Raw genomic sequence first — 65678 nt, 5'->3', positions numbered from 1 at the left:
ATCAGGTTTAAATAGAAGCACAAACGGCTCATCAAGAAGACTAAACACATTGTAGATAACTAGCCATAGGCCTACGTGTCTGAGCTGACTTCAGACAGAAGGCAACAGGGAAGCAGAGTCTCTTGGGCAGATCACCAACTCGTGGTGGACAGGCCCAACAGGTAGATGGACGAACAAGGAGCCCAAGCACTGCCCATGGAGCGAATGTTAGCAATCTGCAACTCAGTTAGGGTTTTCGCCGTCCTGAACGTGGCATCAGCCAGACTCAGATGAGGAATATAATGTGCACTAAAATGGTGGATCAGCAGATGAATCAGAATGCTAAGTGTAGTTAGCATCTTTTTATTATTTTCTGTTGTTTGTTAGCTTGTAACTGTCAGTGTCTGACATCTGGGATGACAGTGTGTTTTCTCTCTGTACTGACAGTCCGCTCTGAGCTGGAGGTTTCAGGTTTGTTTGCAGGTGTTGTGTCAAAGTTGTTCCTCTGTTGAATAGTGTTTCACATATTTGGTTGATGGATTAGTGACGTACCAACTAAAGCTACCTGGACTAATTTGAATCTCAGAGCTCAGAGAAATGCATGGATATTTCCTCCTTCAGGAGAGGAATGTGAAAACACCTCTCTATTGACAAACTCTGTTCAGATACAAGTCAATTAAGTCTATGTCACACATTTTAGAGGATAGATACAGAAAAAAAGCACCTTTTAGAGTAATCAATAGCTCACGACAGGCCGTGGTAAGTATGGTACGAAAAAAATACGAGATGAATTGAAATTGAATTGAAATTGATTTTCATCAATAAATAATAATGTTCAAAATAAAATTCACCAAAGTCACAAAATAACAAAAACTAACTTGAGGAGAGCATAGATAACAGCTTCAGTTCCCAGTGGGAAAGGCCTGTCTGACAGTAAGGTAACGTTTCAATACAACTGGGCAAAGAAATTCGACGTCATAGCCCCTGTACTGTATGTGCTTATTCCATCACAGCTGCAAAGCAGTCGGACTACTTAATTTAAGCTCCCCGTTTTATAAATGATCAATGTAAGTGGTGTCATTCCCCATACATGAGTACTTTTGATACTTTAAGTGCATATGTGACAACATTGACATACTTTTGTTTCAGTAACATTTTGAATGCAGATCTTTACTTTTAAAGGAGCTTTTTCTCATGGTGGTATTTGTATCTCAGTATAGGACCTGAGTACTCTCAGTGGAAAAGGAGGGCAGCCCTGTCTAATAGCAGTAATCTACAGTAAAACTGGAGGGATGCCTGGTCACTTGTGATAACTGATGTACTGGCCTCTGTATACAGTTATGATGCAACGAATGAGGACATAAGGAGCAAAACTGTGAATCCAGAATCTTGACCAGTCCTCTAGACTAAACATACATATACTTTAGTATCTGTTATTTATTTATAATGTAATATAGAGAACTGTGATGGGATGAGAGGCACTTGCTACAGCTGTTGCTCATTAGCACCACCACTTGTATGAGAGGATTAGACTTGGCTAAATGCCCAGGGCTATAGTTTAAAGCAGAGGAGAAAAGATCAAGGCTGCACAGTGGTTACGTAACACATACACCCGCCTATTGCTACAAGCACTAATTATGTCAAAAGCATTGCATTATCTGTCTTTTCAGTGCAAAAGAAAAAAAAATCCCACTACCCATGTAATGAATACAAACTAGCCAACGTGGTCAATATTGACATCTTACCACTGGACTGTTACTGCGGAGGGTTTTTCATCTTCTTAAGGAGCAGCTTTAAAAAATAAATCCAGCCCGGTGGTTGACCTCTCAGCAATTCAAGGATGCATAATGCAGGATCGATGTCCAATAACACCGCAACTGCACCAACCTGATGAGAGGTGAAGCAATGAGTGACCTTGGGGTTGTTGAAGTGATAAATCTCCCATCGGTGGGGATGTTAATTAACAATACAATACAAGGCCAACAAGCACACAAACACAGCTGTTTAAAATCTAAGTAATTCAGCTCTGTGATTCTACTAAATAAATAAAGTACACATTCACTTTGTGTACATGTTCCTGTCTTAGATGTGTCTTTTATTAAACAGGCAGACAGTACGATTGGTACGCTAAAGCAACGGTTTGACAGCCAGGTTTAGATCTCCTACAGCTTCCAGAGACCACCGGCTCATCACTATGCTCCTTTCAACCTCCTCGACTCATCTCAGCAGGCAGAGAAGACAGAAAAATAAAAGTTAAATTAGTAATGTGGCCCAGCCCTGGCACGGGGAGGGAAGGTTTTGTAATATTGATGAGCTGAGTGCAGCAGCAATGACTCATCTGGAGCTGGAGATGTATAAGAACATCCACAGTACAATCCAAAATCTTCAAATCATAGCACACACCTCACACACACACACACACACACACACACACACACACACACACACACACACACACACACACACACACACACACACACACACACACACACACACACACACACACACACACACACACACACACACCACACTTCTTCTAACTCCTTTATATGTTGCATACCTTTCCAATATAATGTTAGAGTTGAACTGAAATTTGAATTCTCCTCACTTTTTGTGTCAGAAAATATGAGCTATTATGATTACAGGGTATTTTTGCCCATTTTTCCAAACAGGAAAGATATGGTTTTGGACATGTCTGTGGAAAAAACGTCCGAACTTCAAACTTCACGTATTTCCCATAGCAGTGGTTGATTAACAGTTAAGAGCAAACATATCTAGTAAACATGATTTCTTCAGTTGAGCACTACTGACTGGAGAATGTCATATATCTGTCTGTATCTTATGAACCTTAATAAGACTTTTTTCCGTGAGGCTGTAAAGTCACAGTGAAGTAAGAGTCAAGTCTTTAGTTTTTGTAATGTGGATATTGGCCTATTACTGAGAGTAACATAAGTATTGGCACGGTTATTACAAGGACTTAAAGGTGCTGTGTGTAATGCTTTACAAGTTTTAATCCTTTTTTATTTCCAATGGGCGAAGAGGTTTTTTGCTCAACTTAAAAATTGAGACCTTCACCGCCTTTCTATAACAGCCTGTGGACTAACTTCAGGGTGGATTTTCCAGGAAACTCCAAAGGATGTGATGGTTTGTGCGCTTTAAGTCACTTGCATCTCTTCAGTTTGCCTACAGCCAACAGTAATGACTAAATGAGGTCTGTCAACAAATGAACCAGCACACACATGGTTGGACCTAAGGTTTGCGGCTGTCCTGTGTTATGGCAGCAAACGGGGAGGTGGGCGGTCCAAGATCAGTAGCAAAGGAGGTTGGAGCCGTGATATCAATGTCCCTCCAATACATCCCCCCAACTAATTGCTAGTCAATCACACCTGTCAATCATGACGTTTCACTTTTGTTTTATTGCATCAAATAATTCACTGACACTGAACTTGTGAGAAAGATGAACACTTGAACAAACATCAGCATGATCAGAACGAACTAAGACCACCAGTGTGTAAATAATCCCAGATGGGGCAAAGGCCAACGTCCATGAATTTGGATTTCAGCTCAGCTTTAAAAACAAACTGATGAAATCACAAAGAATGGATTGCGGCCGCTGATATCAACGTGAATTGCGCATCACTTGGAACTGCTATCTGCCTTGTGTCAAAAAACGATTCATAAAAGGTATTGTACTAATATTACAGCACAAATACGCCATTCACAATTTTGGAGCGTCTGATTGTTATGAAAGTACATACATGTTGCCTTTACACCAAGAAAAAAGGGAAAGAAACATTTCATTTTTAATTACAACCTACGGTTCCTGATTGACAAGGTTCAGAGGCATTCCTCAAAACTCCAGGAAAGGGATTTAAAGTGGAGGACACCCTATAAATCTGCTCCATTACCAACAATGCTAATAAATCTCATCTTTGTGAAATGGACTGTTTTCATGGTTCATTTGCATAGAAAAGGGCCTAATATGCCCCAAATGTATGCATATTACTTCATTTAAATACATGCAAATAGCACAGGAGCACCAAGATGCTATTTGCTTGACAGCACAGTAATGGGTGCATTTCACGCTTTGCAGGTGCTTTGAGAATTACAGTTTCTTTTTGTTTCATTTGTGCAGGTTTTAGTGGTCGCTAAATCAGCACAATCCTTTTGTGAATATGCTTCAAAGTGTATTGGTCAAACACTGCAGTGGGCTTTTTCTAGTGATCTAAGATAGCCATGATGCAAGCTCTATTTTGGGATCTGATTTTTCCAGTCTCAACCTTCGGATTACAGAAAAGCTGCCCACATGTGCAAAATGTGATGAAATGGAAATAGGTCGTTGATTCTTCATGATCCTCAAGAAGAAAACACACATTTACTGAAACCTTTTGGCAATAGCGCATCCTCTCCTGAGATTAGGAGACTTGGAAAAACTAGTAACTTTAAAATCCTTATATTGAAATTATTTGCAGCTACAGGCCCAGTTTAACAACCTTCAGAAAAATGATCAATATCTAAATCTCCATTGATGATTGCTAGGCATGTTTGGAGCACAGGAGTTTTGGACGTCAGAAATGAGCACTTAAAGCATTGCATGACTGAAATTGTAAATGCATCATACAGACTATCACTGAGCTAATGTGGCTGCTTGATTTTGAGAAGGGCCTTTCCTGTTTTTTTCCAAAGCATCTGAGGAATGCCAAAAGCAGGTAAACCTTTAATGTCACAATTGATCATTGCTTAATTATGACAAGTAGGGGCCGTTAAAGCTGAATCATGAAATTAGTGATGAACTGTAACAGTTTGAGTTTTTATTTTACCGTTCTGTTTCATTTTCTCTTCCAAATGAATTTGGCTAACCTGGGAGTTTGTTTGAAACCTTTTTTTAAGATTCATGTTTCTTGCCCGTTGGAACTATTTTTAACGGGCTAGACAGCGCTGATTACTTTGGTGAGTACAGTATTATCATACCTGATAGAATAGCCTTAGAACTACATAGAGATGCTCTTGCTTGAATAACAAATATAACGATCCAAGTGATCATTGGCTCAGTTTTCCCACCATTTCATCGTGAAAATACAGGAAAATCTCTTTGGACCTGTACTTCGTGTGTGCATCCTTGTGTGCTTACCTACTGTAGTCTTCATATTAAAACATTCCACACATATGTCTCCGGTTTGAAATTCACAATCAACATCAACAAGCTCCAACCCCTAGAGGTCTGCGTTATGGATCCTGAACTATTGGATTCTCACCTCATTTACTTGCTACAGCACAGCGGCCATTTTGTAACCCCCGGGAAATCAGTGCACCATGGAAACCAAGAGAAAGTCACAGAAGACAAATGGACGTTATAACAAATTTGATGTCTAGCAAAAATCATAACCAATAATTCTGATTTTATGGTTCAGGCTTTTCCTTCCTCAAGCTGTTTCATTATTTTGCAACATCATACACACGACACATGTACACTTGAAGGTTAAGTACTTTGAGCATCCTATCATCCTATTACATGAATACATATAGAAAACACCCCATGGGTTATTTTGTATATTTGATAGAAACCCCTTCACACAGAGAGGATAATGGCCAATCTATCCTCTACTGTGCACCACATGATTCAAACCTCAAAAATACGACCCATACGACCACATATAGGTGGAAGGAGACCAACACAGCCTTGTGCCTAGAACAGTCCCATCCAGAGCCTGGTTCTGCTCAAGGTTTCGACCCATTAAAGGGGATTTTTGTCTTGCCACTTTTGGGCCTCTGTAAATTAAAGATTATTCAATTCAATTCAATTCAATTCAATTCAATTCAATTCAATTCAATTTTATTTATAGCGCCAAATCATAACAAAAGTTATCTCAGGACACTTTACAGAGTAGGTATAGACCACACTCTTTGACTTATTTATGATAAACATAGACCCAACAATTCCCCCATAGAGTACGGTGGCAACGAAAACCTTCCCTATTTCAGGCAGGAACGTCAGACAGACCCAGCTCTGTGGAGGAGGGACATCTGTCTTGACCGGTTGGGTAGGAAGAAAAGCAGAGAGAAAGACAGAAAAGACAGACAGATGGACAGAGAGACAATATGACATTATGGTCTGTGTGATGAGATAACTTCTGGTAAGATTTGGTGCTAAATAAATAAAAATTGACTAAATGTAGTTAATATTGTGAAACAGTTGCATTTGAGTTAAGTTTATGAATAGATTTTTGTTTGGTACATTTGTTTGTCAAGTAAGTGACCTAAGTATGTGATGTAAGAAAATGGCGTATGTACAAGATGTGTACTTTTAACTTCCAGAGATGCAATTACAGAATACAAATACATTAAAAAGTTATTTTTTTGGAAAAAAGCAAAGTAAATATTATCCAAAAAGGGTTTTAAACAATGAAAATCTTAAGAAATATAATTTAAATGTGAAGATTAGGAATTTTGGATGACATGAATGTTGATGTTATGCTGTCAACAGATGTTTGAAGAAGTACAATGATCCTCCACAACAACAGCCTTCATCACCCGTCCTCCAGACACAACATGAAGAGAGTATTAACTATCTGCTCCTTGTACTTTACAAAGGATGGTTTATCTTTTCATGGTAGTGGCAGCAGAATACTTCAGCCAAAAGCCAATTTAGAGTTGAGGCTTCTACACACTGGGGAGGAGATGAATAAACGACATGAAATGCAAAATGCAGGGGCTTTTATTGTGAAAGGTAAAAACAGAAGCAATGGATCTGGTATGTGCTGCCTCTGGCCAGGTTGAAAGGAGAAAATTTGCCATCTTGAATTGGACTTCATCGCTTCCGAGTTGTTGTTTTCTAATCCTAATGTCTTATTCAGTGTATGAAAGCTCAGAAAAATAGATCTCTTTCTGAAAGAGATTTCAGATAATTATCACCATGTAATATTTGCGTTCTGTGTATAACTAATCCTGACAAGAACAAAATGTTGAAAAAATGTAATGACATGCAAATTAGTCGCACAAAATAAACATGTGTAAAGGTGTAAAGGGTGGGAAGAATTGCTCCAGGGCATCAGTGTGACTGAATAATTCCAGTTTCATGTACAATTAACATCGCTCTGTACTTATTAATCACGACAACATCTGAGTGACCCAGTCACTGGGAATGACTTCCATAGACTGTAAATAAAGGTAAAACCCATATAGATCTGGTGAGATAAAGGCTAAAAAAATTAAAGATGGATAGCTGTGCAGCTCCCCAAAAGTGAAGCCGAAACATCTTGATCTCCCCCTGCTGGCTGCCTGCAGTATTGTAACAAGTCCTCCTCCTTGTTAACATATGGGTCATGGGCCAAAACAAAAAAGGTTTCTGTTATTTGAGGTTGTTGTGATCACGCTGATGTTTGTTCAAGTGATACTTTTTTTGATAACTCTGGTTGTCATTAGTTAACTGATGCTATAAAAACAGCGTGAAACGTCATGATTGATAGCTGTGATCAATTTGGGATTGGTTTGGCGGGTGTATGGATGGGACTTTGATCAGACTACTACTCACAGACTTGCAAAATGACATAGTGGCTCCCCTACTATTGTACAGTGGGAGGAGGCGGAGATGCATCGTCCATCTTTACATACAGTCTATGGGTAATACAGACCGAGCAGACTGGTTCTCATCTTTCTGTCCTGCTTGCCTGAGGCGTTGGGATCTTGGGAGTGGATGAATTAATTCAAACATCCCCGCTATAGCCTGTACCTTAACTCTAAAATAATCCTGATAGTAATTCAAATTCTTACCTTAAACCCAAACCCATTTTCTCATCCTTCTACCCTTAAGATGACATCAGGACTTCAAACTACAAATGAACACACACACACACACACACGCACACACTTCTGCACAAATAGACTCTTAGATAAGTCTGTGTCACTCAGGACACAATATATCTCTCTATTACTGTTCATACTGCCTCTCTCTATCTTAATTTCATGCTTTTACTGACTCAATAAAACAATTGCCATATCAGCAGCAAACAGATCAAGCTATGTTGGCTCAGAGCGAGGAAGATAAAAAAAGACTAAGGCAATATATCAGCTAAAGAGCTAAAAAACGTTCTAGGTTTGATTAATGCTCCCTATTATGCATACTCAAATAATTCACCGTTGTTTTGCTTTTAGTACATGCATTAGCATAATCCGCATGTCGCTGTGACGCACAGAGTCAGGGACGGGTCGGCCAGCTGTTTCTTACAATAGCAACTCATTAGCGCCGTTGTGGACAGTTGGTCACACATCAGACTCCTAAGTGATGGCAGCATAGATGTGTGTGTGTTTATCAGTGTGTTAGGATGAAAGGATTACAAGCACACATCCCTTGATGAGTTATCCTCGTTTAGAAAGTGTGCATGTGTCGTTGGGTGGATGCTGTTGTCTGTTGCCTAGGCAACATTTGTACTCAACCATAAGCCTCTCGACAGCAAACAGCCCAGAGAGTATAATGACTTTACTTACATGTTCTGGGATTCTTCTGCATTAAATGTTCCAAGGTGAATGTGTGTGTGGTCATGATCTTTTGTTTCTCTGTTGCTCTTAAAAAGTTTTCAGTCCACGCGGCCTCAGCTCAAAAAATATCTGCGTCCACACGAAAACGGACTCAAAACGCTGTCGTACACATGCAAGGCCGATATGTGGCGACGTGGCGATTCTCTGTGACAACAGAGAAGAAGAGATGGAGGGTGACTTTATCACTGAATCTGGCGACTTTCCCAATCCTCTTAGCAACTTTTTTTGCCAAAAGTGACTAGATACACAACTTTTTCGTGTGTTTTTAGAGACCTTTATGGTGTTTGGAGACTCTGACATGAAAGCACATGTCACTCTGCAGTTACTGTCCTCAATGAGCAGCGTGCTGCCTTGAGCCCCTACCCTGACCACCTTAGCAACTAGCGACACATTTAGCCACTTATTCAGACCATCAGGGAAAAGGGAGAATTAAAGGAAGGCCTTATTGATTCCCATGCATGTCGCTCAGAGTAATCCAACTTTACGGGCGCTGAGTTCCATCTCTCCCCCTCACTACGCAGACACTAAGTAGGGGTGCCAGAAAATATGCGGCTTCACCGTCCAGACGACAACGTAGGGAGTCCATTTTCAGATTCATCCACTCTGGACCCAGTTTCAGAAGGTACCGTTTTCAGGCTCTGATATCACAAAACAACACTGAGGATGTCATCTTGGGCATTTTCTGACATTTTATAGACCAAACAACTAATGGATTAATCAATACATTTAAAGATTAATTGACTATGAAAATGATTGTTGGTTGCTGACCCATTTGTTAAATGTAGTATAATGAATTTTGCAAATTTTAGTCATGGAAAATACTTTGAATTCAACTGGAAAGAATCCACTGTATATTGGATATTGTTGGATCTAGCTTTAATTCATTTGGGTGAATTTCTCCTTCATTGACAGTGCATTTGAAAAGACTCAGGACTTTGTCTCAGACCCTTTCTGTCTTTGTTTTATGCAAAGTGATCTTCAAATTATGGAAATATGTGTAAGTGAAAGTATAAAATTCAAGACTACAACATTCACATTTTATTTGAATTTCATGAACTGCATACATGGAGGTGCCAAAAGTAATTGGATTTGCGTTTTAAGACGAACAGTAAAATCCAATTGCCTTTAACCTCTGCTTATATTCCTTTATTAATTAAATGAATCTGAAATATGAACTGAACATAAAACCATCAAAAGGAAAAACTTCTGTCACTGCAGAGTATTCTGCCCAAATAGAACATTTTATAATAAGAAAATTGGATCGGAAATGTCACGTACTGGCTCAGGGAAACACAATGACCAAACAGAATTTTTGAACTCAATATCTCCCGCTCTAATCCAGTCTGGCACCTTTCACATTTCATGCCTTCATCTCTTATCTCAGTCTTGTCTGAAATATCTCGCTGCTCACTCGAACAGACTGTGCTCCTGAAAGTGAGCAAGAATCAAGCAAAAGTAAAAGTTGAATCATTGGTGTGGCGGTTGTAAACTTCTTATGGCACATTTACACATTTGAGGTTGGTCATGGTTTATGATTAAGATTATACATTGAGAGTTAATGGTGGGTTTAGGAATTTTAGTAAATAGACAAATATGCAGTGGTAACAGAAACTTGTGCCTCTCTTTTGCATGTGTGTGTGTGTGTTTGTGTGCGCCTGTGTTAAGCATGTCTAAGATTCAATCTGGAGTGTGTGGAGTATCCTTTTACACAGTCCTCCCAGCCAAGGCTCTGTGTGGTGAACGTGACACATCAATTATAGATAGGCAGTAATGCACACTTTGCCTGAGTGAGTTCCCGAGTGGCACCATTAAAGAGGAAAATATTCCGGACTGCGCTCGCTGCAGCATCAATTAATTACTGTGGCTACCCTCTAAAATCTGGATACCTCTTTTCAAAGTTTCAGTGTCTTCCCAGTGACGTTTTCAGAAGAGTCTGAGGAGTGCTGTTAGCAATGTTGCCCAGAATATGCAGAATATGTTAGTGGGAGGGCGGCGAGTTATCCAATTATTGATTCTTTTGCCGACTTCACACTGAGTGAAGGAGAGATCTGAGGAAAGAGGGAACGCCTGCTTGATGTGCAGTCCTAGTTTCTTATATCTCTGTCTAATGTTAATCAAAATGTCTCTTTTTGTTCCCTCCACTTGCGTTGTGAACTTTATGTTTAAACCTCTGTTTGTCTTGTCAATTGATGCAAATGAATTTCAACGTGTTGCATGCAAATTCGTATGAAAAAACACACTGACGGATCGCAGGACCGTGCAAGTGCAAGTGCAACAACACACAAAAAACAATGTTACGTGACTGATTTTAGTCAACAAAAGGTGACGGTTAGGGTTAGTCAACCCTTGATTAGGATCACTTGCTTTCACTGTGGGGAACACACAATAAATACGTGGAATACACACAAATCACTTCACATTCGTTTTTGTTGTTATATGTACCAAAAACGCCTGTGAATTTACATAGAGGCTCATTGTGAAAAGGTACAGATTTTGATATAAGATGGTACACGTGCTTTCTTATATATTTGTACGAATTTGAACGTTTCTGTTTCAAGCCTACCTCCAGGCAGAAGGTTGATACAACTGAACGGCTTGTTCGAAGACCCACATGATGCATTGTCAAGAGCCTTTGAAAGCCTCTGCAACCAATGACACCACATCCCCTCGGCGACTGCATCCACAGAGACGTCAGTGCATATCTTTGAAAAACTACACTTCCAGCCATGCTCACTGATTTGCAAAAATGAGCTTGGTCTATCCTGTAGATAGAGATGCCCCAAAGATATGGCAGCTAGTCGGACAAAAATAGATGCTTCTCAGTCACTGACTGGGTCCATCCAAGGAGCACGTCCCATCCGATATTTTCATTTTCTCGAGTGAACTTGTTGGAATGATCTTACTGCTACAGTAGACATGGAGGAGGCAAGAGCTACTCATGTACCTCAGTTATTTTGACTTGTCAAAGTCTAAACTGCTGTGTGGTGTTTTTCCTCTGACAGGTAGCTCTGTGTTTCATCTCCTATCTCTGTAAAACAAAGGAGTTGATCAGTGTGATGCTCGCATGTGTGCACATAGCTTCTGTGGTCAGTGTAGCAGCTTAAATTGATAATAATGGACACTCTCTGCTGCAGGTATGCTGCAGCAGAGAGTGTCCATTCCCCCTTTTTTTCATCTGTAATTTCGGTTTTCGACTTACGATGTAGAGCAGTGCATGCACTGCCACTTTCCTAATATTTGTTTAATGCAATCCCAAATGATGTCCTGCATCCGTGCAGGAAATTAAGTGTTTAATACTCAAACATTTCTGGAGGAGGACCACCAGATGCCCTGTTTAATATGTCTCCTTAGAAATGTTGAAATGCAACCTACGTCCTTGGATTTGTCAATACAATCTCTGCAGTGCTAGTCAAGTTGGCATCACTGGTACTGCACTTTAAGTCATAATGACAGGATAAAAATCAGTCTTTGCTTCTTACATTCTCCTCTGTGGGGGACTCCAAGGCTATGTTTTGGGACCACTGCTTTTTTATTGTGCATTCTCCTACCTGGAATCATCGTCACAGAGCACTTTATGCCGATGACACCGAGATTTATATTCCCATGGTGTCTGGATATATTGGCTTGATTGTCTCAAACTTGATTAAGTTACAGTTAGATTATACTGGGCCATCCAGAGCAGTAAGGTCGAGCCTAAATAGTATAGATTTAGTCTGGTAGACACAGCTGAAACAGTGTTTTAAATGAGACTAAATGTGGTGTAGAGATAAGAAGTTGGTGATACCTTGTTTTCTAACCAAAAAAAGTGGTTAAACCACAACTCATTAATGTCAGTATACTGTATAATGTTCTTGCATCGTATGTGTAAAAGCCCTTTTTTCTCTGTTTATCTCCTCTCTGTTCCATCTTCACAGATACTGTAATGGTGGGGCGAGGCAGTGTTTTATTTAGCTCATCGGCTCTACTCCCTCTCCTGCCCCTGCTGAGGCACCCAGTGCTCCTATCTCTCCCTCCTCCTCCCTCTCTCCAACTTGTTTGTCTTTTCCCCTTTTCACCCCCCCCCCATTCTCCCTCCATCATAAGCTACTCTGTTAGACATTCCCCCCCCTTTCCTTTGTGACGACTCAGTCGTATGTCTTAACCTCACCCTTTCACTTCTGCCTTCTCCCTATCTATCCTCATTTCCTCCATCTTTAAACTCCTTTTCAAAAGCTCTATTAGGCCATTGATTAGTCATAATTAGATTTTTTTCCCACCCTCTCTTCCATTCTAGTAAATAGCCTTTTCGCCTACGGCTTCAATTATGTATTCTTTGAATGAATAACAAAGATTTTCATAAAGAAAAAATGGACATGACAAATTATGATTCTTTCCGGTGTGACAGTTGGGGTGGTCTATGGGTGATTTGCTGATGGAGCTCTGTATTCTCTATCTATCTCTTAGTGCATACGGATAATATGGCATCAGGTAGCCTGAACACACACACACCCCCCCCCCCCCCCCCCCACACACACACACACACACACACACACACACACACACTATGGCTTAAGGTCTCGGCCTGCCTCCATTGTATTCAGTGTTGCTGTGCAGAAGCTCATTTTGCCCTTTAGCTGATTGCTATCTGCTCATTTGGTTCATTTAACATGTAATAAAAGGCTTTCTCAGATGAACAGCTTAAAAATACTCTCTCTCTCTCTCACTCTCTCTCTCTCTCTCACACACACACACACACACACACACACACACACACACACACACACACACACACACACACACACACACACACACACACACACACACACACACACAGGATAGTGATCGGACAAAAACCAAAAGATCTCAGTATTTGCCAGAAGTCAATACTAAGCACTTTGCTATGGCAACCATTCTCAAACCATGCCCCGGCAACAGCCCCTGTGGGTCCTAGTGGCCTTTAGATGTGTTAGTCTTACACACATGTACACATCCACTGATCATGACGGAGCTTAATGACCTTTTATCATCTGGAAGTCAATTTTCAAAGATGTATAAATTAGGAGAATAAGAACGAGATGTTCCTCATGGAAATGGGACGCGCTCAAAGACATTCTTTATCAAAAGCACATGAAAAGAAAGAGGAAGTACAGTAGAAGGCAGCTTTGAATATCTATGCTCGGCTGTGACAGACATCTCCATATCTCTGGATATTACCTGAGAATAATTCTTTTGTATTTCTCTCAGGAACCTGCGAGGACACCTACCCTTCCAACAGATGAGGCCCAGATTTGAAGTGGATACCAGCAGGGAGACATTTTAATGAATTAATATGCATTGGCCCAATTAGCCTCTGCACTGCAGTAATTATCACATGCACACACATTTATGCGCTGGAAATCGGGACATCCCATTGCGCAGTTCTGACAAACCCAAAGGATTGCGGGACTTATTTTTAAGCTGTAGGAGGTCAAATGTTTCCGATTTGTTCTCACTGCACATTAATTAGCTGAAACTCGCCTGTGTGAAGAATGTGAAGTGACAGATGAGTGGTCTGATATCATACCTCCAGGGATGTGGGGGAGGGGACAGCACGTTGTTAGAAAGCTAAACACAGTTTGCTTGGAACATGTGATTATCATAATCAGCTTATGTTCACGCTCCAGGTGGCAATTATCTTTTTCTTTCTTTAAATTGAGTTTTGTATTATTTTCTTTAATCCGATTGGAGTGGAATAAAGTGAATGGAACAAAAGAAATGTAGGATGGTTCTATACATTAGCATATTTATTTACTAAGCTAGTGTTAAATCCGTTAAATGAACAATGGATTAGTTGAATTGACAGAAAAATAACCGCAACCTTTTCTGATAAGCTGCACAAATCAACATCTTATACATTAACAATAGGTCAAAGGACGACAGCATGTGTAGCGAGAATCCCACAGAGAAATATCACCTTTTTAGACGTCATCTTTTTCTTCAGCTTTTTAACTAATTTGGTTTGACTGCCTGTAGATGTATACAGTAGCCCCCCAGTCCCCCCCCCCCCCCCCCCTTTGTTGGAAAAGAAAATAGAGATGAAAGCATGCTAATAAACACTTTATAAGGTGATATGTTACATGTTGTTCATTAACTTGTCATTTAGCTAATTCTTCTGCTCCAAAGTTCATATAAATCATTAAACAACTTTAAATTAAAAAGAATGAAAATAAGGGGCAACCGGTGGCTGTGTGTTTAGAGCCGCCCCATGTAAAGAGGCTGATAGGCCTCAGGCACAGGCCGCAGGTTCGACTCTGACCTGTGATGTGAACACTGTATCGATAAATTACAGCACCCTCTCTCAGCTGTATCATAGCAGGGAAAACCCTGTCAGACGACTTCTTAAAAGTGCCTTGGTATCCTGCAGTGGTCTCTGTTTTGGGCATGTGGTGGGCTGTCCTATTAAAACAATCCAATTGGTTGGAGACAATTTTCTCCAGACAACAGCATCTTGATCAGGTGGAAGTCATATGACATTCAAAGAGATTCTGATTCTTATATCCACAGAGCCGGGGAGATGATTAAATAAAATACATTAAGCAGACCTACGCAAATTGTTTGAAATCCGGTAAAATTACGTCTCTGTTTTGCAGACTGAAATAATTCAGTATGATGCATTAGTACGAAAAGGTATAATGACTTTTACATCTTTTTCCAAAATGTAAAATGATGGGAATGATCTGTCTTTTTTATTGCTTTATCTATACCGGAGGAGCACATCATTCTACATCCACTTTGAGCATTGAACTAAAGTATGTAAAAGAGGGTAAGTTAGAGAAATGCAACTTTTGTTGTCCAACTCCATTTCCATCATTCAATGCAATGAAATCTTCAGACATTCACTTTTTACGATGAATGACTACAGCTTGTTATCTCCCTCACGGCACCAAAGTAAAGAAAGTTTTTTCTGTGTACAGTAACCTGTGAAAGAGGCGGGTGCTGTGGAACAATGAATGACTTAGAGAACAGAGAGAGTCAGGGAAAGTAAACAAATGGGGATGCTGCAAACATACGCACAGGAGGTGGGGATGGAGAGATGGAAGGGAACTGTCTTTGTGAGTCAAAGCAAACACGAGATGACAGAGTCAGGGAGGCAACAACTAGACTGGCTGACTGGCCTTTGGCATCTCACACACTTTAATTAAAATAGATTGGAGATGGAGAGAAAGAGGGGGAAAGAGGAGGGGATTGTTACCGTGGAAACCAAGTTTGGACAGATAGAGATCTTGAGTCATCTTAAAGGGGGACAGGGCTGTACAGTATTTTCTACATTTTGAGACACACTGAGATATCTGCTTTATGTTACCCTATTCATTCAAAGTTTCACATTATAACATCCATATCTCGGTGCTATTGTTTGTTTGTGTATGCTTCTGCTTGCAGCCACTGAACTGATGGTCCATCTTACTTTAACATTGCAGTTGATGCGGACCACAGAGCTGTTTGGCAGAGGCTCCTCAGCCCCCTGTTGAGCTTTGGAGGGAAGGCTGGAAGCATGTTCATCACTCACACAGGATGGGGGTGATTACTTGGCTACTGTATTCTGGGTCCTGGATCTAAATATAGAAGCGCTGTTGCTCCGGGGAAGGGCCGTGCTGCCGGGGAGGATGGTGATGAAGGCATGTGGTCATCATTGATTTATCAGTATGGGACATATAGCTTTTTTTTAAATGCCATGCAAATAACGCTGGGCTTATTTGTATTCACGCAGCGACATAATTTACTCAGTGTTTCTTAGTAAAAACACACTCTCCTGTCAGGCACTGAGATCTGCCAGGCAGGGCAAACACTGAGTTGAATTAGGATGGATGAGCATGTTTATCAAGAGGAACCTGCTTTAGATTAGCTTGTTTGTGGCTATTCACATTGTCTGTCCAAATCAGTATGCACCAGGCTGCAAATTAAAGCTTTCCTTTTGCCTTGTATTCCAGTCAAGTGTTGCACTTTGTCCACTCTACTGCACAGTGCACATAGAAGAATACAGTTAAACATCTCAGAAATCACTATCAGCTAGGTGTGGAACGGTTCACAAAATACACTGTTCGGTTCATATCACGGTTTTGGGGTCACGGTTTTTTGGTTCGGGTCGGTTGTTTTTTTCTATTTCTTTTAGATTCTAAAAATACCATGTATCAGATCTAAAGCCTAATAATTAAAAAAAAATTAATCAGATATTCTTAAGGACATATCAAGCAATCATGCAAAAACTGAAATAATGAGGCAGCTTGCTTAGGGATTACTGTAACAATCTTAAATGGAAGTGAAGTGAGATTTTGAAACAGTAGGAGAGATATTGCTGCATTTACGCGTTTATATATTTATTTGGCAAAAAAGTAAACACTTGTTTGCCTTCTAGGTAAGAATATAAACACTTTTACATTATCAAATCTTTGAAAAAATTAAGAAAATAGGTTTTCTTTCACTAAAATACGCACAAACAGCAATCACTGAACTGACTGAATATAGGGTTATTCAATTAATTCGGAATTGAGGCCGGTTGACGAAAATGATCCAAAATGAGGGTCTGTAAAAATCTGATCATCACATTAATGGATATTGTAAAACAATGCAGTGACATAGGAGTGCATACAGTATATTGTCTCTATTTTATCAAAGTAAATATTAGTCATAGGCCTCAAAGTGCAACAAGCTTGTCAAAAAACAATCCTTATTGAATGAACAAACCCTTTTAACCAGAGGTTTTCACTCAATTATTGGGCTAAAGTACAAGTTTGAGGTTCTTGTCCTTTACCTGAGTATTTTATTTACATGCTACTTTATTCTTCTGTTCCACTACAAATCAGTGGAAATATTCTACTTTTGACTCCACTACATTTATCTGATTACTTCAGTTACTAGTTACTTTACCAGGCTGACAAGCACATATGAAACATTAGTTTATTCATCAAAAACTGGAATGACACAAATGAATGGAGTAGCATGATTTTTTATCAACTTCTCCTCTTTACACACAGATATGGCTGCAGAGTAAGCTCAGGCTTCACAGAGACAGAAAAAAAAACTTTTCTGGTCAACTGACGGTTTTCAGTGTCAACTTTTCTTTTTTTCAGAGTAGAAAGAGACATTGATGTGGTGATTTAACCACAGATTTGATCAGACAGAAACGATTGAGAACAACAACAGAGCGGAGCCTAGCGAGCTGTTGCCAAGAGGATTCAGAAACCCACAAAGAAGTGCGTAGCAGGAGCGTGCGTAGCGGGAGCGTGCGTAGCGGGAGCGTGCGTAGCGTTGTGGCCGTGTGCCTACAGGGAGCGCGTGGAGCAATCTCCTAGCTCGCCGGGATTTGACGGGCTGAGACGTAGCGCTGGGACGGATACGAGAGAGGACAGTGGTCATGACAGCTTACCCTACGTTGCACCTCATAAACCGAACAGTACACACATGTACGGAACCGTGACATGTGTACCGGATTTTTCGGTAAACCGTTCCACCCCTACTATCAGCACATCATTTATTAAAGAGGCTATATTTTTTGTTTGATGAGGGTTTTATAGAAACTAATAATAACTATAAAACATTAGATATAAGTTGCACTGCTTAGGCAAGGCTTCATGAAGCTATATGAAGCCCACTAGATTGCACTCACTGTTCAGCAAAGGGATAAAAGAACACAGAATTTTCAATCCTTGAGCCTTTTGCCTTTCAGCCAAGAGCGCCATCTCAGGGGTTCATAAAAATAAAGAAAATTGCTTCATGAAGCGTTATTTCACTTGGAAAAAGTCAGTCAAACTACCGTAAATAACTGGCAGTGGACCTGCCAATGGCTGTGAAAGAGTCATTGGGCATGTGGATGAGAAAGCACTATAACATTCCCAAACATTTCCTCCCCATTTGTTGCTAATGTGCCATTGGTTAAACTGCAAGGTGCCAGTGGTGGCACCTGTGCCCAAGGTTGCTGACCCCTGCTATATATATTTTAGGCTACCTGGATCACAGTACTGGTGTGGTCACATGGTTATCATTGTGCTGTTGATTGGTTGCAGAATGGCAAAGAGGCGAGTCCTATCTAATAAGAGTCTGTGAGATGCAGAGAAAGAAGGAAAGGAAGGGAACACTGCCTAATATTACAGAATTGAGTGTACACATGGTCCACGGTGAAGAGTCTGGGGAATCTCAAAGGCTAGAATGTCCATAAAGTATAATCTACTGCCAACAAGACTGTGTAACAAACACAGTTTTGAAGCATTGATAAGTGAGTGACATCCTACTCATTGTGCACAGATGAATTAACAAAGATATTTCTTTTCAATACCTGACAGAACAGTTCCTTTAAATAAGCCATGATGACCACTAACTGCATAACAAAACAAGCTATGGCATGCAGTTGAGAGAGGCACTTCTCGGTTTGAAGGGCCATTGAGAGAATCGTTCCCACGGGCAGTGGGATGAGTGAGGCGTTCACCTGGGGTTGTGCAATCATTTGTTGGAAGAGCAAAGCAGAAGAGGCAGAATGAGACTGCTGTTGCTGGGTAGGTTTTGAGCAACATGTGTTATCCAGCATCTTTTGTAGAGGTGAGGCTTTGCGAACTAACTCTGCAACCCCTCTGTGCGAAGTGGGAATGCTGTCTTAGGTGCACATGTCTCCCAAACCTTATAATTAAACTGTGTTCAAGTGCTAAAGCCCACTCACACCTTTAGCAACTAACCCCTGTTTAACCTGCTGGAGACAATCATCATGGGCCAAAAAAGCTGTTATGTTCAGTGTAGCCTATAAATATTACACACTGTTAATGGAGCCATAATTCACTTAACACATATGAGTAGGTAGGTATCATTTATGAACAATTATGCCAGCAGTACTAAAGATTCAGAAAGTGCGTGAACCTTTTCACTCACCAAAATAAAAGCCTGCTTACATTGGGTACTTAAGGACATTAACACATCTACAAATCTACAAATGTTATTATAGAAATCTGTGACTGTGCTGTGTGGGCTGATTACCTCTCCGAAAGCAGCTGCCTAAGGCAGTCTGTCAAGATATTTATTTCTGCACATGCTGAAGGGGTGTGCATTGGGCTGGAGTAAGAGAGATATTCAGAATTTAAATGATTTGAAGGGTTACTGTGTCTTTTTTATTTAGTATTTCAAATCCAAAGCTAGCAATGTAATAATGTTTTAAACACAACATTTGAATCTAACGTTCAAAGAAATTTTGTATGAAGAATATTTTTTAATTTCAAATAATGTTCCTATAAGGTTGAACGCAATGGTAGAATGTTTCAGCTGAGACGTTATCTCACCTCTGAGAAGATTATTATGGGAACAAAAAACCCCAATGAAACCATTAATAGAACATTTCCTTTGACTCTTTCTTCTCTCATGTTAGCACAGCACAGATACCAAAGTATTGGCACCTTCAGTGTGAAGCAGTGCACTTTTTGGCAGATTTCAGCAGTGTAGTCTGATTAAAAGTGGAGGTGAGTTGGAGAATAGAACTTGCTTCACTTTTTCAGCTGAATCAGAGCTTGAAGGGCAACAAAATTAATCTTCTATTGGGAATAAAAGTTTATGTTTCAAAAATGTAATTCATTAATAACTGGTGCTTCGTCGACCCCATCCACTTTGTTCAAATGGAGCCTAAACACTTTACTAAATGATCCATTCCATTTCCATCCATCCATTTAAAATCTAGGGTAGGGTAGCATCGTTAAAGCTCTGCTGTGAGATTTTGTGTGCCAAGGTGTCATGTGTGACTATAAAGTAATCAATACAGCAGAAGAAATACTTGCAAATAAGAAATAACAATAAAATCAAAACAACAAGAAATTAAAACAACAAAAAATGAATTCTAAAATACTGGGTGAGTGTTAATTTATAGTTAAATAGTTTGGAAGTCAATCCTGGTCAAATTTCCATTTAATGCAAGTGTGAAGTAGAAACTTGTGTGAGTGTATACATTGAAAATGGACTTTAGAGTTAAGTAGGAGCCACCTTCCAAAAATTTGGAAACAACCAAAGTTTGCATATTTATAGATTCTGGAATTTTGAATGAGGAGTAGATGCCCTTTTAAAGGATTTTAATGTGGAAATGATACGTCTTTTTTTTGCGGGAAAAAAACATAAAAGGCATTGATTATCCATTATCCAAGCAGATGATTTATATATGACTTAATGCATGTCTGGAGGGGACCTTAAAAACAAGAAAACTCAAAATGGCAACATTTTCATTTGAAATTTGGAAATTGTTAAACCAAAGAAATATACCTGTATTCTGTTTATTGAATCCTCAAAGTGTAATTCCCATGAAAGCCTACTGTACATTTGGTAAGAAAATCAACACACTAGCTGCTCTTTACAGATATATTAAAAAATCTGAAATATACAGGTATATTTAGCATAGAATATTACAGTATCCATTTGAAACACCAGGGATATTTTGAAGTACATGTTAAACGTGACAGGTATATGTGATACATGATGTATGACAGTATGTAAAATACACATTCCATCTGCTTATTTTCAGTGCATTACACCAAAGCAAAACGAACACTTATCAGCAGAGGTGAAAATTAGAATTGTGCAACCTGCTCTTCCACTTTAGTTTTCTAACGTGAGTGAAGGTTCAGTTAACAATGGCCTCCTCACCTCCTCTCACTAATAGACTGCCACATCTAACCTGCCCTCCTCTTCTCTCCACCCCAGCCTCCACATAGAACTGATGAGCCTGTGTGTTGCACTTACCACATTATTGAGCACCCTGCTGATCGATGTGCACATGGGCCTTGAGTGCGGGCTAGTGATTATCAAGGTGTGCTTCTGTGTGTGTTCAGCCACTCAGGTAGAATGAGCAGCAGGGCTGGCTAGATTATGGATCCAGGCCAAACACAAACATACACTCATTCCTTTCCTATCACAGAAGTTGTTCAATACCAAAGGCTCATGCCACAAGAGGTGTGGGGGGTGCTTCAGTTCGTCACTGGTGCATGCAGTTTGACTTCACACAAGGCCGATGTGAGGTTAAAAAATCTACCTATCAACCTAATAACTGCCAAAAGTTTTTTTTTTCAAAGCAGGTAGTGTGTATTTTACCCAAAAATGTCAGAATTGGAAACTACTACCCCTGGAACAGGACTTTTGGGGGGGCAGGAACTGTGACTGTAGTTATGATGTAATGCTGCCAATATTCTCTCTCCCCAGAATTCTTGCACTTAGCATTAAAAAAAAAGATGGAAGATATACTTATTCTTGCAGTAAGCCAGTTCCCAGTTATTTCTTAGTTCATCCCTACCATTTTTGCTCATCCATTGCTACACTAACAAAAAAAAAATGCAGCTTGGCAGGTGGAGCTAGCAGCTATTACGGGATTAGCACGTAACATACATTTTTAAATGTACAATGGCTGGATATGGTACTGTGTTATTTAGCTAAGTCAGATGATACTATGCTAGCTTTCCGTATATTGTGTACTAAGGCCCAATCCCATTTCATCCCATTCACACCTTGGCCCTGCACCTCAGTTTTGCGCATTCATGTGTAGGGGTAGGGGTGTCTAAATTCCCTCTGTTACCGAGTGGTAGGGTCAAGGGTCAGACAAAGATTTTCCAGGCCCACACTTCAATTTACATAGAATTCAAAGAAACTAATGACACATATGCTTCAGTTCGCATGTTGTGTAGTTTGGCAAACTACAAAACTTTTTTTTAGTCTATTACTTAAAATTACAAATGAGACAGGGCCTTACTCTGTCAAGGAGCACTTGAGCAACACTTCTACTGCAAATTGATGACAAAGTAGCCAGCCACCCTGCACCGCTTTTGTAGCTTTATCGCTGGTGTAAGCACAGCATTGTTTACTAAGTGGAGATTAATGCCTTATAAAATGTAGTTACACCTAGTACTGTAACTAACTGAACCAACTGACAAAGCTATTGTTGGTGAATATATAAGTAAAATAGGTTCTATAAAGTCAATACATATGACTTGACACTTGATAAGATGCTGTTTAATAATGATGTTAACTGGACTTTGATTAAACATACTTGTATTGGATCAAAATCAAACTTAATCTGGGACAAAATGGCAGAGCTGTGTTGTATGGGAATGTAATTGCATTTTGTGATTGCAGTTACAGACCTGGTATAAAAATATAATAATGTAATGTAAGTCATATCTCTATTCATTATAAATAACCGTAACATAATGTAACCTAAAATGGGTCATATGCACTTGAGGAATTTCTGAAGTTAAGATCAAGATGACACAGTGATCAGAACAGCTCATATAAATCTTACCTCTACATCATGATACTAATTGGCAATTCATTACTGATACTTTTTTCTTTATGTGCTATGACCTTGATCGTTATACAGCCAGATAACAAGTAAAAAAAAAAAGAACCTAAAACAATGGAGTGTCTGTAGGAAGTTGCAGAATAAAACCACGTCGGCAACCTGCGCACCAGCCCACTCAGACAGACCATTTCCAGCTCGACAAATACATTCTGCTGCGACCCCGCCGACCTCAATAAGGCAAGTAGTGACTGTGTCTCCGCGTGTGTGCTTACAGCACATCCGTGTATCTGCTCGTTTGCTGTGTATGTTTTCGTGTATGACAGGCCATCAGTCATGATTGGATCTCTGCACCGCGGCGTGTGGGAGCAGTTGCTGCCAGGTGTCCCTCAGGGAGAGAAAGACGCGTTATGGCAGTGATGGAGTGAGGTGTACTCAGGGTTGCGTGTATGTAAATGAATAAATGTGCATAACTTGTGGGTTATACTGGTTGTTTTTGGAGTGACAGCTGGCTGATTCATCTGCTTGGTTGGGATAAAATGCTGCCTGCCCAGTTTTACAGACCAGAGCAAACATACCAGCATCCGAGCTTTAGTAATCACCCTCTCTGCTCTTTTTTTCTCTTTACTGTCTTTGATTCTATCTTGAAAGCTTTAAACCGCCTATCATTTTTGCAAAATCTCTGTGCCATTCTATTTCCCTCTTCTTATCTGTCGTGTGTAAGTTATCCAGCTGCTCTGTGACTCATACCTCTAACTGTGAGTAGGTGTGTGTGTTGTATTCTATATTTATCTTTGTGAGGAAAAAAGGCCTTTACAGGGGTGATACAATGCAGAAAACACTCTTAACAGTGAATATTTTTGTTGGAAAAGAGTTGGAAAGAGTCTGATGTTATTGCACTCAAGAAAAAATACTGTTACTTTAAATATGTATTAATCCAAAAAGTTGTGTTGAAATTGACTTAAATAAAAGTAAAATGTAGGTTGGTTAAATTGTAAATGTAAATGTGATTACATTACACATATGTTGTCAATCTACAGCATAAAACTTATCTGTACAATAATATGATCCCATTATATATCTATATACTCTATAGACAGCAGTTTGCAGCCTGTTCAAACAACTGATTATCCACTGCCCTCCTCAGTGCAGCCTCATTAGAATTAAACAAAAATGGCTGACAATAAATAAATAAATAGTCTAAGGACACCACAGCAGGTGTAAAAAGCATTTTGAACTACTTTCATACATTATCCTGATGCTTCTCATAGAATAAACAGCCCAATAAAACGTATGTATGGATCCTGTAAACTTCACAAACACACACATTAAAGCAAAGGGGAGACTACAGTTTTGACAACATGTGAGCAAAAACACAACACTATGTTGCCGGCCTCTCTGCCCCACTGTAACCAGTCCACCCAGCCTCTCTGCCCCACTGTAACCAGTCCACCCAGCCTCTCTGCCCCACTGTAACCAGTCCACCCAGCCTCTCGGTCCCACTGTAACCAGTCCACCCAGCCTCTCTGCCCCACTGTAACCAGTCCACCCAGCCTCTCTGCCCCACTGTAACCAGTCCACCCAGCCTCTCGGTCCCACTGTAACCAGTCCATCCAGCCTCTCTGTCCCACTATAACCAGTCCACCCAGCCTCTCTGTCCCACTATAACCAGTCCACCCAGCCTCTCTGCCCCACTGTAACCAGTCCACCCAGCCTCTCTGCCCCACTGTAACCAGTCCACCCAGCCTCTCTGTCCCACTATAACCAGTCCACCCAGCCTCTCTGTCCCACTATAACCAGTCCACCCAGCCTCTCTGTCCCACTATAACCAGTCCACCCAGCCTCTCTGTCCCACTATAACCAGTCCACCCAGCCTCTCTGTCCCACTGTAACCAGTCCACCCAGCCTCTCTGTCCCACTGTAACCAGTCCACCTTGCCTCTCTGTCCCACTGTAACCAGTCCACCCAGCCTCTCTGTCCCACTATAACCAGTCCACCCAGCCTCTCTGTCCCACTATAACCAGTCCACCCAGCCTCTCTGTCCCACTATAACCAGTCCACCCAGCCTCTCTGTCCCACTGTAACCAGTCCACCCAGCCTCTCTGTCCCACTATAACCAGTCCACCCAGCCTCTCTGTCCCACTGTAACCAGTCCGCCCAGCCTCTCTGTCCCACTGTAACCAGTCCACCCAGCCTCTCTGTCCCACTGTAACCAGTCCAGCCAGCCTCTCTGTCCCACTGTAACCAGTCCACCCAGCCTCTCCGTCCCACTATAACCAGTACACCCAGCCTCTCTGGCCCACTGTAACCAGTCCACTCAGCCTCTCTGTCCCACTATAATCAGTCCACCCAGCCTCTCCGCCCCACTATAACCACTCCACCCAGCCTCTCTGCCCCACTATAACCACTCCACCAAGCCTTACTGTCCCACTATAACCAGTCAGATAATAAACTCCCCAGCTGTCTTATTGACACATTCTATCTTGTGTAATTCACACCTAGAAATAGAAATATAAAAATGACACATTTTAATGCTATAGACATGGCACTGAATTTACCTGAAATTGTTGGTCCTCACAAGGTTAGGTGTGTGTGTGTGTGTGTGTGTGTGTGTGTGTGTGTGTGTGTGTGTGTGTGTGTGTGTGTGTGTGTGTGTGTGTGTGTGTGTGTGTGTGTGTGTGTGTGTGTGCACATGTCACACAGTGCTGAATGACTGTCTTCTTATTGCTCAAGCAGGAAGTCCATTCTGTCAGTCTCCTCCCTAATTGGCAGGCCACACATACACACACACACACACACAAAACCACACAAATGGCCATACAAGTCCCCACACACACTAAAAATCAGAGACACATACAATGCCATAATGTGTCCGCGTACACAAACATGCACGCTCATACAGTACACACATACAGATTACTGTGGCTAATCTGAGCACATTAAGGCCATTAGAGGAAACATTATCTGTTTGATCAGTGATTATTTCAGCCATATACCAGAGCAGCGATGATGCCTTTTGCAAATTCAGAGTGCTTTAGATCATCTGAGTGCAGCTGACCCTTTCCTGTACCATTACAGACTGAACTCTACATTTTATTGACAAGATACTGGACAAGCAGAGAAATTCACTGTGCTCCAAAACCCACAGCAGATAGTAAAAAGCACTTAAGCCAAATTAGCCTGAGTTATATCCTGATGTTTCAGCAGACAACACCATATTCTTTTTTTTTTTCAAACTGGCTCAGAGAATGTGATGAGGAGTCCATGCAAGGTTATCACTAAAAAAAAGTATTGTATGTATGTAACTTCCTCGGGTCCTCTCTCCTCCCTAGACCCGAAAAATATTACCCCTCTGCCATGGAGAATCTTCCAATCCTTTAAATGTATCTCAAGGAGGCTTCTGGAGGAGCTTAGAGTGAGGAAACACAGGTGTATCCTACACGGATGTCTTTTATCAGTGGGCATGATGCACAAATGTTGCACCTCCTCATGATAAATACAGCTGTGCGGCACATCATTAGTAACTGACGTTGTTTTACACTGGAGGATTTCCTACTGAAGGATTTCTCTTTTGGCATTTCGGCTCCTCCGTCCTCACGTCTCTTCCTTGCATCTCTCTCTCTCACATCCTTGCGTGGAGGAGCTCAAACGCGTTAGTTGATTGAGATGCACCCAAGGTGAGCCAAAATGACCCTTCAGTCAACTGCCTCCAAGACAGTAGGAGGGGCATCCCAGTAGCCTTGGACCGAGAGGAGGATGTGAAACTACTGGCAAAGAGAAAGAGAAGGGAAGCGGGGGGAATTGGGAAGGACATAGTCACATGAAAAAATCAATAGGACCTATTTGTCACAAACGGGCTCAGGAGGAGACAAGGAGGGAGTTCACATAAGAGGTATACAACATGGCGTGTACATGGCCTCCGAAACTCAATAGCTAAAGACATTGTTACTCTGGATGATGTTGTGTTGTCCTCCAGCACCACAGTAAGGAATCTGGGTGTTATTTTTGATCAGGATATGTCCTTCGATTCTCACATAAAACTAACAACAAGGACTACATATTTTCACCTGCGTAATATTGCGAAAACTAGGATTATTGTGTCTCAGAAAGATGCAGAAAAACTAGTCCATGCATTTGTTACTTCTAGGCTCGACTACTGCAACTCCTTATTATCAGGCTGCTCCAATAAGTCTGTTAAGAATCTACAGTTGGTCCAAAATGCTGCAGCTTGTGTACTAACTAAAACAAACTGAAGAGAACATATTTCTCCTGTATTAGCTTCTCTGCACTGGCTTCTCTGCACTGGCTACTACTACTAAAATCTAGAACAGAATTTAGAATCCTTCTCCTTACGTACAAAGCTCTTATTGGTCAGGCTCCGTCGTATCTTAAAGAGCTCATAGTACCATATTACCCGACTAGATCGCAGCGCTCTGAGAATGCAGGGCTACTTGTCGATCCTAGAGTCTCCAAAAGTAGAATGGGAGGCAGAGCCTTCAGCTACCAGGCTCCTGTCCTGTGGAACAAACTCCCAAGTTTTATTCGGGAGGCAGACACTGTCCCCATATTTAAGAGTAAACTTAAAACTGTCCTTTTTGATAAAGCTTACAGCTAGGACTTATGATAAGATTTTGTTCTGCTTAATGATGCTGCTATAGGCCTAGTCTGCCGGGGGATAATACTTTTCCAGATACTCTGAGCTTCTCTCCTCTCTGTCTGTATCATTCATGTCTCATCAATGCATGTTACTAATTCAGCTTCTTCCCCGGAGTTGTTTGTGCTTTGTCGTCTCGCAGGTCTCTGCTGATCGTGGTGGTGCCTGTTGCTGTGGTCCTACATGACGCTTCCTGCTGCTATTATCACTGTTTCTCATATATACTATCACTAGTCTTATAAACTATAAAATTTGTAGCCATAAAAACACCACCAGTGGTATGTCTCGCTGTATCGTAGCTGCTATTGCCACTACTCATCATTGATCATGTTTGTCACCATAATTATTATCATTGTCATATTCTGTCACCTTAGCTGTGCTTGTTTCTACTATTCTGTTGTATTAACGGCCTTAACATTTACGTCATATTCACATTACTATAGATATTATTATAGTTACTGTTACGCTTTGGTTGCTTGCATCTCTGGAAGTGTATCTGTCCGTCTCTCACTGTCCATCTGTCCGTCTTTTCTTTCTTTCTCTCTCCTTTTCTTCCTCCCCAACTGGTGACAGATGTCCCTCCTCCACAGAGCTGGGTCTGTCTGATGTTCCTGTCTGTTATAGGGAAGGTTTTCGTTGCCACCGTACTCTACACAGGAATTGTTGGGTCTATGTAAATCATAAATAAGTCATAGAGTGTGGTCTTTTTCTTTCTCTGTAAAGTGTCCTGAGATAACTTTTGTTATGATTTGACACTATAAATAAAATTGAATTGAATTACATTCGAAAGCAAAAGACAGTCTTGGGTCAGTTACATGCACATCAGTAACCTGAAAACGGCCATACCCCAGTTAAGGGAATAATCAGATTATTGAAGTTCCCCTCGCATACAAGAGAGGGGATTGAATGGGAAAATGACGGAGGATGCAGATGGCGCTCTGCCATCATACAGCTGGACAGGTGGCAACTTTAATTTCCATTGTCAAAATTACAAGCGGGAGGGAAAACGGCTGACTTTTCGACAAAATTACGACAGAAACGGGTCTTCTTGCTAGTGATGTTACTTAAAGGTAACGCTCTATTGTTGTTATTTTTCACGTTGTTTATTTTATTTCCGGATCAAAAGCCACCGCCGCGGAGTGGGGAGGGGGGAGTTCTAACCCCGGCACATGCGCAGATAATAATTTGGGTAAAGTGTTTACATGCAAGATTACCAAAGGAGTTCTCTAGGTCTGTTAACCTGGGTATGAGAACAGTACAGTACAGTGTTTACATGGTGTTTGAGAAACCGGAGCTTGCCCTTAACCTGAATATAACCGGGGTTTTAAACTGCATGTAAACGCACTGAATGATGCAGGATGGATGCCAACTGAACCCACAGGCCTGCTCTCATATCCTGAGGGTTGAGCCTAATCAAGCCAACAACCCTCCACTGTCAGCTGCTGAGGTTGACCAGAACAGCCTCCAAGACAGCAGGAAGGGCAACTGTACGGGCGTCATCAACAAGGGCAGCCAGCTCCCCTTACCTGAGGCAGTTAAGGTTCATTCTTTTTAGCCAGATTAATTTGTGGTGTTGCTATGGAAACTGGGAGGAGGTATAGGCTACTCTGGGTGCACAGAAAATAACGAGTCAAAATGTCAGAGTGCAATATAATCATCAGTGAATGGATACTTCCGCTTTCTGTGAACGTTTTTGCTCATCAACACCGTGACTGGTTTCTGTTCTGATCAGATGTTTGATATGTTCATGTGACTATCACAAAATACTTTAACACAATGCTCTGCGTTGAGAAGGAAGGAAACAGTCAACCTCGTATGACAGGGTGACATTTTAACTTCCAAAGTAGGTGTTGCTTAGGGTCAACAAAAGTTTAGAACTGTCCCTGCTGACAGTAGTGAACTGCTTTCTGCTGTCTTGTCTAATTACTGTAGCTGATAGGTGCAAAAAGCCTCCTATCTATAGCCTCGTGTCACATCCGAGGTTTTGTCACCTTGGCAAGAAATAAATGAATGGGGAACACTTGGAACTGAAATGTGGCACAAAGTATCCCAAAAATGTATTGGTCTATGGTCTTAAGAATCCTGAAAGATGCACATTTCTATATTATTACCTCTTAAAGTACAGCCAGGGCCACTTCTTCCTGAATCTTAAATAAATATCCTTCTTCTGCCACTGCTTTGTCTGCTCCTTTGGTGAACAGGCGTCCGAAGATAAACAGTCCCATTTTCGGTTTCTCTCTTCATCCTCGTCCCCCAGCCAGTCTTGGCTCAAATGAAAAAAAAAAGGCACAAAAAAGACTTTCACTGCATCTGTGGGCCAGTCCGGTCACATTATCCCCCCCTCTGCTTCCTCAGTGGTTCTGGACTACACCGTTCACCATGAAAACTTCACTGATCCATCTTCTTCGAGCTGCTCATATTTCCAATGAACGTACCAACAGGAAAACATGAGGCTAATGGAAGTTTATGGTTCTTTGGGGGAAAAAATGCACAGGTAATGCATCCCAGATAATGTTAAATGCGGAAGTCGGAAGTGTATGGTATATAATGAGGAACAACCGCCTCGTGCTTGTGCCTGACATCCCTCTTTATTATTTCTAATCCATTCTACCTGCTTCTAAACACATCAGTTGTTTGAATTGGGGTTATCAGTTCATCCCTACAATAGATATGACGTATAAGGCCCTGCTCGACCTCTTTGGAAACTGTTATCATCTCTTAGTAAGCTGGATCAGCCATCCATGTTAATGTTTGACATGGTTCCCATGGGCCCCTGAAATCAAGTTTTTGAAAATACACCTAGGTTATTAAATGTGCTTGTAATAATATATTTTGTTTGTAAATAGCAGTAGTTCTTCGATGTATCTCCTGCAGGTTTGTCATTGTTCAACAGCCTGCTAGTTGTCATTACAAAAGTTCTCAGCGTTGTGACAGTAATTAACCCTGCTCAACCCTTTCTCAAACTGTGTTGTCTGGTTCTTGAACTTGAGGAAAATGGGCGTGGAAAGTCCTTGAAAATTCTTTAAATTAGATGTTTAATTCTGTGTGGGAACCCTGATTAGACACTTCAAGCGCTGTAAGATGGCGTAATATGATGAGTGACAACAGAGTCTTATAAAGAGCCGTAAGGAGGTCTGTTGGGCTGTTGGGTGGGTCAAACAAACACAGGGCTGCAAACACACCACTTTCACTCTGGAGACTGGTGTTTGTGTCCCGTGTGAAACCACTGACTTTTTTTTACATTACGGCGTGGATTACATAAAAAGACTTTCTTACCAAAGGTTCTTAACTAACGCCACAAAACTATAATCCTAGTTTTCGCAGATGTAAGTTCTGTAACATGCAAAGTTATTTGATCCCGAACCACAATAGTTTGTTAAACCTAACCAAGTAGTTCTGTTTGAATTCACAACAGGACTCTCAGAGTGTAAAAAAAAAAGTGACGCCAAGTACTTTTAAACTTTCAGAAGTTTCCCAATACAGCAATGACTATTGAAGTCGTGCAATGTCTTAAACATAGTAATTAGGAGAGTAGCAGCTGACAGTATGCATATTTTGTTCATTTTCCAAAGACACTGGATTGTTTTGTCTTGTATACTTAGTATTCAAAATATAATTGAAGAAATTACAGTTTTGATGCTGTGCATGCGGCTCGCTGCTCCTTTCTTTGAATACATTCCTGCTGTTTGCAGCACCTCCGAGAGTCAGCTGTACTCAGGGTAAACACATTAATTAGAAGACAGATTCTCTTTCACTTCTGCCATGCAGAATTGATGCACAGTTGGAAGGTAAAGTAATGATCAAAAGACAAATACAAAGGATTCTATTTTCATTTACAGATAGGAACCTTTTTATTTGCTCCATCAGAGAGGAATGGTAAATAACATGACATCAATATGCCTGACAGGATTTGTTTTCATGACGCCTGCATTAATAATTACATATGTCCCTATGCAGTTAATACCATGATATCCTCATTGAAATGCAGCTCATTTGTAGTTTGAAGGAATAGTTTGACATTTTGGGGAAACGCACTAATTTGCTTTATTGTTGAGAGAATAACAACCTCTCTCATGTCTGTGTGTTACCTCAAAACTTCAGGAGAGGATTAGTTTAAATTAGCATACATGAATAACTGAGCCTAAATCAATTACTTTCCAAATGTTGAATAATTCCATTAATTATTTTCATTTTAAGTTTTCCTGTTTTCATTTAGTTTCATGCTATCTCTGTTAATAAAGTAGTGTTAAGTAGTAGTGATATGTTAAAGCTTGAATAGGAGAATGTATGTATGCATGTATATGTTTGAAGCAGGCTCGGCTAAATTGCGCTCATATGTTTCGCGAGGACAAATCAATCCATCTGAAAAAGCCCTGTGAAGCAACAAACATCGGTGCCAGTCGCCCCCTCCTTGCTATTTCCCCCTCCAATCGTCTTCTCTTCCTCCATCACTCCAAACCTATTTTCTTGCCCACACTTCCATCCTCTCTATCTCTGAAGATCTGTAAGTGCCTAGCAACATGCCTGACCACGCTTTCACTTAAGTGTTGGATCTGTGTGTGTGTGTGTGTGTGTGTGTGTGTGTGTGTGTGTGTGTGTGTGTGTGTGTGTGTGTGTGTGTGTGTGTGTGTGTGTGTGTGTGTGTGTGTGTGTGTGTGTGTGTGTGTGTGTGTGTGTGTGTGTGTGTGTGTGTGTGTGTGTGTGCATGCACAGGCACTTCAGGTGACACAGTTGTAAACCCTGTCTTGTTTAGATCGCCTCAGGTGTGTGCAGGCAGTTCTGCAAATGCATTACATGTGCATGAGCTGTATACATTTAATATGTCATTTTATGAAGCACAAATACTATATGTATTCTTAATTTGCAATTTTTTCTTTCTGTCTGCCTTCTTTTTTTAAATTTGTTTAGATAACTATTTCCTGGCTCTCACACTCTCTTATCCTCTTTATTTCTCTTTTCCCTCCATGTATACATTTTTCCATTCCTCTTTTTTTCTCTCTTTACATCTTTTAACATTATAGATAAGGTAGCCATGGAAACATAGTCGAATTTTGTTGGTGCCAAAATAGATTTTGTCAAGACCAATCCATGGATACTTACCTCCTTTACACACACGAACACACTAAAACTTTTGTGTTCCCATCTCTTATCTTTCCTTTTATCTCTCTCTAGGGATAGCCTCTGTTGCCATGGATACCAACATGTGGGGTGATTATAGGAGTGGGAGGGAAATAAAACTTTGAAACACTTAAAAGACATGAAAGTAAGAATGATTTAAGAGATTGTCCTGTGGTCAGCTTTCGTACCATTCACTGACAGCCCTCAGAGTCAGTTTATTTTTTTCCCATCAGGAGTGTGTATAGTAGAGTGTGTATAGTACAGTGTGTATAGTAGTGTATAGAAGCTTCTTATACCTGGGCTACTGCAAGTTCGTCCTTGGCCTAGTCCACATAACCTCAGCCTTTCGTCCATTCTCAAACTGCATTTTATGTCACTGAAAACACTGACCTTTTGGAAACTGCTGCCAGGGGAAAGGTTTTCAGAACCTTGGAAAATTTCAGTTGTGTTGTGTAGACAGGGACAACTGAGTGTTGGCTTGTAGCCTAGCGTCAGAGTGTTACATTATCTCCTTAGTGAGGCGTCACAAATGAGCCAACATTTCCTGCAATGGCAGACGTGACCATAATAGATATATTGAGAAATAGAGGCATCTGAATTCACTACGGAGTGACTGATGGTCATTGCAGCCAGGTAGGCTCTGTTGTTCAGGCTTCTGATTGGATAACATGGCTATAGTGTTAAGGTTATATCACTGCCTGTTAGTTTGGCACGGTCGTGACAGCAATTCAGTTTGTGTTTGTGCTCGTGTGGGCAAGATTGTTTTTTTTTTTAGAATGAAGGAGAACCTCGGTTTTCAACCTTGTGCATGTGGACTAGGCCTTTGTCAAACCAAAGACATACTGCTGCACTGACCAAAGTTATTTAAAATAACATGCTGTAGATTTTCCAAGGCTGATGTTAAAAGCCGAGGGCATGGCAGTGGTAATCATATCAAAAGCAGTTCTGGCCTGACTGCTGAATGTGAAAAGGTCAATACACATTTTCAGCCAGAGGTAACTGCCATGTAAGTATTTTATTAGGATATCGGTGTTGCTTGGTACCCAGTGGTTTACCATGATCTTTAAAAATGGGATAGAAAGTGCACAGAAAAGAGTGTTTATGGGAGGTTTAGTTTTTCGTATGGAAGTAGTTCCCAGTAGTACCAGTTGTCCCCTTACAATGAGGACTCAATTCAAATTCCTGAAATAAAACATGTAGCTATGGTAAAATGGTAACTTTCTTTTGATATTTTGAGAACAAATTATCCATCGGAGATCCATTTTGGGAATGGTGGAGCATTTTAATCAAATACTTACAAGTCGAATTATTGATTAAAGTACATTCTTGACCATTGATGAAAAGTCAGGGGCTCACCAAAATGATTATAGTTCCTCCTGAGGGGGATGTGAGTGTTTGTACCACATTTCATGGCAATGTTTATTTCAACCTCTAGGTGGCACTAGAGGAAATGTCAGGTCATCACCAAAGTCATTAGCATTCATACTCTGAACAACATTATTATCTGCACCAAATTTCATGGCATTCAAATGTTCAAAAGTGAAATTCCGATGTAAAATCCTCCCATGGTCCTTTCTGACACTTGCACTCATCAAGTAAATAATATAAATAATATATTAACGGAGAAATCCTGGAGAGTCGCTAACAGCCGGATGTGGCTAACACTGATTAGCTTGGGGCATTACGGTGAAGGCATTAATACGTCTTTTTTAACCACTAATACTGCTTTAAATAACACTAAACTTCTCTCAAACCAAAGAGTCCCTACACATAAAACGAAGCATCAATGATCTAATTTCTTTTGGACTGCATTTGGTAATCAACTTGAATGGACTTTACTATGAGAGGAGTTGGTACCGGGGCGAGTTTGTTAGCTCTTTAAATAAACTCCGGGTTCACTAACTACTGTATGTTGTTGGTGCTTCATTTTATGTGTAAGGACTCTTATCATGCTGCTGCAGAGATTTGGGGTTATTTTGAACAATATTAGTGGTTAAAAATGCTGTTTTAATGCTATCACCGTAATGCCCCGAGCTAATCAGCGTTAGCCAGGTCCAGCTGTTAGCGACTGTTCGCGTCTCTCCGGGATATCTTCATTAATAATTTATGCAACAAAAAAAACTGTCTCGATGACTTATTTGCAAGTGTCGAAAAAGACCATGGGATGATTTTACACCTGGATTTCACTTTAAGATATTTTAGTCTCGACCAAAGTCTTACATTGACAGGTCTCCCTGTATCCCTGGAGCCACGTTGCTAACCTGAAGCGCCACATGGTTTGTCATGAACATCTGAAAAGCAGACATTGTCAAGTGACTGGAAAACTTATTTTCCATCGAGAGAAGCCCTCAGTGCCGTTCTTTGCTTCCCTTTCAGTGAATAAATAATCTCTCTGGTAACTGATGCTGTTGTAGCATCTATGCTAACCTCTTTAGGAGCCGCCTCTCCGTGTTGTCACACACAATTGTTTTCATGTGATTGTTGTCAAATCATGTAAGGTAGCCACTTCACCAGAGTGTCAAAAGATATAGAAGAAAATGCTGGAAAACATATCACTATCTAGAGCTTTATCTTCATTTAGAGCATCTGTTATTTCTCGATATGACTTACAATATCAGCTGTTGTTCTCACTTGTGGCAGCAGCTGATATTCTGCTGCCAAGCTCCAACACAAAAGCTGAACACACAAACACACAAAGACAAATACAAACAATAGCTTGTGTGGTGAATTTATTTTTACACGCATTACATTCCTGCTACCAGCTGCTTCTCATCCATGCAATAGCCGAATAAATGAACATTCAATTACTGATGCTGGGGAGACACACTGAACACTCACACACACACACACACACACACACACACACACACACACACACACACACACACACACACACACACACACACACACGTTTTGAAGAAGCCGACTACTTTCACCAAAGATCTTACAAATTTGATCAAGAGCTAAAAATGAGCTTCAGATGCACAAGCCAAGTTATTAACTCTGCTGGCTTCCTTTTTCCTTTTTATAAAGTGACACTGCACAGAGAGAAGGTGTGTCAACTCAATGCCTGGTCAAAAACTAATTTTCAGAACTCAACAGTGCTTGAGTGCACAGCAGATAAAACATAATTTGGAACAGATTGAGAACATTTTGTGGACCGATCTCCTACTGCAGGGTCCCTTCAGCATCTCTGCCAAGACAGTGAGTCGTCCCCCTCCACCGGGGCCACTCTGCTTTGTAACCGAGCAAAAGAAAACAACGCTCTTCATATTTGTGTCTTTGGGGCATGTGCTGCTTTTCTCTCCATCTGTCTTTACATCTTTATCCTGATCTTTTTTCCTCCATTGTGCTGTTATCCTGCGCTGATAAAGGCAGACTGCAACCCCCGCCCCACCCCCGCTCAGCCTCCTCCTCTGTAGGTCACATCTGGCAGAAAAACAGCTTATACATGAGCTTATGGCCCGTTTCTCTAATGTCCCACATTCGGTCATCAATCGGTCGAAAGTGTCCCTGATCTATAAAATAACTCTCTCTTAACTCCGTTCCTTTTTCCTTGCACTTGCATGATTGTCCAATCTTATGCCTGGAAGAACACAAGGTATGACGCCTGAAACGAAAATATATCCCTTGATTCACAATTTCTTTTTATCTCTTCTTCAATTGAGCACATGGAGCAGTTATCTACTAACTGGGGTATGTGGATGGTGGGCTGTTATGGCCATTTCTCCCCAGGCACAGACTCAATTGGGCATAGTGAAGCACAGAGCCATTCTCTCTCACTGTTGTCCATTCACGCTGATGGTTATTTACTGTTAATAGATTCAGCTGTATCTATATCTCTCTACTGTATCAACCCATTGTGTTGGAGCTTTTAAAATCAACATGAATGTCAATCCATCAGCGTTTAGCAGCAGCGCCCGTCCCTGTCATGTTGTAAGCTGTATGGTTCCAGGTAGACCAGCACTGGATGTTGGGGCTTTCTGGCTTTTATTACCCAGACTCTGCTGGGAAGATCCAATTCTGGTGGGAATAATTGGGAATATTAACCCATTTATCATTGTGACTAGGCGAGGGAAAGTGTAGGTAGTAATATAATTTTTCTCATTGTGAAGGTTGAGAAATTAGAGTAAATTGGGGAAGAGATAAGGAAGGACGTGACAAAAGGAAGAACTAAAAAGCACTTATGAAGGCATGGAAGAAGAAAAAATGTGAAGATACAATTTAATCATTTAGGATGACTTGTGTGTGGAGTAAAATCAATATCAAGTGAGGATTCCCCAACATTTATCATCCTAAATGAAAACAACATGAAGTGAATGAAGTTCCTGCGGTAGGTCATTTATCATTCTAGTGCTGCCACTCCATGGTAGAGTGAGGTGAGTGCACATACGGCATGCCTTCATCTTGTTTTTATCATAGAAGCCATTCAGTATATGGTTATTGTCATTAATGATAAAGCAAGAACTATAATTGCATTTTTATTAGTGTCCATGCACATCTTCTTATTGCCATCTATTCTAAGTGTAAATAATGTTGTAAAAAACGTATTATTGAAACATTGCTTCCTCTGCATTAATCTATCCCTGAACGTCACTGTCCAAACTGTCCTGGCTAATTATGCGTCAGTCTTCTCCCTCACATCTGTTTAATTACTGTATGTATTTTGGCAGTGAAATTAAACTGGCGGATTGCTTGTCACTTTCCCAAGCATTAAGGTCCTCAGAAGGCCGATGAGGTGTAATGAAGCATTGCTAAATATACACTAGGTGGAAAATTTCCGAGGACTTGCCAGCAGTGATGGAGAGATGTGAAGTGGATTGACATTTTCAAAAGGCCACTGCAGCATGTTGCCAATGAAAGATAAATGCATGTTTATCAATCAAACAGAATTCATGCTGCAGCTGAAAAAGGATATCGATCAGCAGTTGGCTATCGATCTCCCAATGTAGTTAATTAGGTGAAACTTTGACTTTTTAGTCAATGCCACTGTAGCAGAGAATGGCCTTGTGTTAGCCTTCATGTACAGGAGAGGGCAGCAAAATCAAGATAGCTGCTTGTTGAACGCTTTATTGGTGATACTTGAGCTGCACAGAGGCTGTAATGCCCTCATATTACCTACCAGGATGACTTTTAAACAAGAATAGAAGATATAAGGCCTGTAAGGCTGTAATACTCACGCACTGGAAAGGACTTTGCTTTTATTACTCATATCTCCACTGGAGCAAAGATGAAGCCTAACATTTGGCCATGTTTTGTACTACACATTTAGCAGCCATGCAGACCTGAGGTCTCATTCATAAAACAGTGCAAAGGATCCATAATAAAAAGTCTACGTGCGCAAAAAAAAATGAAAATGGCGTTCAAAAAGAAAAATCAGATGCATAAAACCATGCATACACACACCTACAGACAATCTTCCTTTTATAAATCACAGTCCACGTACATCGGCTACATATTCCGCCCTCTACATTCAACCATTAATGATCAATGCAATGCACCACATGGATATTGATACTTAGAAATGATCCTGCTGATCAATGGTTCTTTACAGGAGAAAGACCAAGAAAAAGGAATGTATTTCTGACAAAAATGGATGTGCTTATGGGTGGGGTGGAGGTTGAAAGCACATATGGTTTAGTGGCTACTCATGTAAAGGTGTGTGTGTGTGTGTGGGCGGGGGGGGGGGGATCCCACCATCAGTGTGTCTGTTACTGGGCAGGGCACACCCAAAGGCCACACTGATAGAAAAGGTACCTTTCCTACGTGGAAAGTGTGAGTCTGTATGCGGAAGACGTCGGAGCACCTCACTGCTGTGAAATGCACAAAAATTCTAATACAACCTAGACCCCACTTGCTCATAAATATCACTTTGAGAAGATGTTATTAAAAAAATAATGACGCTCTGTCTCATTCTTTAAGGTTTGTTTTTATAAATCACAACGTTTGAGTGGGAAGTGGTGTACGCCTCATTTAGGCACCATTTTGCACATACGTAGTAATATAAATGAGACCCAGAACTGTCAGAATTCACTTTGTCTCCGATAGTCAGAGCTATCTCCACAGCACAGCACTTGGCTGCACCTATAATCATTATGCTATAGTGGGGAAAATGCTCTGGGTTGTTAGTATTTCTTTAAATTAATCAAAAACGTGGGTGGCACTAAGTCGTGATGGTGCCCTTACAAAACAGATGGACATACACAATGCCTTGTAAAAGACGGGGCCATTGGCGGGAAAATACCCACCCTGCATTGACGGTAAGTCAGACTAGAATTTACTCAACTTCAATTTATCTACCCAGTACTTAGTGGGGCTCAGGTTAACTTCGGCTCAGAACAAAAAGCTTTAAGACCATTACCTTAGCATGCTATTATAGTAAACATTTGCATACATGCTATTTTAGAGCTATAACTGATGGGAATTCAGTTTAGTTAGTTTAAAAAGTGTCATGAAGTAAAGTGTTGAAATTTCCTTCCATTTTGAACTGTTGCTGGCGCTACATAAAAGGATGCACTAATGTCCAAGTCTTCAAGATATTTCTCTGAATCAGAATGCACCACACTGTTAGCATGGCTAAAAGATTACTTCACCTCAACGTTATTAACGTTATTATTTCGTTTTTCTGTTTTGGACTAACAGAGAAACAATATAATATTTTGATATTCAGTAGTATGAAATCCACGCATCATGCTGAGAGGAAACCTTAGCATGCTAATGGTATGTAGGCTACAGCTGTGTGATGGACATTAATCATTAACGTGGCGTTGGAGGTGCTTCCTTGAACAGAAGTGTTGATTTGAAGTTTTGTACAATTCTGACCTGATCATGGTGCTACATGAAAAATCAAGGACAACTCATTACAAGTCGTTGCAATATTTCTCTCAGAACCAAGATCTCTCTGCTAGCGTGGTTATGGATAATGTAGCCTATTTATTGAAACAAAAGGCACCCACTGAAACGTAAGTCTGTCTATATTTCTTTTGGACAGAATAATAAAATAACACACTTTCTTCGATATTATGAAATACATTTAACTTACTAAGGAGAGCAACTTTAGCATGCTCACGGTACTGTGGCGATGGGGAATCTAGCTTTAGGTGTTCTGTCGGGAATGAAACTCTTGTATGATTGTGATCTGTGAAACAACATGAGAAGTCAGGGGATCACCGCCAAATTCATTAGGTTTCATTCTCTGGGGACCATAAATATCTGTACAACAGTTGACAGTTGAGTCGAGATATTTCACTTTGAACCAAAGTATTGAACTGACCACACTTCATTGAAACCAAGGCACCAACTGAAACGTACAGGTATGGCTTTCTATGTTGTTTTGGACTAACACAATAGTACATAATATTGCTATCTTCAGTAATATAACACATTTTGTATAGTTTCTACAAACAATTTGTACATTCGCGTTAAGTCAAGATCTGTAAAATTGACACTTGAACTTTATATTATGACTCTACAGTACATCCTTTTTAACCTTATAACATCTCTGCATTGTGCTCATGGCTCATTAATGGCCTACATACAGTGTAGTATCTTTAGTTATGCAAATATAAGGGAAGCCATTTACTCGGTGTCCTCCAGCAATTACTGAAGAGGCTTCTTCTTTATAAAAACAAGTAGTAGTGAGAGAAATAGAGGGTCACCATGACAATCAAGCACCTTCCAATATCCCATATAAAGCAAGATTTAGTGTGTAGTTACGGAGTATTTGCATTCTTTCTCGTCATGAATATACATCAAATAAGCCATTGAGACATTTTTTTTTTAATTTGTTATAACTGTACGCACTGGAGTTCAGTTCAATACTTTCCTCCTTGAACTGAACTCCAAGGCATTGGGTAATCGACTTAATGGACTGCCTCACCAACTACGTTGTTGTTTCTTCGTTTTATGTGTAGGGACTCTTCTCATGCTGCTGCAGAGGTTTGGTGCTATTTTGAGCAGTATTAGTGGTTAAAAAAGACGTTTTCGATGCGTTTGGTGCTCTACCCCGAGCTAATCAGTGTTAGCCATGTCTGGCTATTAGCGATTCTCCGGAATTTCTCTGTTAATAGGTGATCATGATGGCTTATCAGATGTATATTCATGCCGAAAAGACCATGGATTGCAAATACGCTGGAATTACATTTCAACAAACCACTTCAGTCTCGGGTAGATTGAGGCTCTGCAAAAAAAATGCAAAGCTGAGGGTTACTTGGCATCTCAGGTTCCAGCTTTCTACTTGACCTCTCACCAGACCTTAAACTACTCACTTCTTATATGACGATATTAAGCAGAGACAGTTTACAGTGTGATAAAACAAACTATAATACAATTGCTACATGTTCGAAATGATGCATGTCCACATACAATTCAGTACAAGTTCATTTAAGCTGTTTTTTTTTATCCTATCCTTCTCCTCTTGTTATGTTTCTGGCTTGACGACTGAAGTCCTGCCGTCTACTTCCCCACACTGGTGTTGTGTTTGCGGTTATGTTTCTGTGCAATGCCATAGGGCACATGGGCAGCAACGGTGCCCATCTCAGCCGCTCCCTCCACGTGAAACATCTGATCATCAAAGTAGATGTGAGGCCTGATCTTCTCCAGCATGGGGCCCTTTGGTGCCCCTGCAAGGAATAAGGCCTCGTCAATCTCCAAACCCCAGGCCCTGAGTGTCTTCAGCGCCCGGATCCCAGAGCTGGCTGCGCTACGAGCTGTGACCAAGTATGTTCGGATGGGACAGTCCAGGCGCTGGCCTTTGGCGTAAAACTTTTTCTGGAGTTTCCCCAGTGCTTCCAGGAAGCCCTTCAGGGGACCCTGTCATAGGGGCAAACAGAGATTATGTGTTTTCTCTTCAGAGTCTTTTTTTCTGTATTTTACGCCTTGAATCATCAGTTTAGCACCATATCCTTTTTAAGCCTGTACAGCTGAAAGCTAATTTGATTAATTGCTGGCTGTCTGAGAGAACGATGCACCAAATCTCAGCCTGAATCCTAATGCCCTTTAAAACCCTTTATCGTATCATTTTACATAATTTATTCATAGATTAATCAGTTAATTAAATGGATCTTGTATTGAGAACATCTGCATAATTATTTACAGGTGATTGGGTATGCATGGATATGGCAAGATGGCAGATTATAGTTAAAAGCTTTCTTTTTAATTACAAAAAACAACCATCCTGAGATAGAGTCAAATGCAAACCATGCTGATCCCCCATTTATTCATAATTCATATGTTTATGGTGTCAGACCATTATCTGCTATTCAAGACAACATTTCCAAACAGACCTCTAGTAAAAAAAACGACTTACATGATCCAATAGTGTGTCCTCATTGTCCCTCTCATGTTCGAAGAACTTGTCCAGCCCATGTGCCTTGAAGATGCGTTCAGATTCATCGGAGAAGAGGACGGCGTCACCATCGAATGCCACCCTCAGCTGGGACTCTGATACCTCTGTCAGCTTCTCTGACATAAACATTGTGGCTGCTGCGATGCCTGAACATAAACACAGACAGAGACACCAATAAGGTCCAACAATAGATTGGTTAAAAGTGGTGGTGTTTGTGAAGTATCCACTTTACTTTATTGCACTGTACTTTATTTTACTTTACATCACTACGCAACACTGCACTTCTTCACTTCACTGCACTTCTTTACTTCACTGCACTTCTTTACTTCTCTACACTTCTTCACTTAACTGCACTTCTTCACTTCACTGCACTTCTTTACTTCACTGCACTTCTTTACTTCACCGCACTTCTTTACTTCACCGCACTTCTTTATTTCACCGCACTTCTTTACTTCACCGCACTTCTTTACTTCACCGCACTTCTTTACTTCACCGCACTTCTTTACTTCTCGCACTTCTTTACTTCACCGCACTTCTTTACTTCACCGCACTTCTTTATTTCACCGCACTTCTTTACTTCACTGCACTTCTTTACTTCACCGCACTTCTTTATTTCACCGCACTTCTTTACTTCACCGCACTTCTTTACTTCACCGCACTTCTTTACTTCACCGCACTTCTTTACTTCACCGCACTTCTTTACTTAACTATACTTCTTTACTTCACTGCACTTCTTTACTTCACCGCACTTCTTTACTTCACCATACTTTTTTACTTCACTGCACTTCTTTACTTCACCGCACTTCTTTACTTCACCGCACTTCTTTACTTAACTATACTTCTTTACTTCACTGCACTTCTTTACTTCACCGCACTTCTTTACTTCACCGCACTTCTTTACTTCACCGCACTTCTTTACTTAACTATACTTCTTTACTTCACTGCACTTCTTTACTTCACCGCACTTCTTTACTTCACCGCACTTCTTTACTTCACCGCACTTCTTTACTTAACTATACTTCTTTACTTCACTGCACTTCTTTACTTCACCGCACTTCTTTACTTAACTATACTTCTTTACTTCACCGCACTTCTTTACTTCACCATACTTTTTTACTTCACCGCACTTCTTTACTTAACCGCACGTCTTTACTTCACCGCACTTCTTTACTTCACTGCACTCTTTACTTCACCGCACTTCAGTTCGTACTTCACTGCACCTCACTTCAGTTATTTACATTACTATACTGCATTTCATTAATTTACTTCACTGCACTTCACTTATTTACTTCACTATACTTCTTTACTTCACTGCACGTCATTACTTCACTGCACTTCCTTTCTTTATTTCACTGCACTTTAATTCACTATACTTCCCTGCATTTTAGTTGACTGCACTTATCTGTGCTTCACTTCTAGTTTTTTGGATCAGAACCAAGTAAAGAGTTTTACTTCGCCTAAAATTAACAAATAGATACATTGATACAATCATATGCTGGTCGGACACAAAACGACACTGCTAAAACTAGCATTCACTTCATTTCATGCTAGAAATAGAACAAATCAGGAATGTTTTCATCAATGTTGTTACAGCTGTAGTGCTATGAGAAACACTCAGAACAGTAATGGCCTTCAGTTACAGAACGTATTAACAACTGGCTTCACTGCTAATGAAGACCTTTCATGTAAAATGCCAAGGACACTTCTTTTGCTTCAATCCTGTGTGTGTGTGTGCGTGTGTGTGTGTGTGTGCGTGTGTGTGTGTGTGTGTGTGTGTGTGTGTGTGTGTGTGTGTGTGTGTGTGTGTGTGTGTGTGTGTGTGTGTGTGTGTGTGTGTGTGTGTGTGCTTCCCACAGAGTCACTGTATTAGTGTCATGAAGCGTGTAAGTCACATGAAGAATGTCCCTGAGGTCACCTTGAGAGGTATGTGGTCACGCTGTGATCAATCCATCAGCACTCCAGTAAATTTCCTTCTGCCTTCCACAGAGTGAGACACAGTAGATATGATATGTTGTTTTCTGGTTCTAATCTAATATTTGGAAAAATAAAGACTTTTTGTATCAGCAACTATTACAAATCTTGTTTTTCAATTGGTTTGAAACATATTTCCAACCTGACTCTCTCCACATGAATTTCGTTCCTCCTTGCGTCACTCATCCATCTGGGATCTCTCCATAGGAAAGTGATTTCAGGAGGTTGGGCCGTATCAAAATCATGGCATATGATTGGATAAACAACTTGTTCATCATCTTTATTGACGTGCTACTTCAACCACTCACATTGAAACCAACCCATGACGTTGATGAGAGCGACGCAGGGAAAAGTCAAACCTGTTTGGGAGAAAAACATGGTTTCCACCAACAAAAGCCTTCAGAGCCGTTCTCTGGTGTTCTTTTAAAAGAAGAAATATTCACTAGATTGGACAACAAGGATGAAATAGCAGCATCAATGTTGACGCCTGCTTTCTTGATGCGAGCCGCCATTGTTGTCTGAATCAGAACACTCGCTTCTCCGAAGTGGTTATCACTTCAAACCCACACATTTCACATCACTGCATTCTGTTTCCAGCTCCTTGTCAACAGAGCATATTAACATTTTGTATTCCTTTGGCAAAGAGCGGTCCATGTTTTCAAATATTATTCAGAGAAAATGGGATATTACAGCCTGCTGGTATTCCCTTTAATGTATGCCTTAATACTCCATGGCACGCAGGAATCCATCAAGGAAACACAAAGAGGGGAAATCGTCAATATGCTTCGTTTATGGTAATGTCACTGCAGCATTGGAGAAGGTGTCAGTCACTGCTACTCATTATGCAAACAGGACCGACAGAATTCAGAACGTTTACTTGCAGCTCACTGTGTGTGTGAGTGTGTGTGTGTGTGTGTGTGTGTGTGTGTGTGTGTGTGTGTGTGTGTGTGTGTGTGTGTGTGTGTGTGTGTGTGTGTGTGTGTGTGTGTGTGTGTGTGTGTTTCATTGAAATTTAAAGGCAGTATTGTTTCTTTTCACGTTTTGTACCAACTGCCAACAACTTTCCAAGACTTTTAAATCAGCCTGCCCTTACTGGGCAGCTAAAAGTATAATGACATTGATAACAGTAAAACTACATAGGCATGATATGGCTATATAAAGCAAGGATACATTTTGTGGGTGTCTGGAAGGTAGAAGAAACATTCAAATGCTAGAATATTATATATAATATAAGTCCTACGGTATATTGTGATTTCCATGTCTTTTTATTATAAAGCTGGTTGAGGTTCTGTGAAAATATCAAAGCACTTAATCCACAGAGATATGTAACTTTTCTGTTTCTAGGATAAAATATGGGTAAATATGGGGATAAATATGGATACTACGGCCACCAACTTCCTCCGGCCTCTTTCTGGAGGATAGTTGCTTCTCCATCTGTCTCTTGCTCTGTGTGTGTGTGTGTGTGTGTGTGTGTGTGTGTGTGTGTGTGTGTGTGTGTGTGTGTGTGTTCATGCTCACCTTCAGCCAGCGCCTCCCTGACCTTGTCAGCATCAGCAGACAGGTAGAGGTTGGTCTGCCAGGCCTTCAGGTAGCCAATTGGACTGCTCCCCCCCGTCATACAAAACCTCTCAATAAACAAGTCTGTGGACAAGATCAACAAACAGCAACACGGTTTTTAGTTTCAGCACCTCGTCTAATAGCAACATGCAGAACACTGGCAGCATTACAGTATTGGTATATTTATTTATTTGCATCTTTACAGACCCTGTGAGGTACAGGAAGAAAGTGACAGAAACAAAATCCTTATTTCTGCTGGGAACTGTAGATTTGAATATGTCATGGAGTTCATAATACGCAATTTCAGGAGTCACACAAGGTGACGTTAGGGCAGATGGGGCTTAGGGAAATGGTGAGAGGATAAACTTTCAAGCAGTTAAAAAGTGGAGAGGGTCCAGAGAAGGGGTTACTTAAGGGGGAAGAGGGGACTGTAGGAGAGGTAAGGCTGTGCAGATGAGACGCAAAGATGACTGGTGGTGTCTGTTTGCATTTTGGCTCTCTTAATTTGCTGCTGAAGCCTGATCCAAAGGCCAGTGGAGAGATGATATGAGGGGAACACGCGGATACTGATTTCAGGTAATGAGATCTATGATTCAGTGAGAAGTAGTTTTGATCTCATCTACAAACTTGTAAAGTTTTGTGACTGTGTTATGGTTATCGGGCCATTCACATCATGTCCTTTTTTTTATTCATATTTTCTTATTATTATTCAACAAAATACATACAAACCATACCACAAGTCAGAAAAAGCCTTTCCAAAAACAAAAACTAAGACAAACAAACATATAGAGGGAGTGCAACAGCGACAGTATATCTTCACCAATACAAATATATACATACAAATGCAGAATGCAAATACAATGTTAGCCTAAGGGTGCAACCCACCATTGTATCAAGATGCTACGGTATAAGGGCCCCATATCTTCATATATAAGTCTTCCTTGTCTTGCAACCTATAACTAAGTCGTTCGTAAGAAGCAATCTTGGCTTTCTCATCCAACCATTCCTTCAGCTGTAAAACTTCGTTTTCCAGTCTCCCAGTACTATCCTACATCTAGTAATAAGTGCTGTTCTACACCATACCGACTGGTGGATAGTTAGACCACTTCCCTTTGGTGTGATCTCCCATTTTAAATGTCAATAAATTGTAGTTTATCACACAATGCAAGTGTTGCCATTAGCAGTGCAGAATGACTGACCTAAATAAGGCAGAATAACCCGCTCCTCACCAGATGTTGGTTTGTGAAGCACAGCTTTGTAGTTTCCAACTGAAAGAGGATGAGGACTATGAGATGTAGCTATTTTTCTATTGATTTGGTGTTTGGGCAGTGGTCTTTATTAAAATGCTAATGTGAACAACAACAACAAAGGTGTCCCATTGGTTCAAATAAACACTGCCTGCCCAAATGAAGCTAAACTGGTGAGAAAATCAGACATTTAATCTATAACTAGAGTTCCAAATGAAAAAAGATGAATTGCCACAAAAAAGACATACCAGAGAGACATAATATGACTGATATAACCAGGCTAAAGGCAGATGCTAAAGGAAACTAAAAAAAGAGAGAAACAGAGTTCAAGGAACCAACTGTCCTCGGCTGTTTCCTTAAATGGTTTATTTAGCTTTGTAGTTTGGCCCTGGTGGGTTTAGACCTTGCGCTACACAGCAACTCATTTCAAACCTCCCAAGCATCCCCTGCCTTTCAGACGGGTGCAGGAGCGTGGGAGTCCCTCGATGAAAATGTCCTCACCATTGATGTCTTTGTATCTTTTTTCCCCCCTTGCAAAAATGTTTTCATATCATCTATCTTTGTATGATTTATTTGCTTGTTCCGGAGATCTAAAACATGGTAATTGGAAAGCAGGAAATCAGCAGGACTGCAGAGACACTGCTGTCACATCAAAGAATGAGCAGCTTCATTGTGCAGTTTAACACTACAGCAACTAGGTTCACGTGCATATGGGATATGTCAAACTGTATGCTCTCATATAATGGTTTCAATTTCTTATTTCCATAGAGAACGATAATGTCATCTCATGACATCTCAATTTTCTGCGCACAGAGCACATTATAGGACCTGTCACTCATCTTGACCCTTTGGATCCTCTTATGCATATCTGCCAGTGGTTTTCCAAGGAGATTCCTGTTTTTCATTTCACTCTCCCAGTTTCTCACTGGGCTCACACATCTCCCAAATGTATTCCATATACATATTTTTGCACCTATTTTTTCCCCTTTGTTGTTATGACAACCTGTCTTTGGCACTGTGCACAACTAAAACTCTAAGATATACTGTTTCCACCACACAATAACCCCACTAAATGTTGTTTCCTTGCAGGCATGTGATGGGGACGATAGTGGCTCATGCCTTGTCCTCCTCAACGAGTGATAGATGGTGAAAGAAATGCAAATTGCTTTTCACAGGTCAAGCCCATCAGCCTTCTCTCATTCCCAGGGCATCAAATTCCACAGTTTTTGTCATTTCACTCAACATTTGATTCTGTTGGTGTTGTGTTTAAAATGTACCGGGCTTTTAACTGTAAACACATTCACGGCCAAGCAAGTCTTCCAGGACTAAGCACAACAAGGTCCATGTAGAGAGGAAGTGGATTGGTTACACAAGTTACATTAAAAACCCACTAATTTGAACACCATACACAGTCTTTTCCTCATCCTTACCTAGTATCTTCATTGCTTCACCTAATCAAGTACTTTTGCTTGTACTCACAATATTAACCACGACTTCTGAATGACTGTAGTGGAGTATAATTGTGGAGTTTTACACACGGGGCTACCCAGTGCGTTGGCAAGTGACGCCAAGGAGTCCTGACAAAATGACCATTGGGATAAACCCCACTTTGCTCCCTCAAGGATTGCCTTTTTAACCACAATAAGCATAGGCATGCACATAATCTCTAGGGTGCAGGCGCAATGAATGAATGAATAAGAACTAATGAATATTATTTCATGCCAGAGATTGGGGAAAGTTCAAGCCAAAGGGAGAAGTCAGCTGTCGTACCACAGGATTACAGAGCAGCTTCTTTCCTCATGCTTTACATTAAGACTCCTCAACTCGTCCTCTATACTCCATCATAAAAAGTAGTTTTGATTTTTCTCGTGTAGATTAAAGGGACTACACCTTGCAGTTCATTGTGCAACCTTGTGTTATAAATGCAAGGAGATAAGTTTATACCTCATCCCGCAGCTTTTAGAAATAACTACTTTAAGCAGGTGATGAGAGGTGTATTTGTATTTCGCTGGCTGACACAGCATGTCCAACAAACCCTTTCCACTGTGACATCAGAGGAGCCATGTTTTCCTTTAGTTCTGTAGGAAAGCTCAGAAGTCAAACGCATTGGGCCCCTCATGCAGAGAGCCACCACAGAGATCTAACATAGAAGCATCTGAGAGCATCTGAAAGGCCGTGCGTTGCTTCGGTGGCTCCGCTCAGACCTGTTTTTCTTTCGGGCCTCTCGGATTATTTTTACATCCCGAAGGACGTAATGTTGAACTCACCCCGGCCTGAAGCTCAAAGCACATGAAACATTTGAGAGGCTGAACAGGAAGTGGTCTCTGAGGAAGACATCATCTGAGATTTCCCTGGGAAGGATCCAGTCAGTCAGCTGTTTATACACTTTGTCTCTCAGCTGAGCTTGTGTTATCTCAGTATCCTGTCTTATTACACCAATGTCTTCACGTCTTATAGCACTGATTTTTTTAAATGTTTTTAAATGTTCTCTCCTAAATCATCTCCCAGTGTCTCTGTAGGTGGTTGAAATCTTTTTTTCTTGCCCCTATTCTGCCTTTCAAATTGTATCATTTGGTAGTAACATGGGTCTCCGAACCTGTAAATTCAGTGCTTTCCCCTGACGCATTATAGCCATTACTGTCTAGCTGTGAAAAAGATGCTGGGTATTAAGCACCTGTTCAGCTCAGAGCCACATCTTTATAATTAGATCTCTGTACGACTTACTGTGATGGTTGATGGTGTTAATGAGTCGGATTCCAACGTGGGCATGGTTGTATGTCACCAAAACAATGTCAAACAATTCTTCACTTTCTGGGTAGAGCTCCCGCAGACGAGCATTCACCGTCTCCAGAGCCTGTCGGGATACATCATCATACAGCAGCAGTCAGCTAAGAAATTCCCAACAGCACAGAAGTTGAATGTTCAGACTGCTGCAAAGTCAGAACTGAAGGCATAATCAACCTTTTTTTACTCTTGGTTTAAAATGTGTTCCATTGATCTTAACACAAGTGGACAGCCAATATCCTTTTTCAGCCCAAATTAGCATGCATAGGTTTGTATTTTTCTTTAAATGTGGGGAAACTAAAATAGGCAATAGACCCCTTTCCCATTGCCAGTTTACATACGCCTTTCTGGGTTTTTTTTCTGATTTGTCACAAACGCGCCAGGAAACAGGGCTAGTAAACAGTAGAAAACAACATTGAGGCCAATATTACGTGGGTTACATTCATATCTGTTATTTGTTTGGAACGACGCACGAGCACTGCTGGGGCGGAGATGGACAGAATTTGTGGTTGAAGTACTGACGGAGGCGCCGTCATGTCTCCATCACTGTTGATCTGAACCGGAGCCAGTACCCATGACTGCTGCAGAGTCATTTTTCCCGGGAATTAATGCAGATTGTAACTTAAGACAAAGCCAGATGTTAGCGGATGTTAAAGGGTTTTTTGTCCAGTGGGAAAGGGACCTAAGACATGCTGTCTTCCATGCACCTCAAGCTGACCAATATCAAAGGACCCCATGTACAATTATTAAACCCACAGAGCCAGTCACATTAGCCGTCGTGTTGGTACAGCTGCAGATATCGGCGTGAGCAGAACCCAACACATCTCCGTCCACAGGGCAAAAAGATGGACGGTCACAAGTTTTAAAGTGATTGCATGCTGTCACAACGTCCTGCATTGTGATTTTTTTGCTGTTACGTCCTTGACAGGGTTGCATCAATACACATTAGCGTTTACACTACAAAATGTATGGGCCCAGATGTGTCCCAGACCAGCTGTTGAAGTGGTTTGAGTGATTATATCACAATGCATCTTGGTGGTCATTTAGTTGTTATCTGATTGGCCAAGATACATTTTAGAACAAAATGTAACCAGGGTCTATGTGAGTGTGTGTTTTTGTGAATCTTACCTTGACGAAGGGGAAAGCAGGTCCAGGGGAGAAAGGTTCATTCTCGTGTTCGATTTGGTATCTCAGATACTCCTCAACCCCTTTCTGCTCAAACACCTTCTGCTCCCGCTCGGTTCGAAACAAGACCCGAGAAGAAACTGCAACGGTCACTGCGTTCTCTGGCTTTGGCTGCAGAAAAGGAGAGACAAGGTAGAAAATGGTAGGGTGAAAAGGATCATGAAGAAGATGAAGCAAGCAATAATGACCCATTAAGAGAACTGGAAAACCCAGGGGGAGGAGGTGAAAGGTGACAAAGGAATGGATGTCTATTTTTTTTCCCTCTGGGGTAAAATTGACCCTCAAACTAAACTGTGCTAATACTTTGAACTATTTCCTTTTTACAAGCACATGCATATGAACGCTGCTTTTACTATTTTACAAGAGGCCCCGGGTCATTGACACTTTTTTTGGATGCAGTTAAAGGTATTATTAGAGCTCTTCACATCACAATACATGCTGGGCTACATGCATGTGATATATTTCTCCTCATGTCATGCCTGTCATTTGCTCTAATACTGTAACAAACTGTGAAGGAAGATCTATCATCAGTAGATTGGTGTCATCTCTTAATTATTAGGTAAGGTCAAGAGCACAATACACTCAGCTGTAACTATACTGGAGTACAGTTTACACAGGTTTCCCTTTGTTTTACTCTTAGGGACTATCAAAAATTAATTTGGGGGGTTTTATGTTTTCAAAGACTTTCCTCCAAAAATATTTTCTCCTTGACTTCGGAAAAAATTAAAAAACCTCCTACCAAAATGTTTAAATAACATTACATATTGATTTCCTTAAAAAATACATGACTAGAAGAGGAAACAGAAATAAGATAATGTTTCGCAATTTAAACGTGATATTCTTCATAGGAAAACTATTTTTTCTTACGATGTGTGCAACAAGGGCTAGGCACTAGATATTATATATCATTTAAACAGTAGAAAAACATGTCTGTTGAATAGAGTTTTCCATTTATTCTATTTATTTTCTATTCTATTTCTATTGCAATGTTGAGAAACCAGTGGCTAAATTGGCTTTGTCAATATTTATATAATTGAGCTTTATGTTCTCGTCCTAACATGTTATGTTCATTTTGCAGAAAATATATTCATAAAATAAGAAAATACTCAGTACTTTTCATTTGGTGAAATATTCGCTTCACGCAGGAGTATACACAATTAGGCTTTACTATGTGGTTATTTCATATACATGTATGGACCAGAAAACATGCTATCATGATATTTATCGTTATCAAGATATGAAAGGACCTATATTGGGATGGAAGCCCTATTTGCAACCAATACACTCAACAATAAAAACATGAACATTTAAATATTCATTTTAATTTCAAAACTGTACATATCATTAAAAATGAGCTAAGCACTAAGAGATGCTGTTTAAGACCAACTGGTGTAAATGTGAGTGTGAATGGTTGTCTTTCTCTGTACGTCTCTATGTGCCCTGTGATAGACTGGCGTCCTGTCCAGGGTGTACCCCGCCTCACGCCCAATGTTAGCTGGGATCAGCTCCAGCCCCCTGCGACCCCGACAGGGACAACAACTTCTTAAGGTCTGTACTGCTGGTTATTTACATTGCCCTCAAATTCCAGTGAGGTGGACAAAATGTAACATTGATAAACCTGTTTTTACAAATGTTTCCCAGAATTACTGTTTAATCTCTGAGCTGCTCATCTCTTCAGGTACAGCAGGTTTAGCTCCCTAAAACTAATCAACAAATCCTATCCTTATTGTGCTCATAATGTTAAGTGTTTTGGAGACTGCATCCAAAGACTGTTTATTAAAGTCTGTGATCACTGCAAAATCAGTTAGTGTGTGTGTGTGTGTGTGTGTGTGTGTGTGTGTGTGTGTGTGTGTGTATGTGTGTGTGTGTGTGTGTGTGTGTGTGTGTGTGTGTGTGTGTGTGTGTGTGTGTGTGTGTGTGTGTGTGTGTGTGTGTGTGTTTTATTGAAGACTATTCCTCCGTGAACTCTAATGAACAGTTCTAGATGGCACAGTGGTCTCATTTTGCCTAATGTGTTATGCTCTGGTGCTAGTGTTTGAATAATGGAGGGCAGCATTCTTATGAGGGCAGCAGGCATTAGTGCCCACAGCAGGCAGCTGAACTCTGATGATGCCCGCTGTGGTGGGAATAAAGGGGTGAGTCATTTAAACTAAATCACATAAAGTACAATAATGTGCTCGGGAAAGTCTGTGTGTGTGTGTGTGTGTGTGTGTGTGTGTGTATGTGTGTGTGTGTGTGTGTGTATATGTGTTTGTGTATGTGTGTGTGTGTGTGTGTGTGTGTGTGTGTGTGTGTATGTATGTGTGTGTGCTTGTGTGTGTGTGTGTGTGTTTGTGTGTGTGTGTGTGTGTGTGTGTGTGTGTGTGTGTGTGTGTGTGTGTGTGTGTTCTTGTGTGTATGCTTGTGTGTGAGGGTTGTTCACGCAACTTAATACCGAGAACACACCAAGCAGCAAAGAGGTTGCAAGCTCGTTGCCACAGGCCAAAATAAAAGTTGGGGATAGTTTAACTTTCTGTGTGGACAGATAATACCCACAGCCAATCAGTAACAGAGTCCTGGGATTCCTCTGACTATGAGGACCTATGATTACAAATAATTTCCCCGCTGCAGAAAATAGTATTAATTGCGGTGAGCAGCAATCGCCTGCTGTTTGGTGTGTTTACGGCCTAAGGCAGGGACACACCAAGACTTCTTCAAAGAACTAGCGGTGGCGACGGCCCTCTGTTTTTCCCCAAAAAGTGCCACTTTTAGCTAGTTCTCATCACACGGATGTTTGTTCAACTGTTAATTTTTCTGATAAGTTTGGTTAGAATGAGTTATTTGATGCTTTTAAAGAGTCATGATTGACAGCTGTGATCGACTCATGATTGGGTGGTATGGGCAGGACTTCGATCACTACTGGCTCCAAATTTACAATATGGCTGAATCGGCCATAAAACAGCTGACGAGGGCCAACTATATCATGATATAAAAAATAATACTAACAATAAAAATAAGAATTGCTTTGTAGTACAGTGTTATTAGTGAAAAAATGTATTCTTTAGCGGAAAAATTGAAAATTAAATGAAAAAAAGGCAAAAGCACACAACTGCAATACACAATGCAAATTTGTGTCCATGCTCTGATGGCCATGTGCTGGTAAATAGGTCACAGGCTGACAGGGACGGTGATTCACTGTCCCTTTATTTAGCCTTATTCCACCACAACAACATGCCTGCTGACATGTCACCTACTTACCTGCTAACACAGACACACACGCACACCTCACCCTGTCAGGATTAACCCATGCATATATAAATCAGATCAGAACACTGACTGCATGTTTCTGAAATTCTGTAAAACAGTCAACTTAATCGAATTGTGGTTAATGTCTTTACACATAAATACATGCATAGTGGGCATACGATCATATTATGTCAAGAGTTCTTATGCAATTATAAGACATATATTTGGAATGTACCACACAAAATAACACATCACCTTCCTGCATGCTTTAGCAATGAATCCAAACACAGGCATATGTCAAGGTGATGTTTGTAGCAGACACTGAGAGAGAGATTCTCCCCAGGGTGCTTTTGAAGGCTGCTATTTGTCAGGACTAAATTAACACACAGAGCCTTCAAAGTGCAAGAGTGGGGTGAGGGTAAAAATAACTCTTATGTGCAAAAATACACAATGTAGAGAGTTGCCTTCTTTTGCTCATTTAATAATAACATTTCGACTAGGATCACATTTAAGGAGGTCAGAAAAAAACAGTGGCAACAATAGCAAACTGGATTAGCTTTCATTTTTTGAATGGAGGCTAGTTAGCATAGTTTGCTTTTTACGAGTGTAAATGTGTGTTAACAGCACAATGGGTCCTCCAAATATTCAATGTTATAAAGAAACAGATGGCTTAAATATCCACTATTATGCTAATTTTCAGGTTCTTATGTATTGTGTTGTATTGTTTCTAGAACATGTTTACATGCTTTAATGTTCCAAAAAACACTGTCTGGCTGCATATATCTGTATTCACCTTCTGTCTGAAACGCTCCATTTTAGCAGCTGGGCAATGACTCTCCTTTTCTGCAGCATCGTAGCGGCACTTTCTACCTATATTGTCCTATAGTATACTTGTGACATCACAACTGTGCAGAAGTCCTGATGACTCGTTTAAGTTCACAGTTTCTGAATACAGGCTGTGTGCATTTCTCTGTGGATTGTGCGTTTTGATACTTTCACAGTATTTATATAACACCTCAACCTGCTTTATAATCAAAAAGATGTGGAAATCTCACTTTTTACATTATAGGACCTTTAAAGATTTAACATACATAACCAATTCAACTTGAGTGTATTCATACCATGAAAGTTAACGGTATGTCTCCTAGCAACACCGCCCCTTATTATCAGTTGACCATTGGCACAGAGGTTTGAAACATTGCTGTTTCCAAACACATGCCTAAAAGCAGTTTTCATGAAAAAAGTTGGGAGAATTTTCTGTTTTCAGCCAAGCAGAGCATATAATATGTCAACTAATATTGAAATTAATAAGCCACATAAATCAAAGAGCCATAGCTCTCTGTGGCCACAGTAATTACCACACAGCTTGCTGGTTCATTAGCTCATCCGAGCCGGTCCCTATCCAGTACAATATGAATCAACGTCACAACACACGCGAAGATGCATGGGGTCAGGTTGTTGGTTAGTAGGGTGGGTGTGTCTGTGATCATGCAGGCACATCGGCAGCCGTCACAGAGGATGTGTAAAGTAGGTGAAAAGGTAGTGGTGATGGTCATTTAGTAGCCATGGACACAACCTTTGACCTCACATGATGATGGGACATACTTACGAAAAACACGCCTCCCTCCACCTTCCGGGCTCGTCTCCCTGTCACCTTAGCAGAATGACAGTTTGTTTTTATTCATCGGGTATTCAGAGAACATTCATTTACAACTGAGCCTCATTGACAGTCCAACCAACCACCTAATCCACACAAATATACAGTATTTTTATTGGCTTTTTTCTTGCATGGAATCTTTCAATTTGCATCATTGACCTGTTGGGATTTTTTTGCAATGCCTGATACAAAATCAAGTTTAAACACATGAAGACAGATGGAACACATGGAAACCTGGATCTCTTTATGACTACCTCACAGATGTACGAGACCTTTGGTGCAGCTTATCCATTAGAGTCAGTTTACTCTATGAATAACATGTCACACAGTCTGAGAGTGATCCCAGAGGCACGTTCTTTGCTGTGATCTGATACTGGTAGTGTTAACACCATGCCCTCTCTCAGTGGGCCCCTTACCCATTGGGAATGCATCGATCACAAGGCTTCTCTGCAGAGGAAACCACTGTATCCATAATCAACTTTCTATTTATTGATTTGTGGGATGGCAAAGGTGAGTGAATATAATTAAACCTGCTGGGAATGAAGAGTAAATATTCAGGTGTGGTTATTATTACGTTGCCCTTAGGAATTTCAGCACCATGAAGCACAAATGAGGAAGTGGATGTTGAACCTTCCCCCTCTTCTCTTCCCTACACTGTACAGTGTATTAATCCTGTCAGAGCTCTGCCAGATCAGCATAACACAGATCCGTGAGTCATCTGTTGTTCAGCGTTACATATCTGAGGGGGTGAGGAGAAATGGAAAGGGATTTCCAGACAAAAGACAGAGACAGAACAGCGGGGAAGCAGTGGGGGGGAAAGAGGTGAACGTGTGAGCACAAAGTTAGGGGGTGAGTAGCAGTGGGTGGGGAGGGGGGTCTGATATTTATAGATAAGTAAAAGGCCAGTGATGATGCAGTCTATTCAGGCCTTGGCAGACATGGTAGCACAGGAGTGTGACTGCACACTCTTCCAGTAACAGCAATGCTAATGTGGCCATACTGTTTTTCTCTGAAATCAGTCCAATATTAAAACCACATATTAGTCAGCAAGTGACAGAGGTCTTTGGTTACATATTCATACAATATTTTATCAGTGCTTTGTGTCTCATAGAAAGAATTAACCTGAATTGTAATTTTGATTAAAGTTTATAGCTGTTTCTCATGACTTTATTGTCTCAGGAAGTTGTTTTAGACATACAGTAATAGCTTGTATTTCTGAAGGAGGCCTTTAAAATGTGCATACATAGACTACTACGTACAAGCTGAATTCAAAGACAATGTTTTATGACTAAAAACACTAACAATGTATGCTACGGCTAAATTACAGGTTAATGTAGAAATAAAAGGAAATAAATGATGCATACAAGACAAGTTTTGTTCAAAACAGCAGGCTAAGTGGCATGTTTTTCAGCTAAAGCTAGCTAGCTAATTAAGCTAATGGTGGTCTTTTTAGAAGACATTAAAACAAAGAAACAGCATTTCTTTAATTACACCATAGAGCTAGTAATTTCTAGTAGTCAAAGTATGATACATTGAAATGTGGGCTGACTGTACCCTAGTTCAAATTATTTCATACAGGGACAGTCAGGACTTACATTTATGCTTTATTGTTTAGGTTTCATTACAAAAGTTAAAGTTTTTAACAGACTAACTGATTAGCTTGGCAAAAAAACGCTTACTCGAATAGGCTAACAAGTTTCGCTTGGGTTGCTAAAGTAAAAACTTCCCTATGGAAGTAAATCTAAATTCAACATTAAAAACATTCAACATTAAAGAATTTAACAGGCCAAATTCAGCTGCAAAACACAATCGATTCTAGGTACAACTCACCAACCCAGACCTAGTTCTAGTGCAGGGCTGGTGCTGGTGCTGGTTCACTGTTGGTTCAACTTGGGAACCTACACAGGTTAGACAGCCATGTCATTAGGTCACTGTATACGTCTGAGGTTTCCCCAGAAATGCTAACGCCCACTTCAAGCAGAACAACAACAATGGTGGACTACAACACACTTGTATATTCATGTTTGCTTCCCAAGTTGTTAATATTGCTTTGATTTTCTGAAAGGAACTGTGTATAATTATTGTGCATAACTGTGAATTAACATTTTTTTAAAACTTAACTCATGTAATCTGTCACTTACTTTGAGTGATTAAGCACACTAAAGAAGACATCTTTCTTTAGAAAAGTTGTTAATTTTGACAAAGAAACAACAATACAATACACAAATTCTAAAATCACAATATTTTTTAAAGCATGCTAGACTGGTGCCGGTTCTAGGCCAGCAAAGAGTTTGTGCTGCTCTGGAACCAGTTTTCCTGGCCGAGTGCCGGTTCTTTGGCTGTCGTAACAGCATAAAGTGGTTCAAGATTGGGCACCGGCTCTGAACCAACCAAATTCAAAGTGAAATTTAATGTTGTCGGTCTGGGGACAGAGGAAAGCGAGCCGCCGGAGGAAGAAACACACCTCGGTCAGACACTCTCAGTTGTTACTGTCGTCAGTGGGAGCTGCTTGGCTTGGCTTAGGTTACCACTGTAGTAAGTAAGATAGCTAACTGGACATGCTAACGATTGCAGTATAGACACCTTACACTGTGTCTGTTTGTTTTTTTAAAGAATAAAAAAGCAATGTGCTGTTATTTCCTTCCCAACCACTCATCAACTTTGCTATTAACCTACAGCCCCTGAGTTATTCTCCCTACTTGGTCCTGACCTTCAGATTTAATGTAACATAAGAGGTGGCTTTAATTGAATATGAATTCTACTTAATTACACTAATCTGGCCATTTAAGGTTAATTAAAACAATGTAACTAAAATGACATGAAAAGCTGGTGAATTATTACTGCCTTTGTTGTTATTACTGATTGTTTGTGTTGTCGAGTAAAAGCTCCCATGATTTAAAAGAAACATTTACATCCATTCCCTTGGGTAGCTAATCATGCATAACGAGGCTGTCATCAATGATATTGTGGATAACTAGAGAAAAGGCTTAATTAGGTTAATTATATAACTTGACCTTCAAGACAGCTTAGACTCAGAATTACGAACATTCTAAGGTCACAGTAGAAATAAATGTGTTTTTCCCCCCAGGCTAATAAAAAGTCATGATTAAATAAGTCTAAATTTTCTAAAAAGAAATAGAATTCCTTACAATATGATAACATGTATGGTTACATTTAAACTGTGCCCACCAACAGGCTACACAGAAATGTGTCTGTAAATAGGAAGTGATGCGACATTATTGAAAATACTGCCGCATCATGCTAGGTTCACTTTTATATGATGCTTTATATTTGTCCTAACAAGAACACGAAATGATGTCATCACAGCCTTAATTCTGCTCAGCTATAACTATCATATGACCATTTAATTTCAACTCACATTAATTTCAATAAAATCCATAATCTGTGCATTACCTCTGATGAATAGTCCCATGCAGTATACACTAATGCTGTCACTAAGGCAGACATTTAGATACTGTCCATTAAGATATATCTTTATTACAGTAATGTAAAGCAGTATTATGTGGATGAATGGTTAAGCAGTATCACTGCCATGTAATGGATGTTTACAGCCTGAAAATAGACCCCTGAGGTCGCGCTAATCCTCAAACAGCAGAGATTACTCAGCTTTTAGCTACTTTTAGTTCAACTAGCCTAGCTTGCACTTAGTTTGCTCACTTTATTTATTTATTTTTTTTAATTTTTTATCATTCTCTCATTTTTCTTCTGTTTCTCATTTAAATGTTCTGCATGTATTTAATTGCTATAATCCTGTTACAGAGTCACCCAAAATAGATCAGTCCCCTAATTCCCTGGAAATGCTGCTGTGTCATGTACAGCATGTTGAAGTCCTACAATGCAATAAACAGTACGTGATACTGAGTATGTTTACATGTCAGCTCCGAGTCCTCTTGACTGGATATTTACTCCTCAGAAGCAAAATGAGCTCCAAATTTACTTTTACTGAACAACATCTGGAGTATAAATTCAAAATATAATCCATCGGTCTCATGCAGGCTATCATGACCTTTATAAAGAATTGTAATAATTCGCCCAACTAGACAAAATCAAATGAAAGTACCACTCTGCATGCTAACTTCACGCACTTTTACACTTTTTTTGTTTGCTTTTAGATGCCACATGTGTCGGCCATTAAAATCCCATTCATAATTTGTAAGAAGGGTGTATTCAGAGTATGGCACCAGACTATGTGACCAAACTCAAGACACCTTATGACCTTATCTAACTCCTACACTACACTTTAAGCTGCACATGGGTGCACGTAAACATCTGAATAAAAAAAAAAAGTTGGGGAAAGCTGGATAGATACAAAGAGAGGAGGACAGGTTTGTTTTGGAAAGAAATATATTGTGCGATAAATGCCTAAACAAAAGGCCTTGATGTGGAAACGCTCGCCTCTAAATCCCTATGGAACACAGTCAGACAGACACAGGGGTGCTGACATTTATGAACGGTCAGTGAAACTTACTGGTTTTGGCTTGGTGGTGAGGCCCAGGTGGTCCTGATCAAACTCTTCTTTCTCTTCCCATGATCCTCTGCTGTCCCCATTGGACGAAGGGGAAACTTTTAGCTCCTTGACCTGTCCGCTCATCACCTGTACAGGGTCCAAACTCATCTTCACCATAGAGAATCACCCTCTCTGTGCTCCCAAAGGCGCCCTCCGACCTATCCTGACTCCTACCTTTGAATTATCTTCCTCTTCAGAATCAAATAAGCGAAATGTCCCTTGACAGTCCGTGGCATTTATCCTGTCACATGCATTGATGACACACTTTCTACAGTACGGTAGCTGGGCTTATCCGAGTGTGAAGAGCAAAAGTGTTCACTCTTCTGTCTCCTGTTCACTTGTCTGTATCCTCAAGAGGATTATCCCTGACAACAGAGGACATGAAAGAAACTTGCTGCTACACCGTCACTCATTCACAACCATTCACAACCATTCACACATACAGTCTGTCCTTTGTCACGTCCTTTACGTGTGTTGCAGGCTGTGCAGCAGTCCATCTGCTGATATCTCTGTGTCCCTCTGTTTCCCCACTCAGTGACCCTCTCCCTCCCTCTCTGTTCCATTCAATCACTCTCTCAGCTCCCTGGCTTCCGCTCATTCCTCTGTGTCCTCCCGCTGACCAATCACAGCCCTGCTTCCTTATTCAGCGCGGCTCCTCCCCCCCTCCCTGTCCCGTGTTGACAGTGCAATTTGCCCATGAGGCTCATGGGACGTACACAAGTACACAGCAGGGATAGCGTTGTAAGCAATGATAATAATGTTTGTGTATTTTAAATAAGTGAGATGGGCTGAGCTGATTTTGCTTAACGGGTAATGCTTAATGGTAAAAATGATTTAAACATGGAATTTAAGAAACATTTTAAAAACATCACATCAGAAGAATTTGACCTTATTTTAACACTTTATATGATTTTTTTAGTTTACTTTTTTTGCAGTGTACACCTTGAACTTATTTTCATACTCACTTTAATCTGAATGCCGTAGAGTCATGTAAACTATACCCAATTTCAAGTACTTTAAAGTAAAAGCTACTTAAAGTGAAGCTAGTGGAGCTGGAGACACATCTACTCTTTCTCCCTCATTGGCAAACATTGTATCTGGCCTCGCCCCGTCCTCCTCTGCTTGTGCTTGTACTTAGTGAGGACTTAGCTTGAGACTCTTCAGTAACTATTGTCTTACTACTGGAGGTTGACAAGCAGGCCCGAAGTTTAAAGAGAGGCTCATCAAGATGACTAAACACATCGGAGAGAACCAGCCATCGGCCTACCTGTGTGTGCTGGCTTCAGGCATCTCCTCCTTCAGGAGAAGAATATGAATACACCTCTCTAGTGACAAAATGTGCTCAGATATAAGTCACTGTAGTCCATAAGAGACATTTAGAGGACAGAAAGAGAAAAAAATACTTTTTTGAGTGGAGGGGGACATTGAGTGGGCTTATTTTGAGTGGCTACTTGAGTGTTCCCATTTATGGAACTTTAAGCTGCTACTCCACATCTCAGAGCTAAATATTGTACTTCTTGTAGCTCATCTGTTACTTTTTAGGTGACAGTTTTCCATCCCCTTTTCTGTCCAGTAAAAAAGATGTTTCTCAAGATGTTGAATGTTGTTGAAAAGTGTTCCTTTATGTGTTGGGAAAATTCACCTTCTTCTTAAGTTCAATAAACTCTTTAAAAACGTTTGTTGTATCAGCTGGAAAGTGCATTGTCACAGAGCTGAAAACAACTGTTTTTGTGACACACCATATGGTAATCTTATAAAATATGATGCATTGCTGTCAATTCAATTACCACAAAAGTAGGCTATGTAAAGAAGTTAACATACTGTAAGCACAACCTGAAACATCTGCAGCAGTAAAATTCAACATGCATATAAATGCAGCAGTACTATTAATCCAGAAACACACACACACACACACGCACACAAACACACACACACACACACACACACACACACATTTATATACTCTATATATAGCCTTATAGGAAAACACTAACACTGACTGCACAATGACTACTTGAGTAATTTAAGTACATGAATGCAGTACTTATTTTCATAGTGTGGTATTTGTACTTTTTCTTAAGTAAAGGATCTGAAAATCTCCATAACTGGAAAAAAGGCATGGGATACTAAAAACAAGAGGGATTTGGAAAAGACAGCAGGCTGAGAGTGGATGAGTAGATCAGGGAACGGGGAGTTGAATTAGCCTAAAGGTAGCAGATAATGGATGTAACCTTCATTTCAAACCAAGGTTGAACACAGAGTTTAACACAGGGCCATTAGTGTACTTACATGAACACAGCACAGTGCAAGGGACCTACAACAGCTGAATGCCTTTGTGGTTTGTTGTCATCTTTTATAAAAAGGTGTGAATGTATCTTTTTACCACAAGGCAATGGACGATTATCCTGTCAAGGCGAGTGTTCCCTTCTGAGGATCTACAGCGTGTGATAACTATTCTATCACCTTAGCTAAGCTTGTTTCTGCCATTCTGCTGTATTAACTGCCATAACATAAAAGTCATATTGACATTACTATAGATATTATTATAGTTACTGTTACTCTTTGGTGTCTTGCATCTCTGGAAGTGTGTCTGTCTCTCTGTCTTTTGTCTGTCTTTGTCTTTCTCTCTTCTTTTCTTCCTCCCCACCCGGTGCAGACAGATGTGCGTCCTCCACAGAGCTGGGTCGGTCTGACGTTCCTGCCTGTTATAGGGAAGATTTTCGTTGCCACCGTACTCTACGGGGGAATTGTTGGGTCTATGTAAATCATAAATAAGTCATTGAGTGTGGTCTTTACCTACTCTGTAAAGTGTCCTGAGATAACCTTTTGTTATGATTTGGCACTATAAATAAAATTGAATTGAAAATTGAATTGACTAACTGCTGAGATAAGATTACTGACAAAAACAAAGAATATTGGCTTCACTTCATTGCTTAGCAGTGCAGTAAAGTATATATTTCTAAATTGCACTTATTGTCTTCGCAGCACATTTTGGATTCAGACTGTTGTTGTTGTGTCAGTAGGTTACTCAAGGCTGATAGTGAACACTAGTGGAGCTTCTTACTCTGTGAGATCAACAAAACAAATCCATGGTTTTAATTATTCTGTGCATTTATCATTCACTCTTTTATTTATTGTATAATTTTGAGTGGATTATTATCACTAGTACTTCAGTTATTTAGTGTTACACTTCTAAAGTTGCGAGGCTAAAGAGACACAATTAAAATGGAAGCTACATATGCCAAGATATCCTGGCTTTTAGTCCCTATTGTATAGGTCAAGCTCCAAAAACATTGGATCCTTCATTTCCCATAATGCGACTCAATAGCATCTCATATCAGACTTAGAGCCTTTACACATCTGGGACAGGGTTTTTATTCGCAAGTCAGTATATCTATATTTTTGTCATGAGTACTTATACTTTCACACAGAACACAAATATATTATTGTTTTTTCTTTTGGAACAGGGTTGATTTAATATCACACAGAAGCTCTTTAGTTCAGTTCAAGACGGAAAACTTATTTTTTTAACTTTGACAACGCATTCCAAATCCACTCTGTCCCTTCTTACCTCTTACAATGAAGTTTTTAGACTACATGACTATTGAGCCGATCTGGCGGGACGAGCGCATCACCAGTATGAATATTCTCAGGCGAGCATTTTGCATGTATGTGTTGTTTATTCGTCACAATCCCGATGTGTAAAGGCCCTCATCCTGCCTGGTAAACACCCATGTATCTTAGACACGATGCCCCAGTTACCGACGCAAGCTTTGTGTTATACATTTCTAGTCTTTTCTCAGACTTTAGGAAGCTCCTCCAGAGCCTCAGAAAACATTATACAACAAGCTATGGAGTACTTCTGCTCATGACTGGTAAAGTCATATGTGTAAAATGAAAGGACTGCCCCTTTAATGTTTGAACATGTGATCTGAGCATTGCATACAGGTCACTTCTCTAGATATATCCAGACACAAGAATGTTGTACTGTAAGGGAACTGAACGCATGGTCTCTGCCAGGCCTGTCTCTGACATGATGTTTGGACATGAGAGTTGAGTGTGACTGATCGTATAGCCCCATCCCGTGGCCGCTCCGCAAACTGCAGCTCTTCCAGCTTGACCTCTTTTGCTGCAGTGTGATTCACTGTTTCTCTGACATGCTGCCTCTGTGCGCACGTTGGTGATGTTTGGTTTTTCTCTGAGCTGAAGCCTGATATGGCGAGGCTCAGAATAGATTTAAATTGATTCGTGATGGAGGGCTGGGGAAGGGGCAGTGGAAAAACACATGGTTTAGCCAACACAATTTAAAAAGTTGAATTAACAGATATCAGAAAGACGTCAATTGTAAGAAACTCAGTGAAATATAAAACAATATAAAACAAAGAAATTATGTTTTAATATTTGGCAGTGTTGTCAGTGTTTCTGGGGTCTCCTTTACTTTTGAGAGGTAAAAACATGAAATATGTTTGATTTTACACAACAAAAACCATAGAATTTCGATCTCTTAGATAGTAAATGGAAATATTGATTCGTAAAGCCAAAGCTTAATGTTATTACGTTTCACTTCATTGTGTACGATTATTTATCTAATGCTGTCCAGCTGAGTGAATGAGTCCCCAGATACTAGAGGTAAAAAGAGTGTGTGTTTATTTTAATATGTGTAGTAATGTTTTGTTTTTATGTGTTTCCCTGCCTTGTGGCCTGAGCTAGGTTACCATGAGAACAGCATTAATGGTGACATCACTGCAGCAGTGTGACATCATTGCTAGATGGTGACTCATAGTCTTGGCTCAGTGTTGTGTGTGTGTGTGTGAGTGTGTTTGGTGTGTAAAGAAGAGGAAACACATGGGCAGAGGCAAGATGACAACAACTCTCTACATCCATGTGTTTTATTCTATGTAACAAAAATAATTACATTGTCTTTGTTCTAGGAGCCTAACAATATTGAAAACAAAAATAGAGCAAAAGCAAAATCATCCAACGGGACAAATAGACATTTACATGAACATCATAGATAAATGTTGAAGAACAGAATTATATTACACAACCGAGCACAAATGATCCCCTGTAAAAAGTAGAAAGTAGATAGAACATCCGCGTTCGTATTCACGTCACACAGCTCAGTGTGTCTAACCGGAGCTCTCCGTGGACTGATGAACTGCATCGCATGCCGTCAACACAGCATCGCTTCATGTTTAACGCCACCTGATACAACCACAGCCATCCTGCCAGTTCACTCGCGCAATCCCATCTTTGGCACATAACATCTACAGAGGCAAATTTTAATTGGATAGCGCATGAAAAACATCAGATGAGAAAGCAATCAAAACAGCAAAACAAAAGTCACCTGTGTGTGCAATCTCGGGGAGGAAAGTCAAAGTGGCTCTGTGACTCTGAACCGGTGCTAATTAGGATGGACAGAATCTAATCAGCGGAGGAGTGTGGAGATCAACACGTTGTGGAGCCACTTTGTGCGCCAATCTGTTCTAATCAAAGTGTTTTACAGCATATCGCTCAGTGTTAAATAGGATGATTAAGCAAGCCTGTGAAGATAATATAGAGTCAAATAAAAGAGTACGGCTGACCGTACACCACACACAATTGGTAAAAGCTGCACTCTGTTTGTGTC

General features: G+C 40.4%; 1 protein-coding gene across 2 annotated transcripts; it reads right to left on the bottom strand.

The window, feature by feature from the left end:
- Nucleotides 1–37741: 37741 nt before the first annotated feature.
- nt5c1aa (5'-nucleotidase, cytosolic IAa) lies at nucleotides 37742–60568 on the bottom strand. Of its 2 annotated transcripts, XM_083925660.1 has the most exons (8): nucleotides 60224–60568; nucleotides 60011–60136; nucleotides 55474–55518; nucleotides 50583–50750; nucleotides 49395–49524; nucleotides 45385–45507; nucleotides 41857–42041; nucleotides 37742–41360 (listed from the first exon to the last, which is right to left on the bottom strand). In XM_083925660.1, the coding sequence occupies exons 2-8, from the start codon at nucleotides 60131–60133 to the stop codon at nucleotides 41004–41006; spliced, it is 1131 nt and encodes a 376-aa protein (XP_083781786.1). In that variant the 5' UTR covers nucleotides 60134–60136; nucleotides 60224–60568; the 3' UTR covers nucleotides 37742–41003. The 2 variants fall into 2 exon arrangements, with proteins under 2 accessions (XP_083781786.1, XP_083781785.1); XM_083925659.1 differs by having other exon boundaries at nucleotides 60011–60568.
- Nucleotides 60569–65678: the final 5110 nt, after the last annotated feature.

The sequence above is a fragment of the Echiichthys vipera genome (genome assembly GCF_963691815.1).
Source record: "Echiichthys vipera genome assembly, chromosome: 13".
NCBI classification, from domain to species: domain Eukaryota; kingdom Metazoa; phylum Chordata; class Actinopteri; order Perciformes; family Trachinidae; genus Echiichthys; species Echiichthys vipera.
The sequence above is the reverse complement of the archived record's forward strand: the minus strand, read 5'-3'. Positions and strand labels throughout refer to the sequence as shown.

Excerpts from the sequence above, each read along its gene's own strand:
- nt5c1aa (XM_083925659.1), bottom strand. The coding sequence starts at position 60,166 with ATGGTGAAGATGAGTTTGGACCCTGTACAGGTGATGAGCGGACAGGTC. Across the intron at positions 55,519-60,010 it reads TCACCACCAAGCCAAAACCA|GTGACAGGGAGACGAGCCCG; the intron begins GTAAGTTTCACT and ends CATTCTGCTAAG. Across the intron at positions 50,751-55,473 it reads TGGAGGGAGGCGTGTTTTTC|CCAAAGCCAGAGAACGCAGT; the intron begins GTAAGTATGTCC and ends CCTTTTCTGCAG.